Raw genomic sequence first — 65703 nt, forward strand, 5'->3', positions numbered from 1 at the left:
AAGCCCACTATTAATCCAGAAGCAAAGATTGCATATCCAGCCCTAAGAGACCCTAGGTCATAGATATTTGCTGCTGGAACGCTTTCTCATTTTGTTTGAAGAATAATAGCCACAATAACACCATATATAGCAACAGCTTCACAGAAGATTACACTGAAATACAACAAACATCACGAACCACAATGACAAGATGGCACAAATGTTTATATTTGAAACTATATCAGCCATACTGGATACTATTATGCAGATACTACATGCAAAACGGAACATTAACATTCATAGTATTCAAATAGAACAATCTTAAGTTAAGAATGAATTTTTTTATATTCACATTAAAACAGGGTCTAACAACTTATTTTACACTGTAAGTTGGGTCAATCAATCATTATTAAATGATCGAGTACGAATTAGTTTATTATGTATTCAACATAGCTTATAATAAAAAATCTTATTGATAGTGCTAATAAAACTAAAATCTCTACATAATTGAGAGAAAAAAGAACTAAAGCCGAAAGAAAAGATATTGAGCTCAACCGTAATTGCCTCCCCAGGCAAACTAACTTTTGAGAGCCTTACTTGAGCCGGCATAATAATCCTAAGAATAAACAAAGCACACAAACGGAGGTCCAGTGAGACTGAACAAAGTTGACATAGAAAAATAAATAATTACCACTTCAACATCAATGCCACTTAGTGGTAAACCATGCTCGACCAAAATCAACAATATTGAAGTATTGAAGTTGAGCAGTTGGAGTGTTTATTCCAGATTGACTTGAAAAAGGGTACAAGCAATCTCTCTAGCCAAAAAACCAGGCATAACATGCGCATGAGAATTCTTACCTTGTCAAGAAAAAATAAACTTCAAAGCATTCTCCTTTATTTGAAATTACAATATCAGTATTAATCTCTCAGCTTTTGCATCTGACCTCTGAAAAAAAAAATAGACGGATGTTGAAATGGAGAATAAAATTCAGTGCAAGAAGCTCTCTATATCTTTCATTTTTTTTTCATGTATTAGATAGTTATTCAATAACCCAGTAGGCTTCAGATCATACTATCCCTTACTCCGAATGATGAAGAAAGATTATCACTGCTTATTATGTGGGGGGAGACTAATGCCCTACCCAGTAAAAGCACCTCATACTCAAAACTAAGTTACACGTGTCACAATTTTACTACCAGTAAATAGCTATTTGCCACAGAAACAAGCATTAAGCCACCAATAAAGTAACATCGTTGAATAAAGATCCAGTAGAAGTCACTGACAGAAAAGGAATTCTAGACTGACTCCTCAACATCAAAGACTTCATTTCATCACAACAATTTTCTTTTCCTTTCAGAAGCATTAAAACAAATATTAAAAAAATAAACCCTTTGTCGACCACTGTTTTTGTGTGTGAAAGCTGCGAACCGCCACTGTGCAGTTGTAATTTGTAAACTCTAACACAGAGTTGCTACAATCCAACTTCAAATCCTTAACCGAAGCAAAGCTAAGAAATGTAATCTCCTAATCTAAGCGAACGAATCTAACCTAGAACTACAGAAATCAAGATAAAATCAACAGAAACATAGACTTCCACTACCGTAAAATTTCTCATCAACCTAATTCAGTACAAAAAGTTACTGTAAAAAAAGGAAACACCTAAATTAAATATACGTAGTCCAATTAAATGCATAAACTAAAAAAAAAAACGGTGCAAACAAATTGCAATTTGTTTTACCTAATGAGATTTTTGGAAGTGATTCGATGAGCCTTGATTGCAGCGCCGTTCAAGCTACTACCGGTGATGTAGATCCCCTGCAAGCGTGGGCGAAGAGACTCCAGAACTGAGAACAATGTAAACGGAAGCGGAAACGAAAACTGAAAAAAGGATATCGAAGGCTTACCAGGCGGCGCCGAGGACGGAGACGCTGATTGCGACCGCGATATCGATGGCGGAGAAGGTGTAGGGCGAGATCGCGACAAGTGCCCTTCTCCAAGAACTCGAATGTGCCACAATCGTCTCAGACATTGTGAACGTCTTGTTGCTAACGGAAGGGAATCGATTAATGTTTGTGACTGAATCTCTGAGTTGTTCGGTTAACCAGGAGCCAAAATGGAAGGGACGAAAGGCAGGGTCGTTTAGGTAACATTGAATTGTTGAATCTGAAAAATCAACTTGACCATAACATGGCCACGTGGCCAAGAGTATTGTTAGAATAACAATTTTGATTGTAAATGTGTTGTGTGTTTGTGTTACGCCTATTTCTTACATATATTTTTTCATATTTATTTTTTTATCGTATATTTTATCTCATGTATTTAAAGTTGTCATGAATATGAGATCTTTATGAGAAAAATCAACTCTATAAATTTTATTTTAAATCATTTCTTTCAATTCGTAATTTAGATAGATGAGTAAATTGTTGGAACAAAAATTTGAATTTTTTTTTATAGCAAATGCAAAAATAAATCTGTGAAATATTGTAATGTTATTATTATTAGGAGTACAAAGGTATCACAAGAGAGAGAGTAGAAAAAAAAAAGGATGGGAAAGATAATAAAAAAACAGTGAGAATAAAGAGAAAGAAGAAATTAAGGAAAAAGATAAAGAAGTTAAAAATAAAAGAGGGGAGGAGAAAGGTAAAGAGAAGGGTCTGGTTAAAACTCTTTCATATCTTTTCTACCATCAAAGAAGGATAAGGAGAAGTAACATGTTTGATTCATGGATATTTTAAAAAAACTGAATATCAACATTCCTTTGTCAGAAACACTATAATAAGATTATGTTTATGTGAGATTAATAAAAAAATTGTTCACTAAGAAAAGGAAACATATAAAGGAAGAGACTATTGAGATTCGAGGTAAATCTAGTGCTATTATTAAAAAATTGTTGTCATTCCTTGCCGAATTGGAATCTATTTATTGGGAAAGGATGGATTGATTTAAGAGACAACATCAATATAATGTCATTTTCTATAATAAAAAAGATTGGAAATTTAAAGGTGACACCAACAAGGATAATTTTACTCATAGTAAATCGATCCATTAAATATCCTTAGGAGGTGATTAAAGATATAAATGTGGACAAATTCATTTATCTAATTGATTTTGTCATTTTTTATATGGAAGATGACAATGAGGTGTCTCTCATTTTGATAGACCATTTATGAAAACAATAAAGGTTGACATTAATGTTCATTTATGAAAACTCCTTATAAATTATGGACTGGAACGAAACTCAGTTTAAGACAATCCAATTGAAACGAAGCTTGATGCAGTAATTATTAGTGGTTACTTCATCGGTTATCTTGAAAAATCAAAATGATACAAGTTTTACTGTCTTAACCATAGTACAAGGATAGTTAAGTTTGGTAATGCCCGATTCATTCAAAATGAACAATTTAGGAAGAGTGAAGAATCATGAAAAATGGACATTCAAGAGAATACTAGTAGTGTTTCTACACCTAATGTCTCTTCTCAAGTTGTTATCTTTCTTGTTCTATCATTATTACATAACATGCGTAGACAACAAGTTAATGTTCTAATCCTACAAAATGAACATATAGACATTGAGTCATCTAACAATGTGCAAGTCACAAATGAACAATTGATAAAGGAACCACAAAAAGCAATATTAAAAAGGTTTGTAAGGCAAAAAAGACCTGTTATTTCGAATGACTATGTGATTTATTTTGTTAAACATTAGTGTGACTTAATCATTAACCAGGATCTAGTTTCTTTTAGACAAGTAATGGAAAGTAACAATTTAGAAAATTGATTGAATGTTATGAAAGAAGAATTGAAATCAATGGATTAATAAAGTATGAGATATAGTTGAATTGCCTAAAAGTTCAAAAAGAGTCGATTGTAAATGGGTTTTTAAGACCAAACGTCAAAGGGCAATATTGAAAAGGATAAAGTTATACTAGTCACCAAAGGTTTTACTCAAAAATCTCTTTTATGAATGTTGAAAGTATGAGCATTATGAATGAGTATCCACATTAAGTTATATATAGGTACTATCGATTGTGGTAACATGTTATGTTTCTTTTAAAGATATAAAAGTTATAAAATTGATTAAAATCATGTTGTGTTGGTTTAGTTATGTGATACGTGGAAGGAATCCTGTTCTAAATTTTTGTCCGCTATGATTCAAGCATTTCAATTCATATAAGAATAATAACTTGATAATACTGATTAATAATGTACACTTGAAAATTAATATTAAATATTCAAGTCATCACATAAATCAAATGGAAAAATGATAAATTATATTAATTTAATATATATAATTTAAAGAATAAAAAATCTTAACATCGTGATTATTAAAATATACATATATTAAAGTTACAGAATTATTTGAGTTATTAAAATTACCTACTGTGTTAGAGTATTTTATTAAAGATGGTAAATATACATACATATATATACATATATATATATATATACATATATATATATACATATACATATACATATATATATATATATGTATATATATGTATGTATATATATATAAGCATATTATGACAACCACTTATATCTTATTTTTTTTGTTATATGATCAAGATGTTTTAGCCCAATATATATATATATGTGTGTATATGTGTGTGTATATATATATATAGGTGAGAAGCATAAAATTCAATATTCTCTTATTTCATATAAAATTGCTTTACGGGTGCATGAGGAAGCTGCCTTGGAGAGGACTTTTGGTGATTTAGAGAGCACAGTAAGAAATGGATCCATATCTTTTGAAATATCTCTGACAGTTCTTTCTCCATGTAATGAAAACAATGTCACTAAGGAACAGATTTCAATTTTCAAGTGATTAGTTCTAGGATGATGCTATTTTCACATCCTAAATTTTTTACACCCGATAATAGTCAATATTTTACCCTTTCATCTCTATTTTTCTTTAAAATTATAAAAGTTCATTTTTTTGACAACTATTTTACTGGGTTCTAAAATGGCATTCTTGGTGTCAAAGCATTTCTCTTAGTTATATTTTCCTTTCAGGAATGGTTGAATTTCAAAATTTAAGATTATCAGTTTTTTTAAACCCTGATAAAAATACTGTTTGAGATATCAGTTTCTCATCCAATAAATTATTTTGCAAACATGATTGCACTGTTCTGTAGAGAGTTAATTCCTTTATCGTCATACTTTCCAGTCCTCCAAACTTAGAAGGGAAAATTGTCACATGTAATGTTTTGTTCTGCATTTTTAATGTACTATTTTGTTCACTGTCATTGATATGTGTTGAGAATCTTTCGATTCTCTTCCCTGTCGTGTTAGGACAGTGTTTTCAGTTTGGCCGTTGTTTGTTGTTTGTTTTTCATTTTTCCTTTTTCTCCCTAAAACTCTATTTATATAGAGTTCCTTTCCTTTTTTCCTTTTAACAGATATAGAAATGTAAATGCTTATTTTTTAATGTACATTGATATAATAAAAGAAGTAGTTTTTCTTACCTGTCTCGTCGTGCTCTTCATTTTTCTCTTCTACGTCGACGGCAACCGCTGTCGTATCGGATCTCTGCCGGCCCGTTGCTCGCTTCTCTCTCTACCACCAGAGGAAGTTTCGTGTCGTTTCTCTCTCTTACTTTGCTCTCACTCTTCGAATCTGCCACGCACACATCCACTCGTTTTCTTTACTCAACGATTACGGGCCAATATGAATTGGGCCTTAAGTGCACAGTGCAGGATCCAAAATAATAATATGTTAATGGACCAGAAGCAATAGAAGTGCAATTTTTACAATCATATACCGATGGCTCTACAAGAATTTAGCAGTTAGGAACGCTTAATTTGTTAGCAAAAATTTAAATATGAAGTTTTGATGATGTAGCACAACACAAGATCCAAGAAGACTATCTGAAGATCCATTACCATTAAAAAACTTTTGTAATAATCATATTTGATGTATTGTTGAGTAGAAATGTAATAGGGTTTGATTCATGTACTCTATATGTAATTAATCATTGTTCAGAATAAAAAACAAGTTGTTTTAATCGATTAAAACTTGGTTTAATCAATTAAAACGAGGCTGGCACAACAAACCCAAATGGCTTTGGAATAATCGATTAATTACTGGTTTAATCGATTAGTTAATCGATTAAAATTGAGAATAATCGATTAATACTAGCCGTTAGTGGTTTCTGATTTGAAAAACTAGCCGTTGTACTCATTTTAATCTATTAACACTAATATTAATTGATTAAATGCGTTAAAATGGCCAGTTTCGAAAAATGGGAGAGCTCTGGATTGAGTCTATAAATTTGGCTCAGTGTTTCTACCAGAATCAACTCTTCCCTTGTGCTTTAAACATCTGAAATCATTGAGAACATTGTGTTATTCCTGAAGCTAAAGAAACTCTTGTCTGCAAAGCTGTGAAGTGCCACTGCGGTGATAGAGGAAAAGTTGTGAAGTGCCACTGCGATGATAGAGGAATAACTTGTTCATCCTTGGTGCGTCTGAGGAAGTGCTTGGAAGAGAATCTCCTTCGTGAAGTATTCGAAGGAGGTGGTCATCCTTTGTGAAGACTCAAAGGAGGTGTAAGTTCATCTCTTGTGATTTTAAGAGGGGTGGTATTCTAAACTCTTACAAGTTAATTTTCTGCGTGATTATTAATTGTAATTGTTTTGTGTGTAGTGAAAAAGGTTTATCTTGTTTTTAAGATAAGCGATTGGACGTAGGATCTTTGTGATCTGAACCAGGATAAAATCATGTGTGCAATTTTTCTCTCTTCCTTACTCTATTTATTTCAGTTTAATTATCAGCTTAGTAAGTGAATTTGAGAAAAATACTAAAAAGCACAAAAAAGTCATATAACCAATTTACCCCCTCTTGGTTTGTTATTATTCCACGCTAATAATTCCGTTAGGATTCTAACATAATTTACCTTAAGGGACTCTAGGAAATGTATGCATTTGGATCCTCTCTAGAGATAAAATTTTCAAACAAAAGACATGGGATATACGTCAGCTATTGACTCTCCTTCTCTTTCTGCCTTTTTCTTCTTTTTCTTTTCTTTTGTCTTTGTTGTCAGTGCTTTGTATGCAAAAAAGTTATTCCTTGATACTTCAAATTTGAGTTGATTTGTATATGGTTTGGATTTTTTTTTATTTGCTTAGTAGTTACTTGTTTGGTGCATCAATAAATTTTGAACTGAAACTTCAGTATCCGGAAATCATTTTGGATTTCAACCAATCAGAATCGAATAAGATAGTCAATCATGGGAGGAGAAGCTTTCTTTTGGTTTGAACTAGATTGATTTTAGAGAAAAATGAACTAGGCGAAGCTTGTACAGAGGAATCTCTTTGAAATACGTTTAAATTTTGTCTTGTCTGTCTTATTAGCCATGTTGATTACTGAAGAAATGTTCACTCATACGTGAAAATCATGCATTTTCTTTTTCTTGTGTTATAACGTTTTCAAAGAGTGGATGAAAAAGACCTGGAAAGTTTGTGATCGAACTGCACCAAGTTGATCGTTGATGTTACATCCCATACATCATGCAGGCCCAAATGAAATTTGACTGAGTCCTCAACCAGGCCCAATGGATAGACATCCAGCTCCAATAGCTGTACATCATCATATATTAATGCAATGCCATCCATCTCAAACTAGATGGTGATGGGTCCTGTCATCTCAAAATGATGACAATCTATGATCTAAGGTTTTCAGTTCTTAACACGTCCACAATAAAAACAGATTGTGCCCCACTGTCTCCACTATATGGTTCAAGATGTAAGATAAAACAAAAGCAGCTCTACCATTTTCAAGGCTCAATTCTCAACTGCATTCACAACCAGCTTTGTGTAACTTTAAAAATGGTAATAAGAAGGCATGGGGTAGCCTTGTTGGCTGCAACTTACTCCTTTCACCTTTTCTATTTTTTTTTTCACTTCATTATTTCTTATTGAATAAGAAATTATTGTCCCCCACATAAATGGAATCTGATCTATCACCAATTTTACATGCCTATCTACATAACTTTTTCATTTCAGTATCTTCCTTTCACAAAAACCAGAAGATGCCATATGTTGTTTAAAGGAGATACCGTGCCAGCATTCAAGCCAGTGAGGTTCAATCAAGGTGACTGCAGGCAAATGCTATAATTGAAACTTGCCCCTAGCAAACACAAGATATTGTCATAGTGCTGTCCAACCTAGTTTGAATCTTCAGTACTACTAGCTCTAGTGCCATTTTAACAGTCACTAATACGCAGCATTGTACTGCAACCTTCTTTTTTTCTAATCAGGTCACCTCATTTCTTATAATTGGTTTTGTTTTTGTTGCTTGGATTCTGACTTCCATTATCTCTTGAAAGAATTTGATGATATGCAATGTTTGGAACTATAGTTTACTTTCATGTGCCGACCGACCTAACTCACATAATTAAAGGCTACGTCCTGCACATTGCTCAGGTCGAACAAAATATATCAGACTTTTTCAAAAATAGAATAGAATATATAGAATATGTTCATTAACAGTTTGGAATAATTTCTTTTACAGGAAATCACATCATTTAACGGAAAGTAGCTCACTGGATAGCATATAATCAAGCAACCCTGCATTGTGAGCCTCTGCTGTCAAAAACCTCTAAAAATGAATGAGTTGACGCCTCAGTTTCTTTAAAACAAACAGCCATGAACTAATGATATTATACCGATTTTATCACCTCAAAATCTTACATGCTCTAAGTTGGACTCATTTGCTCCATCAAAAAATGTTACAAAAATGGAACCATGCTGTTACTGTCCTGTTTGGTATAAATGGAAGATTTGAAAAGTTTGTGAAGATAACTATATGCACCAGTATCAATATTGTTAAACAAATCAAACAAACGTCAAAATACCAGTCTTCGACACGTGACAGAACTGATAGGGGTCCACTTTGGCATATCCACACTTTGATGCAATACTACAGTGCCTCAGTTTTGAGTACCTCCATTTTCCTTTCCTTCACACTTAATAATGCAATTCAAAACGGACAAACTTGCATAGAGTTAGAGAGTTCAACTTTGTGGAAAGGATTATCTGTCGGCCTTCCCTCACCACTTGAAAGTGCCTGTGTAAGAACAAGTGGAGTTTGAATGAACATTTGTCTCTTCGTTGCATAGAATGGGTGCAAATAACTAACACATTATTATCATAACCAAACCCACTATCAGTGTTCAATTTATATACCCACTCAACATATCAGAGGGCAACATTAGGTGCTTCCGAAATTAAAATTATTGTAGGCACAGAACCTTTGACCAACGAAATCTTTTGACCAGATTTAAGGTGTTTCACAATATTGTTTGCGGTGAGGATTTTGGTGCCCAAGTAAGAAGAGTCTTCTACTTCAGGTTCATAACAGAAGATGATAATGCCATGTTGGTTTTGAAGTACTACAGGAATGCAAGTTGCTGCAAGTTAGATGACAATTATGTTTAGACATCAGTATTTTGTCTCCGTCCACTTGCAAGGTTTGAAAGATTTCCATTAACTTTAATGGGACAAACATTTCTCTTAGTGACATGGGTTCAGAGTTTGTCCAAAAACTCACAAGAGATATCACTTCAGTGACATTATGATGACATTATTTTAAGTCCGGTTCTTTGTCCTATATGCTCTCACTTTCCTTTCCTTCATAGAAAGATAACATTTTTATAAATAAAGTTACACAGCTAGAAGATACCCAAATAAGAAACTATTTGCCTACTGCATTCATTTTCATAAACAGCAACTCATATAAAGAGCCCTATACCCTTTTTTGTAAGTATTTCATTTACATCATGTACTCAGCATTGTTGGGAAAAACTGCACAGTCTTTACTCCCAGAATCATCCTAAATAAATAGACAAAGGATAAGGTTGGAAAAGAAAAGAGCATAAACTATTCACCTAATTAACTAACTTAATTATAACAATGTCTGTGCAGTTTTTCTGCTGCTACTGCTGTTGTTAACTAATGTTTACCAGCTAGTTTATAATAAAGCTGTAATATGGAAGCTTATCACAACTTTTTTTACAGGACTTTGAAGAAGATACCTTTGGACTTTGATTCAGAAGTTCTCGTGTGTATAAAATTAACGCATTTTATACTTGACTTGAGTTCTAATGTGTTTTTTTATGAGGATTACGTTACCCGTTACTTTTTGTGACCATGATGTATTTGGATTCCTATTGACGTTGGATTGAGTTTTTTTTTAATCATTTTTTTGAATTGACCACCCATAATAAACTGACTTTTACGGGTCATTTAAAAAGCTGTAAATTTTATGCATGACCTAAGATTATGTGCTAAATATCACAATCATTAATATCGTCTTAAAATAAAGTTAGTGGCAGTATGCGAACTTATCGCGGCACTCCAAAAAGTTGCTATTTTTTTAAAAAATTATATTGAATTTTAATAATCAAAGAAGGTCGATATGGTACTAAGACTTTAGTGGATTAATTTTTATGGAGGGATTTTACTTACAAATCTTATGATATTAACTTAATTAGAAATGATAATTTTGATTTTAAAAATAATTATTAGATAAAACTCCAACAAATATTATCTTAGACTGTAATTAAATAAAAATTTCATTTTTACATAACGAGACCATACATATACTATTTACTAACTGAGTATTGATTTATCTGCAGAGTACTTTTATTTCTTGATTGATTCCATGTTTTTGGTTGAGATGGTATTATATATTCAAACATTCAACTGACATTAGAAGAAGATTTTTTAATTAATCAATGTAAAAAAAAATCATTTATTTATTTTTTATATTGGATAAAAAATTAATTGATATAGAAAAAATAAAAATATATGCGTCATTGCATATAACTACATAAAGATGGAGCACAAGCGTAATTAGAATCAGCATCTCAATTAATCACGTCGCACCAGCTAACGTGGGGGCCGAAAACAGAAACAAAAACAGGACTATTCCATAAGCAACTTAAACTACTTGGTCCATACACTTGGCTCAACCACTAAATCATCATGCTGCTTTTTGGCTTTATCTCCTTCATTTTGAACCAAAATCATCATAGCAACTTCCAAAATTCTTCATTAACTAAAAGTAGTCGACAAAAAAGTTAATAATTAAGCTTTTAACTTGGTCAACTGGGATGCTTTCCATAGTTTTGTTTGTGTGGGATATATTATTAAATATCTGAATTAATTTTGGTGCACTATATATTATTATATAAGTTTAATTGACTATATTATAGAAAGCATTGAAGAAGGGATCACTACTTCGGTCCAATGTAGTTATCATTTTGACTTGGTACCTTGCTAGCTTGCGTGGTGAGTTATGGTGCCACTATGTAATAATAATTAATAATAATAATAATAATAATGAAGCTTTAAAAAATTGGTCAACCCACAAGGTGTAGTGTAATAGATTAATTAGTCTATGGTTGAAAAACAAGTGTTCAACTATTTGTGAATTCGTAGTACAGTGTGTGAGGTGCGAAGTTGGGTGGTCTATAAATATCACCAAAGTTATGATTATTTGAATTAGACGTATTCGTACGCAACTCCTCCACGTGTAAAATTCTTCAAACATGGATGAAGTTGAACATGGGAACTATCAAATTAAAGATTTTGATTTTGACTAGCATGCGCAATGTATTCAGAATTGTTAATTAGTTCACAACCATCGTTAGTGTTTCTCTGCTGCAATTCAAACTTCTTACTGTTCCAGTTTATCAAGCACATGGATATATAGCTACACAGTATATTCACTACAATGTATGATTTTTTTGGGTGCACAGTGTGATAGATTAATTTTAAATTCATGACAAGGCAGAATTAATCAACGGTATGTAAAATATTTTTATATTGTGAACAGTTAATGATCGTTAAGTTTTGTTACATTACTTAAGTGTTGGTAGATTCTCTATTAAACATCTGTTTGCATAGATTCTTTGTTACATTCATAAAAGAAACAATATATTATGCAAAATATATATAGAGATAGACATTATACACCAAATTTGGGTGGATATATTCATATATTATACTATGAATGTTAAAATAAAGAAAATTGAAACCAATCGTATCCATGTTTATTTTAGAAGGGAATAAGCAGTGAAAATTCCCACCTCACTTAGGAAGAACGGACAATGGGTCTCCAAGTGGAAGGGTTTCCACCCTTAAAGAGGATACGGAATAAGGGAATAAACTATTTTTGAAATGACCAATGAAGCATATCGATCAAGCATGATGTTTTGTTCTCATTTTCTCTTGCAAATTGCTGGTCACTTACTTAAGGAAATGAACCTTACGTACCATACTTTGGTTTACTTTTTAAATATTCGTCAAATGCTAGAATCAACAACATTTTATATATAATCGATAACTATCTGCTTTCCATTGACCATCTTTGACTCGCATCGTCTCATCTTTTTCTTGATTCCACTGTTTATATATTTTCATTTTTATTAGCAGTTTATAGATATTAAATTTCCTTAACTTCACCTAGTGGAGCCAGCTGTATAACACTGTAGCCTATATCCCTAAAAACTTAACTACTGCCATGAATAACAACTTAAGTATTTAGAATATAGTCTCAGAGTTTTGATACGTTTTTAGTCAATAGTGAATGAGTTTGAATATATCCCAAGAGAAAGATGAAGAAAAAGTTCTCGATCAGAAGACTAGAATCCTTACTTTTTTTTCAAGATACAATATCATTTCTCTTTTCTTTTTTTTTTTATGTATAAATAAATAAGACATTAGGATGTCTAAACCCATGTACAAATAATATCAATAAATATATACAAGATATAAATATGAAATCTTTTCAGTATTATTTCTTTCTTATAATTCCAAAATAGAGTCACTTCCTTTACAAAGGGATTACCTTAACAACATAATAACAATAACAAATGACAGTTGTTGGTAGTAAGGGTTAAAAATAAAATAATAAGAGTATATGTGACCCTTATTTTTAATTCATTCTTGGACTATTTCATGATTAATTTATATATAAACACTAATCGGACTATGAAAAAATTATTTTTGATATTTTGTTTATCATTCATGTCCAAACTTTTAACTTTTTCATTCTAAAATTTCTTTTACCATGTGTTTCTAAATACAATCATATTTCTATAAATCTCGTATACTTCTTACCTTAGTAACCAACACAACCTTTCAAATCCTTTCAAATCTTATTATTTTTGTATTCATAAAATAAATAAAAATCTTATTACTTTTATATTCATACAAGATAAATAAAATTAATCAAAATAATATAAAGTTGGATTATGCTGATGTTTCTCTTCTTGACCGTTTATAACAAAGACTCGAGATAAGGTTAAATACTGTACATTGAAATAATAGTTCCTGACCTGATTCACATCATTTCTCTTTACAAATATTATATGCGACCTAATGTGAAATAATTTCTGAATCTATTAAAGTTCATTGAACAAATAGCAAACAGTTAATATAGATATTTTAAAACTTTTCATTAATAATATGATGCACGTATTGAAAATGAAAATGTATTAGTACAAAAATCGGTACATTGTATTCTACACTATGCATCATGTTAATTATTAGTGTTGATTTATCAATATCATTTCCGTTAAAGAGAAGTCATACCAATAAAGGTAATTTCAAAGCCTAATATTTTTCACTATATATAGGGTATTTTCTTAGTGGTTGCAGCATTGAATGCAATTACTTTTCGTTGTGCACTGAAATTCTGATATTTTGTGCAGCCTCTTGGTGACTTAGAATAGTTAACTGAGAGAAATGAGAGTTTGGTGGCAAAATAAAATGGCTAAAAGGCATGATGGGTTTTAATTGACCTTATGGTTTGAGTGAAGGACGGTAGAAGAATAGGATATATGAAGTGAAATAGACCAGCTATTTTGGCCTCTAGCATGCATTTGCCACTTGTGAGAATGACGTATTGGATGAAGCCATGAGCTCACTAGAAGAATTACTAAAATGTTACTAAAGGCAATTCAGAAAATGGTGAACATGACAGATTTAGTGGATGCTTCACTTTAGTATAACAGCAACTAATAGGTGGCAAAGTTTTAGCATTTAGATTTGCACCATGTATTGAGGTTTCAAGTGGAACCAGGATTTTGATGGAAAAAGAAGAAGGTGGACAAGTTTTCTGTTGTCTTTTTATGTGTCCCTCAACTATTGGGACCTTCGTGTACACAACTCAATCTGGGTCCTTTGTGCCCTTATATCGATCACATCTCCTTTTCTGCCTCTGGGCAAGGCAAAAGCATTGCTAATTCAGACTTACTACGGAAAAATACCAAAAGTTTAATCCCCAAGATGCAGATCCGATTCCCTTTCCTGGATCTTCTGGCCCATCAGTGTTCAATCCTTTGAATTATAAGATAAACGTTAATTCTAGGTTGCTTTGAACAACCTAGCTTTGCTGGTGCATTTTGTCCTACTTATCAGTTTAATGCCAGAATTGAACCGAGCTTCGTAACCTATTCTAACTCTCATGTCCCTCATTAATTAAGGGTTCCCATGTGACTTCACTTTACAGATATATATGAGAATGATAATGTGTGATCTTGGCTAGTTGGCAACCTATGTCTAAATAACTAAAAACGATGAATATAAATGTGAATTTAGAAAAACAAAAAAATGTGATAATAAAATACATTTTCTACCTCGAACTCTACTTACACTTTTTTTTTTAATTTAAAAATAATCACAATAAAGAAAGCATTTCTAAAGGTTTCAAGATACAGGTTGAAGCGTATCCTCATATCACTTCGTAGAGGCACGATTATATATTAGCTAACTAGTTTTCTTCATGCATAAAGAAGATACAAGTATAACAGAACCACATTTTGTGATGATTAATTTATGTAATTTAATTTTCTGATATTTTAAATCACTGTCGTGTCAAATTTGAACTCATTTTGTCATTAAATAAATAAATTTTAGAACATGAAAATAGAAAATGTTATTTATTTTATTTCTGTTTTTTAATCAGAATTTACATTTACTTATTATTTTGTATTAAATAATAAAGAAGAAAAATTAACGTTGTATCAAATCAAGAAAGTAAAAAAGTTATCATGCACGTGGGTGACTTTTTTTCTAGAAAAATAACGTAATTTTATTTAATTTTTAATTGATTTCTTATTTATATATATATATATATATATATATATATATATATATATATATTAAAGTTGATGCGTTCAATACATAAAAAACTAAAAGAAATTACGTGACTTTCCCAATAAAAAGTTATTGAATCCCTCTTCAAAAATAATCTTCGAGACAGTGATTAGATGACCAAAATATGGAGTTTTCAAATGGTTTAGATGGCAAAAAATATGGACTTTTCAAGCGGGAAATGAAAGTTAGACAAATCGTGCATTATAATTATTTAGGGTTTTTGTCCTCAAAGAAAAGTTACCTCATATAATAGACGTGTTTCCACAAGATAAAATTTCGTGCAATAATCATCAATAATTCTAAGGTTCGCAGAAAGGACTAAAAGACTAATGCATGGAGGTCTGTCAAAGTGCCATATAATGAATCTAGTTGACATTCCGTAGAGTACATGCTCCCACATGTGTTGCCGAATGGTTTACAATGTCGTACACGTCTGTCACAGCTTATTGTGTTGCAGTAGTCTCCATTATACATACATAAGTACACACATTTCATATATATTGTGCCACTATACGAAATTAAATATGAAAAACAAACTGAACACTCATGCAACCTATGACTGTCCCAGAATTCTATTTTTGTCGATGACAAGGTTGACCGAAATATATTGTCCTGAAGCCGTATGTTGTGCGTGCGTTAATGGGGTGTTGCTTTTACCTTTCATGGATGAGTCAAGCTCCATTTAGTTTTTGTGACAGATCCTTTGGACATGTACAAATATGGTAGTAAATATTTGCGTAGTTGATTCTTTTTTAATTTATGTTTTCAGTCCCTTTTTTTCTTCAAAACATTCAGTAACTTTATCAACACTGTGTTTGTTCTTATAAGCTAAGTGAAAAAATTGAAGTAGAAAGTGGATACGATGTTCATGTTGTAAATGAAAGATAAAGGTTTACGATAACATATGGATGCGGATAAGTTCACAGACTTCTTTACGTATTGGGTTGGTGCAATTCATTTTCAAATTGGATATCATGCGGTTTATATATAACAAAAATTTGAATTAATTGAAGTAAACATTTGTACTAACCATCCTTCTTCAACCACCCAAAAATGTTAGTAAAGAATTCATAAAAGAAGAACTATAATGTTGGTTCAAGAGTAAAAGATGAAAAAGAAGACGAGAGATTGTAACTTTAACTCTGGGAAATATAAAACTAGTTTAAAAGGTGAGAAAATTTGTAAATTTAATTTTTTTTTCACTAATAAAATTAACGATTAATATTTATCGATGAAAAAAACTCATAAAAGTACAAATAAAATCTTTTTAAGTGTGAAGATATTGTAAAATTAAAAAAAAAAAAAAGGAGATTATACACATAAAACCAGTATAACCGCCGACCAAACCTAAAACATCTCTAAGATTTTGACATTGAATAGAGTTCTATAGTTATATTTTTTATATAATATATTTGGTTGGTGTAGATTGTGAATATATATAGTAAAAACTCTGAAGTATCATACATCATGAGTGTGCCATGTCATAACTTTAAAACGGAATAGTTTTTATTATTTTCATAATTAAGAGAAATAAGATGCACTGAGAGCGAAAGAGGATGGAAAATTTAATTTAAAAGAAAACTGTCAAATTGTCAACCAAGGTTCCAATTTGAAGATAAAGTGAGTCATTTTATTCTTTTTCATGTTGGAAATTGCTGAAAGCGTCCGACACTAGATCAATGCTCGAACACTTGGCACATACCCACTTGTGCTTAATTATTATAAAAAGGAATAACACAACAATGTGTGCCCTACAATAAAAGAAGGAAAAGCCACAATGGATATACGTACGTTTCATTTTTATTTAACAATTCCAAAATTAAATTAAGGGATTTGATACTTTCAATACGTTTGACTTAATCCTTTCCAATGTAATATTATTGTGTTTCTATATAGGTAGGAGACACAAAATATCATCGTATCCTAATGAAATCATAAAATTTAACCATATAACAGAAAATAAGTCAAGTTCATTCTTCATTCTGTCCTCATAATATTCTTTCTATTATTTTTAGGATTTTTGGTCTCTTTCTAAAGTTTAGGATGAAACAAATGGGTCTTTTTTTTTGTTACTAACGTGAAAATAATGGGTAAGAATTAAAAGCCTTATTTCTCTCTCCCTATATATATATATATATATTGACTGATAAAAAAAATTGGCGATATTTATATTACTGTATATTGTCGGTCTCGATCTCTATCTTATATGAGATTTTTAATAAATACATCAACGAGAATAATATTTTTCCAAAATTAATTTTATCATCTATAAGCCATTTATAGTTTTTTCTTTTTTCATTGATATTATTACAGGTGTAAATAAAAAGTATTTAATATTAAATTGGAAATCTATAAATATAATATTTTATGACTTACGTTTACTATTGGTCTAACTAAGAGGGTGTATATATATGATAATTAAATATAAGAAAAGTTGTCCTTAATTCACTAAAGTCCTTATAAATGACCCTCATAACTCCCTTTAACTTTTTAATATATATTAGTTTGTATTAATGTAATCCTGCAAGGAAAAAGTAACTGCATTAATTATGATATCTGAAAATTGGAATTAGGAAAAACATGCATTGGTTAACTGTTTATTTAAGATTGTCTTGTGTGTTTGTCTCTTAGTTGAAGGCAGGGTTTTAATCCTTTACAACACCAGAACATGGACACGTAACGTCAAGATATAATCTGAATATTTGGTCGAAAGAGTTTTAGAATATTATACCTCATTTCAAATCTTCTTAAGCTAGCTTCCTCTGATCAGCCACCAACTGTGAGGTCCAACATATATATAGCCAATAGTGGGAATATTTTCCTGTGTTTTGAATATATTATTCCTCCTTCCTCTACCTTTTCACACCTTCAATTTAACAACAATTTCAAGCCCTAACCCTAAAAATATCCTGAGATATCCTTAAGGTTTTTCTTCTAAGTAACAAAAAAGAAGAAAAAACAATGAAAGTAAAAGGTTTAAAAGAAGCTCCTCCCTTTCATTGATAATGACTCCATACTGTAACCCATGCCTTTTATGGGAAAGACGACACTAATCTCCGCCACTACTTGCATTGATGAATCGGTACTTGACACCTAGAAAGTCTTTGGGGGAACCATGCTTTTTTCTTATATACTTTCTTTTTTTTCAAACACACCCTCGGAAAACAGATACCCTATAAAGACAGTCTAAGGCAAACAAGTGTTTTTTTGGTGGTTATCCTACCTACATATATATAAAAAGAATTTTCATGTGCTTTCAGTACAGGTTTGTTTGGTGTCCTACCCCATGTCTTCCACAGTAAAACAAGAGTCTGGGACAATGCATTGCATTCAAGATATTTTATGTGCTGCTACCATGCATGTTGTTTACGGTCAAAAGGAAAAACAAAAGTAGACCGCTCAAAGTAGAAGAGATAAGATTTTTTCAAGATAAATCTGTTAATGTTTAGCTGGAAAGGTAAACAAAACAACCAAAAATTGAACTTATTTTGAATAACTTATAATGGCTTCTGCTAAAATTCATAATTATCTTTTTTTTTTTTAAGAAATTACTTTCGTATTTAGTACCATATTATGCACTTCTTATACTTACAACACGTTTTTCTCATTTTAGAAGATTTCATGAAATATAGATTACTTTGTTTTGTTTATCCGAAGTTGTGCTTCACAATTATACGGATAATTGATGTATCATATGTAATTTTAGATCGCCAGCTTTATTCTCCGGCAATTGCGTGTATGTAAAAAAAGGTTTTCACTTTATACTTTATCATTCAGATATTTTCGGGTAGCTCTATCCAAAATAAAGTACATGCTCACTCACTTTGATTACACAATGAGAAAGGTCGTCACTTCACATCTATTAAGGTAGTTTATCATTCATATCACACCTAAGTCCGTTACATTTTTTTTCGTTATTTATAAAGAAAAATAATATTACGATATACTTAAATTTTTTATATTTATTTGATATATATATATATATATATATATATATATATATATATTTACTTTATTATTTCTTAAAAAATTACAAAGATTTATTCTTTTAAAATCATTTTATCTTTATTAAATGTATTAAATAAGTGTCGGTTTATGTCATTCTATTCTTGCTCATTTATAACTTCTAAATATAAGAATAAAACAAAAACAGAAACAGAAGTCCTCCAAGATCTACCAAACATGCTTGATTGATTGATAATATATATATATATATATATATATATATATATATATATATATAGAGAGAGAGAGAGAGAGAGAGAGAGAGAAAAAGAGAGAGAACTTATAGAATAAATTTAAAAAATGTTACTGATTCTCTTAATGACCATGGTAAAAAAAATGCAAAAATAATGGAGTGGAAGCTGCAGAAAAGGTATTACACATTTTCATACTTTGAGGACAAGTGGATATTATGAATTCAGATATTGGGCCCGAAGCTGTTTTGATTATTAGTATTATTACAAACCTTTTCCCAGAAACTTTAAAAATCTGCATTACTTTTTTCACATAAAAGATAAGGAATCAAATAAATGCCCTCCACACACGTGGCCGGGTTGAATGCAATGCCATGATATCCATCCATCGATCAACAATACATTTCCCGTTGTAAAGGTAAAACCCAAAAGGAAAAATAGCAGATTACCAAAAACCATTCCTTTTTAGTTTTATTATTCTTATTATTAATTATCTTATATTTGAGCATAGCCAACAGATTACAAAACAAAAACATTATTGAACAGCAAACAACAGTAGTGACAGCAACACCGAAACAGTAGCCGCAGATGGTGGTCTCTCTTCCTAAGACTATATATTGTGTTATCGTTCAATCACATCCTTGTGTGCTTCTCGTGCCTAGCTTCCCCACTTTATACATACACCTGTTCTCTCATGTGACTCTACCAAGCTCTTCTTTCTCCTTTCTGCTCCTCCTTCCCTCTAATTCATACACACTCCAATCTCAGTTAATTTACTTTTATAGTGCTACCATCTTAGCATCTCTTCTTTCTCATCACTTTTTCATTTCTCAGTGGATCACTAACTTCTGAGATGATGCCCCCTGAGCAAGAAACCTCTATTTCACCAAACATTCCACCCATATCAACCCGACCAGAGACCAGCTCGGTCCATCATGAACCAGAAGGTTCTGCTACTAACAAAATCAAACCAAGTTTGGAATTGGATGATAATGGCATTCCCTCGCACCATCAGACTCAGCCAACTCCACCACCACCACCAAGATTATCCGTTCTTCACCAATCCTTGCGCCCCATTACCCTCAAAGTACTTATCGATCTTCTCTCTTCTCATGATATAATATATATGTGTGTGTATTTGTTACATTTGTTTTTATCATAGATAAGCTTGATCTTAATCAAAAAAAGACATTTTACATATGAAGCATGAAATAAGAGATAGTTGTAACAAAAATATTTCTCTAATCACTGTGAATTGGTCTATCTTGTGTGGTGTAGTTCGAAGACGTGTCCTACACTATAACCTACGAGAGCCAGAAGAAGAAGGGTTGCGTTTTACGTAATGAGTCCAAGCTAAGAAGAAAGGTGCTGAGCGGTGTGACCGGAGTAGCGAATCCCGGTGAGTTAACGGCAATGCTGGGTCCTTCCGGGAGCGGCAAGACGACCCTCTTAACCGCCCTGGCGGGGAGGCTTGCGGGAAAAGTGTCCGGCACGATAACGTACAACGGACACAGCGACAGCTCCTTCGTGAAACGCAAGGTTGGGTTCGTTCCCCAAGACGACGTTCTCTACCCTCACCTCACAGTGTTGGAGACTCTCACTTACGCAGCTCTATTGAGGCTACCCAAGAGTTTGAGCAGGGAAGAGAAGAAGGAGCACGCAGAGATGGTGATCGTGGAGCTTGGCCTCACACGATGCCGTAATAGCCCTGTTGGAGGTTGCATGGCTCTGTTCCGGGGCATTTCGGGTGGGGAACGGAAACGGGTCAGTATTGGGCAGGAGATGTTGGTCAACCCGAGTTTGTTGTTCGTCGATGAGCCAACTTCGGGTTTGGACTCCACAACGGCCCAACTTATTGTGTCCGTGCTCCGCGGGCTCGCCCGGGCGGGTCGGACCGTAGTCACCACCATCCACCAGCCTTCCAGCCGGTTATATAGGATGTTTGATAAGGTGGTGGTCTTGTCTGAAGGGTATCCTATTTACAGCGGGCATGCGGATCGGGTCATGGACTATCTCGGATCCATTGGGTATGTCCCGGCTTTCAATTTCATGAACCCGGCTGATTTCCTCCTTGACCTTGCCAATGGTAAGTACCAAGTAGTATCACCAAATTAAGGGTTCATAATATTTATTTATTTTTAGTGAAAAAAAAAAGTCATCGTTAAACATGATTATAAAATATATGATGTTATACATGTTTAAATTTTTACTGTCCAGTGAGTTAGGTTAAACTAAACATGATGATTGATTAGATTAGATTTAATATAAAGGATAGTGAGAAGTGTGTGGTGACATTAATGCTGACCACAAATTTTTTAATATGTGGTATGGTTAGGGGAATTTGTTTTGAAAGTCTGTCAATGGGGCACTGAACATATCTTTATGACTTTGAAAACTGAAACGTTGCTGTTTTTTATATTTCTGTGATGCGAAAGGAAATTTTGGGAGTTTGTGGATGTCAACTTCACGAAACAAGATTGCTCTTGAGATTTTACACTTGTCGTAAACTGGGTAGGTGAGGGTTCCTTTTCAGATTTTAAATAGAATAATGGAGGTGAATAAAGCTTGAGGATTTTATCTGAACTCATGAACCATTGTCAAGGCGGCGACACCTGGTAACAATGGGTCATTAGAAGCAGTAAATTGATAAGACTTTACTATACTAGAGAAAGTTATTCATCCCCTTTTGTGTTGGCATTGGCATACATCAGTGCTGAACAAACTTTATGTGATCTTTTTTATTTTATTAACCAGACAATAGTTATCTAAAAAAATTTTAAAGGTGTTTGGAATGGTCCGATTCTTATGGTGGCCTGATAAACTTTTTGTGAAAGATATAGGTGCGGTCTGGATTTAATTACAGCTTATTTCTGTTTATTGTCTTTCATTTACCTTCAAATCTTTTTGCATATATATTTCTATCAATGCTTGTGAAAATTTTCTTTTTTTCTTCTTTCATAAGTGTTCGTTATCCTTTTTCTTCTTTCAATATAAAGTCGTTACTTTTACCCTCATCCTTGCTGCTGTGGTACTTTTTCTTCAAGGAAAAAGATGTTTCTGGTAGCGCAATTGTAGGCATCAATTTAATCAACAACCTAACAAGCATGGACTCTTAAGCCAGTGTTCTTGATCATGTAGCCATTCTACTTTTTAATTCTAAAATAAGATGATAAACTGAATTCACTAGAATTGCACAAGAAATCTGAATCACGGAAACAGTGATGATGAAAGCATCTTCACGCATGGTTGATGGTAGTCGTTGGATGTCTTGTAATATTTGGTCACATAAGTAAACACGTCTGTTGGATTGGAATTGAATTTGTTGAAAGGCATGGTGACGAGCTCTAATACTTTGGATTCTGTGGTTTGGCAGGCATAGTTGCTGATGTCAAACATGATGATCAGATAGACCACCATGAGGATCAAGCTTCAGTCAAACAGTACCTAATTTCATCCTTTAAGAAGAACTTATACCCTGCTCTTAAGGAAGACATTCAACAAAATAGCAGTGACCCTCTGGCTTTTACATCAGGAACACCTAGACGTAAGTGAAATTTTCTTGCTCTCTTAGTGTTGACAAGAGTTAGTTATACATAACACCATGGCTAAATGGTCATTGCTTATGCCCGGTAGGCTCTGATAACCAATGGACTAGCAGCTGGTGGGAGCAATTCAGGGTGCTTCTTAAGAGAGGTTTACAAGAGAGGAGGCATGAATCTTTTTCTGGTTTAAGGATTTTCCAAGTCCTGTCTGTATCGATTCTCTCAGGACTTTTGTGGTGGCACTCTGATGCTGCACATGTTCAAGATCAGGTATTTAAGAACTATATTCTTGTATCAGTTATTAAAAACTCACTAGAAAGTGATAACTTTATTTAGTAGTACTGATAAGAATATAACCCTTGTAACAGGTGGGACTCCTTTTCTTCTTCTCCATCTTCTGGGGATTCTTCCCTCTCTTCAATGCCATCTTTGCATTTCCTCTGGAGAGGCCAATGCTAATAAAGGAAAGATCTTCAGGGATGTACCAACTCTCCTCGTACTATGTTGCCAGGATGGTGGGGGACTTGCCAATGGAGCTAGTGCTTCCAACCATATTTGTAACTATTTCCTATTGGATGGGTGGTCTCAAACCTTCGTTGGTCACATTTGTGTTAACCCTCTTGATCATGCTTTTTAATGTGCTAGTGTCTCAAGGCATAGGCCTAGCACTTGGTGCCATCCTCATGGATGTGAAGCAGGCCACAACTCTCGCTTCAGTGACCATGCTGGTGTTTCTCTTGGCTGGTGGTTACTATATTCAGCAAATGCCTGCTTTTATAGCTTGGTTGAAATACATTTCTTTCAGTCACTACTGCTATAAGCTTCTGGTAGCAGTTCAGTATCCAATAAATGAAGTATATGAGTGTGGACCAGGGTTACATTGTAGAGTGAGAGATTTCCCTGCAATAAAGTGTCTGGAGCTTGGTGATAACATGTGGGGTGAAGTGGCTGCATTGACTGTAATGTTAATTGGATACAGAATTGCAGCATATCTAGCCTTGAGGATGGGGCAGCCTCACTGACTAAAAACTTAACAGATTAGAGACCATGTTACTTATTTCAAGTTTGGTTGTTCGAATCACCACCTCAGTTAGTGTGGTTATTCGATTCAAGTTGTAAGATGAATATCTTAAGCCCTGTTGATTAACATAAATGAAGCGACCAAAATTTGTTCAATATATATTCCAATTTTTTTTTTATGGAGAACAGGCAGCTGTACCAGTATACTCCATCTAGTGTATTAGTTATCAAGAGGGCATGGTTTGTTTCTGGCATTAAAAAGGTGATTTTGGATCTTCATTGACACAGTTGTTATCGCAACTTGTAACGTATTATTAAGAATTATGTATTTGGCCTTGTTTATCTATCAGACCAGCACTCTATTGTTCATTCTTTATGCAATTTCTTTTATGCAATTTCTTACTTTACTTCTTTTCACTGGCATGGATTCATTCAATTATTGACATCTTGAGGTGAAGTTGCAAAACCATATTTATCGTTAGGTTTAATAGCCAATTTTATTCTCAGTTTCGTTGACAAATCTCAATTTAGTCCCTCGTTTTAAAAGTGATTGAAATGGGTCTTTACTTTCAAAATTTTGAGTCAAATTAGTCCCATTGGTCAAACAGAAACAAATAATGTTAAGGGCTTGATGATTTGACAGAAGAGATATTATTTTATAGATATATCTATAAAATAATATCTCTTATGCTAAATCATTAAATCCTTAAGACCATTTGTTTCTGTTTAACAAAATGGACTAATTTGACTCAAAATTTTGAAAATGAGGACCTATTTCAAACACTTTTAAAACGAGAGACTAAATTGAGATTTGTCAACGAAACTGGAGACAAAATTGGCTATTAAACCTTATCGTTACTTATCACGTTGAACTAAACGGTGGTAAATTACTTTTGTATATAGATAATAATATTTCAAGATTTCGTACTGCAGAAACTCCAGTTGATGATAAAAAAAAAGTTAATCGCTTAGTTTAATGAACTGCTTTAGGGTTCATTGTTCTTAAACTCAGAATATTTTCATGAAAGAACTTATTTTTGCAACGTTTCTTTTAAATAAATATGTTCTGTTATGTCCTATACACTCCTACATCAAGGAACCCTTCAACATATAAAGTTTAATCTTTATATAAAAAGCAAAAAATTTTTTTAATAACACTTTTTTAACAATACATACGTGGCAGTTTGTGATTGGTCCATTTTAAATATTTTTTAAACATAAATTCAAATAGACCAATAAAATGATGACACGTGTTCTGTTGTCAAAAAAGTTATCAAAAAGTGTTTTCAAAAAATATCATTGTCCATATTAAAAAAGAATGAATGCACAGATAAAGCCTTTATTTATTATCCAGGACAAGTTAAACATCCAATTGGCTTCCTTTGATCACAAGATTTCAACTTAAAATTAGTTGAGATGAATTTGTACAAAAGACATAAAAATGGAGGTAGAGACAATATAAGACTTCTTAAGGATCACAACTTATTTTTATGTCAAATCAATCTCATTCATTAACATAAAAAAAAGCACAAACAATTAATTTATCTCTTCTTAATTCTTAGAATATGTCAGGCACGAATATTTTTTTCATTGCCTTTAACATATAAGGATAAGAACCGATTATCTATATCCTATAAATTGAAAAGGTATATAAATAGCTGTTATCAAACGAGAAAAATACCAGTCTTCTAGAAGGCTTCTGATAAAACAGCATATGAATCATGCAGGGCTCAGCATGTGTGAAACCAAATTGTAGAATATGAATCCAATAATATCTGCTGTCTAACTAAGATAAAGCATAAGATGCTGCAGCATTATCCCTCCATTAGCTCATAGTTGAGTTTATTCCATTCCCTCGAGATATATGGTTTCTGACAATTTGGTGTAATTGACGTATTATGCTTAAACTCTGCTATAAATTGATGTATGGTGCAGTGTTAAAACCTGAGGCTAGGAGAAGTGTTTGTTTGGAAGAGTAGTGTAAAATGGCATCACTCAAAGCTGAGAAACCTGTTGAGAAATCTCCTCACTCTGCAGGGCAGGTGAAGAAAGAGACTTCTGCAAAACCTAGTTCAGGCAATCCCAAAGCCCCAGCCTCCAAACCAGCTCCAAAGAAAACTTCAACCCAGACTAGGAAGAAGGTATTTATTTTATACATGCCATACAAATTCTTTTCAAGTTCATTTCATATAATCATGTATCTCAGTTTGGAAAGTGATGATTTCACAACATAGCCTACAACAATGAAAGCATGCATGCATGCAATGCATGCATGAATGATTTTCCTTAATTGACTTTCTCTATGGAACTGATGGAATAGCCTTTTTCATGCTTTTTCAGGGAAGCAGCAATAAATAAGCTGAAGATGTATGGATGAGTAAAAAGAATGGTCTTGGAATTATGGGAAGAGTTGATAAGGTTACTGTTATGTGGTGCTTTTCAAACATATGGTTTTAAGCAGTGCTGCTGTTTATAGACTCTGTATTACTTGCTTATGTTATTTTCCTGTCATGTTACTGCAACCTGTCTGGGCCTGATAAATAAAAGATATCCTTATATTGTATGATCACGTTCATCAAGCAGAAATTCTGTTTAATTTTGATACTATCTTTTTTTTGTCGCATCATTGCTAGAAAAAAATTTATCTTTTTCTTTTAGACTTTTTTTTTAATAAGGTTTAAATTACAAATACTTTTTTGTAGCAAAAAAAGTTTACAAAAACTATTAAGTTGTTTAAATTAACGAAAATAGTCAATAAAAAATGAGTTGTTTCCTATAAAGACTAGCGTGAAAAAAAATAATAAGACTCAGCAACCGGTCCAAAAAGAAAAAAAAAATTGACACAAATGTTTTAAAACAACATTTTAATATAATACATGTGTCATTTTTTTTATTGACTTATTATTTGTTTATTGTTATGTTGAAATATTCTAAAATTTATAAAAAAAAAAATAGCACGTATTTTGTATTAAAATGTTTCTAAAATATTATAAAAAAAATGTGTTAATATATTATTGTGAAAAATAAAGAAAACTTAAACCGCGCATAGAAACTAATGCGAGAAAAAAGATCCGGTCATGATTTCCCTTGTGTAGCGTTTTCAAGATGAAATTAAAGTAATGAAATTGATCGCGTAATTAAAAAAATGTCTCTTGAACTTTAGAAACAAACACATTAAATTTTATTTTCGTTCTAATTAATTTTTAAACTTTATTTCTATAAATGAATATCTTAAATTTTTATTTCGTTTTAATTAATCCTTAATTTTTTTTAATCCGTTTTACGTATAAAAACACCTTAACTCCAACTAATCCGTAGAATTTACGCATTTTGTAATCAGCTCGTCTTTTGATTTGATTTGGAGGTAAACAACTAGTAAAGAAATGCATCTCAATAATTTGTTCACGTTAAATCACGATCATTTATTAGTATTTTTTAACAAATCGCTTTAGAAGCATTAAAACAGTATAAATAAAAATTTAAGTAGAAATTTTTTTTATTGTTTCAAATAATATTATTTTCTTAAAATAAAAATTTAAATAAATAACATTGCAGAATATTAATTGTTTTTTAAATAACGATTTCATAAATCTATATAAAAAATATAAATTTATAAACTCTAATTTTGAATAATTCTTTAATATATTTTTTTCATTAATAACTTTATTCTGATTACTTAATTTTTTAAAAATATTCAGATAAAATTTAGTAATAATAAATAACTTATATTCTGTTTGTTATGATGATATTTAATACTCATTTCATTAACTGGCAAATAATTACAGACATCCATTCTCATTATAAATTTAACAGAAAACATTTCTCATACATCAATATAATAAATAGTTGTTTTAGTTTAATTGATGTATTAACTAATATATATAATATTGTGAAATTCGAGAGTTTACACGAGAGAGTCCAGTAAATTTGATTCATAAATTCGATTTTTAAATTCGTAAGAGTTTATTTCAGATAAAAAAATTATATGAATAATATTTCAATTTAAATAAGTCTACAAAATTATATAATTTGAAATAAATAAAATTTATAAACATATTTTCATAGAAATATTATAAAACATAAATACTTGGATTAGTATAATTAATTTTGGTGTATTTCGAAACATAATGCTATAAGTTTTTTCATTAAAAAAACTAATAAAATCATTCCAAACTCACGATTCTACACGATCTTACCGATTTCATAGTCGATTCTACAGAATTTACTTAGAAAACAAGTTTATTTCCGAGTTAACTCGGAAGCCAAGTCTAGAACGTAAACTCGTCTGAATTAAGTAAACCATTAATATATATATATATATATATTGTGTTTTTAATTATTTTAGAAATAAATAACTAGAAATAATTACAAATTACTCTAAAGCGACTCATTCATTTATGTAATTTAATGATTATTGACATATATATCCATTTCATTGCATATACTAAGAAAAGAGTTTTTGATTTGGGTAAAAATTATACATGCCTAATAAGGTTGTTCATCCTGGAGAAAAACCCTTTCTTTCATCCAAGCATCAATTAAATTTCAGAACAAAGATCTTTGATCACATGAACCCATAAATCGTATAACAATAGAAATTGTGCAAAAACTGTAATAAAGATTTTTGTTTTCAATTTCAGCATGAATAATTAATCAATATTAGTCTTAGTCCATACCTATGACTAAAAGATATGAAGTTTCTTTTTATCAAATAATTGACTTCTACCACTTCCTTCTCATTCTAGTCTCATTGGTAGTTTAGATTTGCAAATGGTAAAACTTCTAGATGGTAATTTCTTCATACACCTCATAAACTTCTTCCTAAACCCCATATAAACAAATTTTCTATTTTAACCTTTCTGAATTGTACTGAAAGTTGTTTTTTTTTAACTTTCGGAGGATTATGCAATTTGGGAACTAATTTTATTTTACAAAAAGACTTATGGAATAATTTAAAAATTAATTCTTTATAAAAAATATAAATTTTACAATTTCAAAATAGTCTTTAATTTTTGAATTGTGTAATTTATAAATAAAAATAAAAATTATTATAGATAGTTGCAGGAAGAAATTTAGAGAGGTCTGGGAAGAAACTGGTCCTCCAATGGGGATGGAAAAATCAACATATGGCCCAGGCCCAATAAAAACGTTAAAATCGACCTTTGGATGAGAGCAATTGCTTGTCGTACCCACCAATTACTTCCGGGACCCCACTAAAATAACAAAAATACTTAAATACCCTTCGCAATTGCATAACACCCCACTTCCATCAGTGTCACCCGACCGCTACTGAGAAGAAGAAAAGAAAAAAAATGCTAAAAATATCTTTTTTGAAAAGGTTTTCTCGAAAACTATTTCAATGTTTTGAAAAAGTCTTTCCAGAACTCATTTCATGTAACAGTACTCCAAAAAAAATTATTTCGAAAAGTACTATATACATTCTCGAAAGTATATTCTGAAAATCTATTTAAGAAAATGTATTTCACGCATTCTGAAAATTTCATTCCAAAAATTCTGTTTCAAAATAATTTGCTTCGAAAATATTATTTCAGAAATCCTCTCCTGGAAAGTCTATTCCAGAATTTATAATCCATTTTTATAAAGAAAAAATATTATTTTCGAGAATTTATATGAAGGAAGCAATTGCTTAGATGAGTTTTGTGAGTATGAGTTTAAAAGTTATATCATATGATCATCTCATCATTTTTAAACCGTACGATCAAAACAATCAGAAACATCATAAGAGTAATTTTGATGAAGATCGAATGGTTGTAATCTATAGATTGAACAATTATTTTGAAAAACAATTAGATTTAATGAATAATTTATGAAAAATATTATTAATGTCAATTAGGTTATAATTATGACATTAGAAATATAAATCTTGTTATAAAATAAAGAAATACAGGTTTAAAATAGATAGATAAGTGGTTTAATTTATTACACATTAATCGTCAATTTTTTACTGATTTTGGGATTTGAGTATATTATGTATATAACTTTCTAGTTTGACTGAGTAGAATCCCAAAACTGACGATGACGAAAATAAACATTCAGACACATTCAGGATAGAGTGAATTAATAATCTTGACTCTATAATCTCAATCCTATAATCGAAATAAATAGATTAATTAAAAAATATTAGAATAAATATTTTACTATCAAAATAATCAAACATAATAATTAATAATCTTTTATTTTAAAATTGAGCATAAAAATTAATATTATTACAAAATAATATATTTTATTAAATCATATTGGATAATTCGTATTATAGTTTTAAATAGTCCTCTCACAGAACAGTTCTAACTATGTACTATATGTTGTTTTCTTGTAAGAAGTTAATCATGAAGTCCAAAGCCGATAGTATCCACTTGTTAATTCAAACTCATTTTTATCTAAATCTAGTTCAACTTAAACTTAAATGGTTGATTTGCGAGTTTCAAATAACAAATTGATTTCCAATAGATTGAAATTTTATGTGACCTAAACACTAGGCTTGAGTATTTAAAGCAATAATATTATTTCGAGAAAAATTATATTGGAAGGAGAAAACTTTTTGTATAGAAGTACGTTTAAGATATTTTTAAAAAAATATGATATTTTTATTTATTATAATTATGTACTTTTTAATTTTATATTTTTTTATTTTTAAAATTATCTGTCTAGTAGTAAAAAGTAAGTAAGAATTAATTTTTTTCTTGAAAATATATGATAAAATAATAAAAATTAATAACTATTTTTAGTTTTAAAAAACTTATTTAGGTGTCTTGAATGAGTTATGTAATATTGTCTAATAAGACAACAAATTTATAGATGGTGTGACTAAAGTTGTAATTATACTTATTTTCATTTGTATTTGGAGGAGTAAGGATTTTTCTTGGAGCAAAAATCAAATATGCATGGATGATTTCCTTCAGTATCTTTTTCAAATTGTTTCATAAACACTCGGAGAGACTTGTATTTCTCTTACTTGACACTGACAAAAGAAAGTCAAGTGGTGTGATTAGATTATACCAAATTATGCTACAAACTTTGATGGATGGTGATAAAACAATTAATGGAGTTCAGTGGTAGTATGGAGAACCAATCCAAGGTCTCACCTTTTAACAAAGTTGAGAAGATCCTACACAAAATGGCATCACTCATTTGGTTCATGATTATTCCAATATTTTTGTTTGAGTAGGTGGAGTCATCATACTTGTTAAAAATAGACATCCTCCAATTACAAGGTAGGGAGGTTTCCACAATGCCTATAGTAAATGGAAGCATCTCGATCATATCCATTGTTGTCATGGATATAGGTTATGATCATTGCTAGTTCCACTGCTCTCCTAAACCGTATGGTTAGGTTTATCTTTCGATTGTTTGCTCAGTTCAAGTAGAGTTGAGTTTGAAGGCAAAGGATTCTTATCACCCTAATCTTGTTGCATGGTTGCATTCTTTGGGTGCAAGGCTTTTAACTCTTTCTCATATATATAATATGCATTTCATCCATTCACTCAAGTTCCTAATCATTTCCCTTGAGTCCAAATGGTCATCTGAGGTTTCCTCAAGGACAACGTTGTTTGTCATGTTCCTTGTGGTTAACATGTGAGCTTAGAAAGTCGTCGTTTAATTTTACGATGGGCACCAAAATGTTTCAGTATGTAGGGTCAATTGATCTCTTTCTAAGGATTGGTCATTTAATAGTCCTAGATGCAAGTTATTTCCTATTTGTCAATACCGATTGGCTGGTACGTGTTAAATATTTTCTGCTAAAGCTAATTTGATTCGAAGATTAGGATAGTAAATATGTCATGAATGCATAAGCTATTACCTTGTCTTGAACCTTTATTTATATATAGCTTTTGTGATGAGTTTTTTCTTAGTATTGTTGAGACTTAATTACGACCTAAATTCCACTAATTTGGATTATGAGTTTAATCAAAATGATTTTATACTTAAAAAAAAATTCACCTAAGTCATTTGGTCTTTTTTTGTAAAAATATTATTATGTCAGATTATTCAATTAATTTAATAAAATATCATATTTGATTGATTAACTGATTGACCATCCAAATTAACTCAACCCCGTATATATATAAAACGAGGATTCAAACTATTACTAAAATTTTCAATTTCAATATTAAGTAATAATAATTATAAAATTATAATTAGCAAGGTATTTAAATTCAAAATTAAATGAAGAGTTTACAAAATCGGTAAAATTCTAATACGAATTATAAATTTTATTTCAATTTTGTAGAGGGAAAAGTAAATCCAAATTAAGTGAACCAATACCAATTCTGAATTTTCTAATTTTACATTAATTGGATTTGGATGAAGAGACACACTTGCATCCCCATATAAGTTGGGTGAAGAGAATAAAAGTTTGTAAGTTACGAGTGTTTTAAACAGGTTTTATTTTAATTGAAAAATATGTGGATTTTAATTACATTAATAATTAGTGGGATAGTATTAATTCTCAATACATATAATAAAGTGAATTTTAATTATATTGACTTTTAATTAGATATAAGTTTTATTTAAATTAATTTCTTTCACCAAAAAGTTTAACCACATAAGGTGGACTATAAAGAAAAAATAAATCTACACATTTTTGTGATTTTACTTAATAAACCAAACAATTAAAATTCAATCCAAATAATTAAACTGTCAGGATTATACGTAGGATCTGAATATAAAATATGATATAAAGTTGTAGGGATTATATGATTTTCCACTCAAATAATTTTATCCAAAGTGATAATTAGAATGTAATTTTAATCATCATTAGTTATTTCTAATTGTGCGGTACTTCTAGTGTATGATTATGATTAAAAAGTAAAAATATAGTTTTAAATGATTATGTGACTATTTATTCAGTTTTAGTAATTATTAATTAAATAAAAGATATTAACGGTTGGACATAATTACTATCAACACAATTTCTTAATATTTAATCGATATATAGCGAAAAATAAAGTAACTTCACCTTAAAAAAAAAGTAAAACATAAAAAGTGTTGTTATCATATTATATTTGTCCAATTGGATAAGGATGTTTTTTATGCACAGGTGTATTGATTTGAGAAATGAATAATACATCAACATACTTGCAATAACTGTTTTTTTATTGAGTTAAAATCTTGCGAGAAATTTAAATACTATTTTATATTTCAGTTTTCGGACTTTCATATGTGTTTCAAAACAAAAAAAATGTCTGGCGACAATTTTTTTTTATTCTTGTAAAATGTCAACAAAAATTCATGTTTCATGAAAAACAAAACGTTTCTTTCTGGATAATGCACCGATTTATCAAATGGATTCCTATTTGAATAAATATGTTATGTTATGTCTTATATTCTTACGTCATGAATCCTTTAACATTTATATTCATTTCACACATTATTTCTCATTTTTTTTATTATAAAAATAATGTTAGATGAGTGTAAATGTGTATGAATGCACAGATAAAACCTGTATTTTATCTTGGACAAGTTAAACTCTCAATTTTGGCTTCCTTTCATCACAAGATTTCAACTTAAAAGTAGTTGAAATGAATTTGCACAAGACATGATTAAAAATGGAGGCGGAGACAATATAAGACAAGGATCACTACTTATTTTATATCAAATCAATCTTCATTCGTTAAGAAAAAAAAATATTTCAATAAAAGGAGTAAGATGAAATTCTGAATTGATTTTAATGTGTTTCAAGAATGAAATTTGGAATTATAGTAGGGTTATGAGATAAATTTGATATGATAATAGCCATATTCTTTCACATCCATATCTTAGAATACACAGTCCCTTTATTTATTTAAAATAATATATTATCCTTATTTTTTCCTATTTTTACTAAACACTCTCTACTCACAATCAGTCTCGCATGATATTCTTTTCCAAAAAAACTTAATTTCCGTAGTTTTCAAAAGTACTTAAAAAGAATACTTCAGAAAATAATTCTAGATCAAAATATAAGAAAAAAATTATAATATAATTAAATATAAGAAAATTTCAATTTTCGAAATTTTGATTATTACTATTATTTCAAAAACACCTTTATTTTAGAACTTAAACTTTATTATGAATAAACTTAACTAATATTCTCAATTAACATGCTTACAAGTATGATTAGAGGTAAACAGTGATGTTGTAGGCGTTCTCTATTTTTTTTCAACAAATTTGCCTCAAAAATATTTTTTCTAGAAAAATAAATAAAATAATAATAATAATAATAATAATAATAATATTCTTTCTATAAATTAAATTAGTGTTATATGTATTAGACATCGAAAGAATCCATTTTTATTATTAATAGACTAGGAAGATAAAAAAAAAAAGTTATTCTTGAAAATATTATTTATTTAAATGAGGATATATAGTTCAAACAAAAATTCGTTTCTTCCTCACTATGATCAAGTTTCTATTGTAGACAAAAGTTATTATGAAAATGTGCGGAGAGTCATGATCATTTAGATGAGTCACGACAAAAATAAGAAAGTAGAAACGAATGACTATTTAGACAAATGCAAGAATAAATATAAGGAGAAGTGAGAGAAGTGATCTTATCTTTTTTCCATAATCAAGAGACAATAATTTTGATACTATCTTTTTTTTTCTCCCACTCTAGTATCATTACTAGTAAAAAATACCTGTCAGTATTTTTTTTTTCTTTTAGACTCTATTTTAAATATAAAGAACGAAATTAAAGACTAAAAAAAAAGTTATAGTGGAAATTTTAAATTGATATTTTAACAATTTAAAAAGAAGATATATATTAGGATAAATTGCATATACAAGAAAAATTAAATTTATTAAAAAACATTAATCATAAAAACATATTGGTAAATTAAAATTATGATAACTTATTATAAAAAATTCATCGAAGATAAATTTTATTAATAGATCCAAAAATTTATCAATACCAACGATAAAAAAGTTACAATCTAAATTCGATTATAGTATTAAATATTTGTTGTTAATTACTAACAAATTTTTTTCATTAATAAGTATCACAATTTAAGCTTTTTCATATCCTCTTCATTTTTCTTATCTTCTTTTTTTCTTTCTTTCCTTTTATCCTCTCCTCCCTTTTTTCATATGTCACCTTATTTCATTTAATTTATAACAAAATCTCATCATATGTGACGGAAACTTTAATCATCATTTTATTGATAAATTTACTAAAAAAATTAATAATAAATTAAAAAAAATTCAAGAACCGATAGATTTTCAAAAATTCAATTCACAAATTTATCGATAAAATAAAAAAAAAAAATCAACTGCAAATTTATCTATATTCAATTAATGTTATACAAAAACTTTCCAAATCAATGCCCAATTGAAACGGTATTCATGCATATGGCCATTTGCGATTCCCAGTGCATTTCACTATAGTCCGAAATAAACCGCCTTTAAATTTTGTGGCTGCGTTTTTATTCTAAAATTTATTACCTGCATTAATTTAATCTATTTTCCACAAATTTTTTTTTTCATTTGCTAGTTGGAATCTCTCGCCCTATTGTAAAATATGTGTTACACTCCTACATAAAGTATTATATATCAACATATGAATAATAATAATAATACCTAAAACATTTTAATTCTACCACAAAATAGATTTAATAAAATGTTGTATAAATCAACCTCTCAAATTAATATGATTTTAAGTATACAAAAATAATACTTGTTATTTATATGACTATATTTTTTTTAGGTGGTGTTAGATAAACACTTTATATTTTAATTAACACTCATTTAATATCAATAATAATGTAAGAACCTAGAAAATAGAATATTAGAGTTGTAGATGTATTAAAATAATGAAACAAGATATTTTATTATAAAATAACTTTATAATATAAATAGAATTTTCTAAACTTGTCTCATTACTTTAAGAACACTTTATTTTTCTAAAACTTTTTCTCTTCACTTTCTCTCACTTCTCTCTAAGAGTTTTTGATCTTCGATCATCTGTTCGACGATCAAGAGGTATCCAGGCGATCCTTGCGTCGAGGGCTACCTTGCGTCGATGGCTATCTATCTGACCGATCAATTGGTTGATTTGAGTGAGTAAGTGTTAAACCTCTTTTCCTTAGTGTTTAAGGTCATGTAAAGTGGTTTTGTTTTGCATGGATCAAGAATCTCTCTCCCTTAATTCTTAGTTTGTTTGTGGTTCTAAGTTTGTCTTCAATCGCCAATTGGTGATTCATAGATGTTTCTAGAAATTTTCTGTGCGAGAAGTAATCGGGAGGTTATGAGAGTTGTATATCGTCGATATGAGGTAAGGAAAGTTATAATCTTTACTTTACTTTAAATTGTGTTTATGTTGAAAGATGTGGGATTTATATGTGTTGCGATTTAATATGTAGAAATGTATATATGGGTAAGAATGAAGATGTTGAGTAGAATTTGATTGTATTTTATGATGATGAGTTAATTGATGCTTTGTGTAATGATAAATGATTTGGAACATGTTGAATCTATTTTTATGTGTTATTGACTTGGGATTTGGTGTTGTGAAGCTAGTATGTTGATTGAATTGGGGAAAAGAAATGGTTGTTATTGATTTCAAGTATTTTCTGTCTAAAAATGAGGTCTTAGGTAGGGCAATTGTGAGAAGAAGTGTTGAGAACTAGTTAGAGGTATTTGAATATGGTTATAAGTTGAATTGTGAGCAGTTTTAACAATTAGAATAGAAGAAATAGGAAGTGTGATTGTGTGGTAGTGATTAGGTAGAGTTCAACTTGTTTTAGAACTTAATCTTTAAGGAAGTGGACTAGTGAAAATCTGAGTTGGAGGTTTTGTGTTTGTATGGTTAGTTTAGGGAGTGTTGGTAAGTCATATGGGACTTGTTGAAGTCCCTAAGTTGCTTGAAACTATGCCACAAATGGTAGAGTTCATTTGGAGTCTCTAAGTTGAAGGGTTGTAAATGTTTAGTGGAAATCTTGTAGTCCTTTATTTAAATGAGTTTAGGATGGGTTAGACAAAATTGGTTAAGTATAAGTGAGTATATATCACGATTTAGGAAGGCTATAAGTTGGGAAAAATACATCTATTTGGTCACGAGTGGTTTGGGGGTGATAATTTTACAGATTTCGTGCTGCAGAATCATGCAAACTCGCTAAGCGAGTGGAGTTGCTTAGCGAGAGGTCAAGAGGTCTAGAGTATTGTCTCAGGATTCACTCAATGAGTTGGGCTGCTAAGCGGGTAGTTGAGGAGTTTGAACCACTGTCTCTAATCTCGCACAACGAGAAGGGTCGTTGAGCGAGAGGTTGAAGTCTGGGAGCACTGGAAGTTTTATTCACTCAGCGGACTAGGTCACTGAGCGAGTAGGTTGGGGTTTGGGACCACTGTCTTTGTATTCGATCAGCGAGAGGGGTCGTTGAGCGAGAGGACTCTGTGGTCGCTCAGTGACAAGTCCAAAGAGTGTTTTATTCTATCTTTTCTTGTTTTCTTATGGAGTGGAGTTACATTTCTATTCATTGTGGATGACGTATAAATATGTATGAGATTATATGATCAAAGAAGTGATGTGATGATGATGTTCAAGTTATGTGTGAAATGTGAATTTCAAGTATCATGTGAGAAAGGAATTCCAAGGAGGAATATACTAAGTTGGTTATGTAGTGTTATGTATTGAAATAGGGACTCTTGGATTTGGGAATGATCCTGACACTCTCAATAACCCATTTCATGTAGAGGTGGGTGATTATGTCGTGGAGAATAGCAGGAGGTCCTAGGTTATGGTCACTGGTTCTAACCATAAATGTTTGACGAATTAAGCTTGATGTATGGTATTATTGGTGGTGGTTGAGGATATGTGGTTATTATTATTATTTATGAGCAAGGTTGCTCCATCATACACGGGTGCAGGTTCCCCATGAGTTCGACATAATGCATTTTTCCGGATAGTAAAAAAGGGTTTCAAGTGGAATGGATCGAATTACTGTGCTGATCGATTTATAATATACTCATATATCGTTATTGTACAAATTATATGTAAAATCTTTTGGTACTCTAGCTTACCCTTGTTTTTCTGTGGTTTGTCTTTGTTTTTTGTTTATCTTTTGCGATGATCACCTTAATAGTGTGAACTTATGGATACAGTCTTTTCAGTTGGCTCAACGGAGTTTGAGAGTTAAACTTGCAGTATAGAAATTACTTTTGTTCTTCAAGTGAAGAATTTTATTCTTCACAACTTTGTCGTTCTGATTCTATCATTATACATGTAAGATTATTTTAGTAATTTTATATTACTAAATTGGATGTTACAAATCATACCATATTTTATTTTAAAATATAAAACTATGTAAAAAAGAATCAACTATAAAAGTAAAAATATTCTTTTTTTATTAAGTGTTTGATTTATAGGTGTACATAAATTTATGATGCTAATTTAAAAATTTTCCAATTTTACATTTACGACGATCATCGTGAGTGTTATAATTACGTAAGAATTACTATTAGAAATGAATCTGACCTAACTTACATTAAAACTTAACTCGAATGACTATCTCTGTATGGGTATCCTAATATTAAGATTGGATAAACTATGATGTTATAATAGAAATAAACCACTTTTAAAAGCTAACTTAAAAAAGAATGATTGTCCTAGCCTTATATAAGAATATTCTAAGTATCTTTCTTCCAAATGCTAAATACTGCAATGTTTAATGGGCTTCCAAAAGTGTGCTCTGAATGTTAGTTTGGACTTGGACTCAAATATGGATCTAGACTAGTTTCATAAATTAGTAGTTATTGAAAATCTTTTTGAGTCTAGTTTCTATTAAAAAAAAAATTGAAAAAAGAGATAGCGAACTCAAATTCCTTTTTTAATAGAAACTAGATTCAACAATCTTTCCAATGACTACTAATTTGTAATTTTTAGACATATGAGTAGGTGCAGTTTATTACTTAAAGTTAACGCTTTATATATTCCTGTCAACTTTGATCTTTGCTGGTTGTTTTGCTCATAACTTTCTCCACCGAACTTCAAATGAGTTGATTTTTATTTTGTTGGAATCTAGACTCAAAGAGTTTTCAAATTATGCTTTGGTAATCAAGGCTTTTTTGACCATTGTAATCGATTACAAGGACCCTGTAAACAATTACACGAACAAAAATCTTGTTCTAGACAAGATGTAGTTAATTTTCCGAAAAAAACATTTTTCTAAACTTCCTAAATGAGTTTACATTCAAGTTATTGTTTCATGTTTCTTATTTTAGATGAGTGAGTGAGTTTAATGGTCATGGGTCGTGTTTAATGCACTAATAAACACATTAGATCATTCAATTGTTGAGGAGAAAGATCATTTAAGTACTTTTCTATATATAGATGCTTAAAAAATAAAAGTCTTTAAAAGAAATATTCAAACATAAAATTCTAACCTTAGAATTTGGTTTCGCGGAACACGAATTCTAACCTAAGATTATAAAAAAAGAAAATTCTATAACTCAAAATTCGATTTTCGAAAAACCAAATTCTAACATAAAATTTAATATATATATATATATATATATATATATATATATATATATATATATATATATATATATATATATATATATAAAACTCAGAATTCGGTTTTCCAGAACTGAATTATAACCTACCATTATAAAGAAAAAAAAATATAACTCAGAATTTGATTTTCCAAAAACCGAATTCTTACCTAATAAAAAAAAGTGTGTTATTCACGGAAACAAAACGTACATATGCTATCTTAGTAAATAGAAAGAGAATCTATGCTATGTGAGAAAAAAAAAAATCTAAACTTAAATGGTTGATATGCGAGTTTCAAATAAAAAAATAGATTTCCAATAGATTGAATTTTTATGTGAGTAAACATTAGGCTTGAATATTTTAAAGCAATAATATTATTTTGAGAAGAATTATAGTGGACGGAGAAAACTTTTTATAATTATGTATTTATTAGATTTTAATTTTATATTTTTTATTTTAAAATTATCCGAAAGTATATTGAATGTCTAAGGTAAAGAAAAGTAAGTAAGAATTATTTTATTTTTTTCTTGAAAATTTTATGATACAAAGTAAAGTTGTTTCTGAGCATTCAGTTTGAACAAACTTTTTTAGATATTTTATTTGAATGAGTTATTTAATCTTGTCTTGTAAGACAGTAAATTTCTAGATGGTGTGATTAAGGTTGTGATGATACAAAGAATGTCTATTTTTGTACATATTCAGAGAAGTAAGTTTCTTTTTTGGTGTAAGCATCAGATGTGCATTGAAAGTTTCCTCTATTATTTTCGCCCAGGACATTTAGAGGGGTCTTTGATCTGTTCTTAAGTCTTGAATCGTGACACTTCTCGTGCGGTTTCTTATTAACTCCCTTTTTGTCACCAGATAAGGCTTCTATCCACCTTTGCTTCGAGAAGTTCCTCATTTGCGAAGGATCCTGGCCGTAGGTTGTGTGATCATAAGGTGCATAACCACCTCTGGTCAAAGCGACTCGTCTTTCTCTTCTCTGACATTGATTAGAAAAATCGAAGTCAAGTGATGTGATTGGTTTGTAACAAATTGTGCTCCGAACTTTGATCGGATGGTGGTGATGCAGTCAATGGAGTTGGATAAAGAGACACATTTGCATCCAATATAAGTTGAGCGAAGAGAATAAAAGTTTGTAAGTTACCAGTGTTTTAAATAGGATTTATTTTAATTGAAAAATATGTACATTTTAATTACATTAATAATTAGTTGGATAGTATTAATTCTCAATACATATAATAATGTGAATTTTAATTGTATTAATTTTAATTAGATTTAAGTTTTGTTTAAATTAGTTTCTTTCACCAAAAGGTTCATAATATAAGTGGACAATAAAGAAAAAAAAAACAATATACACAATTTTGTGATTTTACTTAATAAACCAAACAATTAAAATCCAATCCAAACAATTAAAGTGTGTCAGGATTATACGTAGGATCTGAATATAAAATATGATATAAAGTTGTAGGGATTTTATGATTTTCCATAAAATAATTTTATCCAAAGTGATAATTAGAATTTAATATTAACCATCATTAGTTTTTTCTAAGTGTGCAGTATGATTATAATTAAAAAGTAAAAATAAATATAGTTTTAAATGATTATGCGACTATTTATTCAGTTTTAGTAATTATTTAATTAAATAAAAGATCTTAACGGTTAGGACATAATTACTATTAACACAAATTCGTAATATTTAATCGATATATCTTAACTCAACCTTAGAAGTAAAACATAAAAAAATCAAGCTTTCAACACCTTCAAAAACGGTGGGTGACTTCTAAAACACAATACTTCAAATTCTCATCATATTATATTTGCCCAATTGGATAAGCATGTTTTTTTCTGGACTGAACCTCTGCACAGGTGTTCAACCAATAGCTGCACTGAAACACTCGTGAATGAATAATACATCAACATACTTGCAATAAGAACTCTTCTTTGTTTTTTTATTTGGTCAAAATCTTGCAAGAAATTTAAATACTGATTTTATATTTCAGTTTTCGGACTTTCATATTGCAAAACAGAATAAGATGTCTGGCGACAATTTTTTTATTTTTTTTTTATACTTGTAAAATGTTTCAAAACACGAAAAATAAGCATCAAAGAAAATAAGTATCATTTTTAAGGAAAAAAAGCATAACTTTAAATATGTTTTCCAGCAACAAAAATCCATGTTTTAGATTACATAAAAAACAAAACCGTTTTGTTTATGTTTTTTTTTTCTTTCTTTCTAGATAATGCACCGATTTATCAAACTTCTGGATTCCAATTTGAACATAGAGAAGCAGAAAAAAATTGCTCTGAACATAATAACAAAACACGACAAGTGTCCTGGTCCTGCCACCTGTACCCAAAACCAAACATGCAATACTTTACTGGTTGACACGTGTCTTCAATAACCTTTGGAGTCTCTATCTATATATATGGCTTCACAATGCACTTACCCTTATCCAAACAAATTCCGCCACTTTATCTCAGAAATTTGGGTGAAAAAAATCAGTAGCTGCTCTCAGCAATGGCCACAGTGGGAAGGAACGTGGCAGCTCCTTTGCTGTTTCTTAACTTGATCATGTACTTCATAGTTCTAGGTTTTTCGAGTTGGTGTCTGAACAGGTTTATCAATGGCCAAACTTACCACCCTAGTAAGCTCACACTTCCTATCTCTACACCTCTTTTTGTTTTGCAAATGTATTAAATCAAATGACTCTGCTTTCAGGTTTTGGAGGAAACGGTGCAACCATGTTTTTCTTAACCTTCTCTATACTAGCAGCGATTCTGGGCATAGTGTCAAAATTTTTGGGTGGGAATCACATGAGGAGATGGAGGAGTGACAGTTTAGCATCTGCAGGAGCAGCATCAGTGGTTGCTTGGGGTGTGACTGCTCTAGCATTCGGGTAAAACATTAAGTTGAATATTTAGATAAAAGTTATTGTAAGAAAATGATTTTTGAGTATGTTGCAGGTTGGCTTGCAAGGAAATAAACATAGGAGGGCACAGAGGGTGGAGGTTGAAGATAGTGGAGGCTTTTATAATCATACTCACATTCACACAATTGTTGTACGTGTTGCTGATACACGCAGGTCTATATAGCAGCAGATATGGTCCCGGCTACCGTGACAATGACTATCCTATGGGAGCGACTACAGGAGATCCAATGCACAAGCCTGCGCCTGTTCCTGCTACTGCAACTCGTGTCTAAACTCCACTTCGCCTCTTCCATCATCTTCTGCTTTACCTTTCTGCCTTTTCTTTTTTCCTTTTTCTTTCCATGCCTAGAGTAACGCCTTTACCTTTGTTTTTTTTCATGTCAAAAGTCCCTTTCTACCATCACATTCTGTATATCAATCAATGCATCTAATGGCTTTAGTAAATTTATCAAATAATTTATGACTCTCGCAATCCTGGTGAAAATTGAAAATTATTAAAGAGTATCATATGAATAATATAGATTAAAATGCATAGTAAATTTTTATGAAAATAATTATGATTATGACAATTTATAAGATAAATTACCATATCATAAAAAATGTTAAATAAATATACTTACCATTTTATTCAAAATCCTTAAATATCTTCAAGCAAATATCAGACAACCTGAAACTAAAGTGCATAATAATTAAGGAAGTAACAAAACTATGAATTTGTGAGACGACATTTTCACTTCATCACCTGACATTATTGTAACTCAATAACGAATATTCTACAATTTCAACAGCATGGAACTCAACCATTATAGTATATGTTTGTTTACACGTGATAAAAATAAAACCAAGCAAAAAAGAAATAAAGGGCTCTGAGCAGCTAGCATCCTGCAATACTAAAATTTTAAATTAAAAAATAAAATAAATATAATTAAAACATTATTATTTTAGATCGTCAATCTGAGTGTTTTTTGTCTTGTGTATCAACCTATCACCACTCCAAATAGTATATATCATCATTCTAGAGAATTATAATAATTATAGACATACAATTTAAAAACTGTCAATTTTTTAGTCCGACTTAAACGTTTTACATCTTAAAACGCTCAAATATTTCTAAAATTCAGAAAAGTCCTCTTTCTCGTTGGAGGAAACAGTGTCTCTCGTCGTTCTTTGTTCACCGTCGCTGCGTCAGCCATACTCAATAATACTTATTTTTCTGCTTCACTCTCTATCTTTATATCACACTAGCGTAACACCTTAGTTCTATACTCACTTCAACGTCATGCTTCCTTTCCTGCATTAGCTTTATGTTCATGCTATCGTAAGTGGCAGATGGAAATTGTTGCCACCTGAGACATGATGAGTGTAACGTTATACACTCATTAATCCTTGTGGGTTCTTCCATGTCGGAACCAAATTCTAATAATTGATAAACTTCTACAAAGTTTGTTAGAATGATAAACTTTTGAACAATTTTTATATAAGAAAATGCGGAAATTACAAGAATAAATCTCTTATTACAAAAATATATAAATATAGAGGTCAAATTAATATATCAAGCTATCAAATTTTTATCTTAGTGAATGGGATTGTAACTTAAACCGAACAAAGAATGAAAAGTTTTTTATCCATGTGATGTTAGAACACGACATAAAACCGATTGTAGTTGAACGATTTAATTTAAAATATAAATTTTAAAAAATATTTTAAATTGGTTATAGGAAAACTGATATAATAATTATATTAGATATGTTATAAAAAGAATTAATGTTGCAGAAATATTTTTTTCACTTTTCAAACTTTATCTTTTTCACATTTTCATTGTTATTATCTTCCTTCAACAAGTTTTTTCTTCTCTTATAAACGCAATAATCTCATACCTAAAATTTTTGTCTATGAAAAAAAGATTTCTTTTGTTGTTGTTTCTGTAAATGAAGCACGATTGTGACATTAATGTTTTACCGAATGTGTGTAAGTGGTTTTCATGGTGTTTTTTGTAGTCTCCTAGTCAACTATTGTAATGTTCATATATAGTGCTTTGCAATTGACGTATTATGTTATCCACGTTAGTTTGTTGGTAGCGTCAATGGTCTTTTGTGGTTTCTCATTCTCTCTTTTGCACCGCCATCTTCTAGAAGGAACATCTTTATTTTGCACAATCACTTGAATTATTTTGTTTCGAGTTAAAAGTAGGAGATCGATTGGTTCAAAACCAATCTAATATGAATATATATTAGATAAGTTGCACAACCGAGTTAATATTGTTGAGACAAGATCGTCTAGAGAGACTAAACTGTTTAACATCTTGAGTTTTGAAATTTAACATATAACACTTATCGAAATATCATTTAGTGAAGTAAAGTGTATAAGCAAAGTGCATATTAGAATATTTTTGTTAAACACAAGCAATATAAACAATGATGTGTCATATATAAAATGTTAAACAATATTTGAAAAAAGTGCTTCTAGAAAAGAAGTAATAAACGATGTATATCTTATCAGTTAAGATACTACTTTGAAAAACACATATTCGTATTAAAGGATCATATTACGAATCATGTTTAAATGTTCTCTTAACGTAAGAACATTAAATGCATGAACATATTAGATCTCTATCTGTTTTTTTTTTCTCTTTATCTGTGCAGATAGTGACAACGCCAATTTTTATTCTTAAGCACTGCACATGGATAAAAAAACGTTGTGAAATAGGAAGATATTCCTGAAATATTTCCTAAAACTTTATGTCATGTCATAGTTGTACAAGTTCTCACTGATAAAGCATGTTGTTCTTCCTAAGATGCAAAAAGGTACAAATCCTCGTATCAGAAGCCACTTACTCTCAATAGAGTCAACTCTATCTAAATAACAGTCATTTCTCGAAGAAAACTATATAAGGAAGACTCGTAGAAGAGAATAAAAAGAACTTTTGCTATCATTGAATTGTTACGTTGTTATTCTCTCTAAAAGCTCAAATTATCTAAATATGTTCTTAGAACAAGAAAAAATCTTTCAAGTTATCAAATTTCATTATAATGAATTTATCCTCTTTTTGAGAGTTATTTGAATTTGTACTTGTAATCAAACCATTATTCAGAAGTGAGTTAAAACACTTGTATTGTTTAACTTAGTTAAGTTAAACGATTTAGAAGTTTTTTTAACATTGGTATCATGAGTGATTAAATTTAGACTAGTCATGTTAACTAGGAAAACCAAAAGTGGTTGATAATAATTGTATATCAAAAGTGGGTTGTACTCGTTTGCAATCTTGTATAAGATTAGTAGATTCCCTTAAGAGGTTAAGAGAAACTAAACGTAACTCAAATTGAGTGAACCAGTATAAAAAATATTTGTGTTATTGTTTCTTCTATTTAAAACATTTTCCTAAATGCTTACTTAAAAACACAAGTGTTTAACAACTATTGCAATTTACCTAACACTCACTAGTTATTAAATGTTGTTTTTACGAAAAGGTTTGAAACACTATTTAAACCCTCAAATCTAATGTTTTGTTTTCCTGTATTTCAAATATGTCTACGACATATTACTATATCAATGTATGTTAGATTAGTTATGGTTATTATATGCTCGAAAATCGATCTAATATATATATATATATATATATATATATATATATATATATATATATATATTAGCGATCTTTTGGTGAATAATTTGTTCAGTTGCAAAATGATTTGTATATCTAGTCATATTATTATGTTTGTTCAAGTCCAAGTATGATATAAAATTTCCTTTAGTAATGTTAAATTAGGAGGACCTTTTTAGTGTTGTTAAAGGAGTTTTGTCCTCCTTTCATTCTTATTTTTATGGCTCTTACTTTTGGATGAAGAAAAAAAATATGATAAAAAATTGAATATAAAGAATGTCAACTAACATAATCAGTTTATGAAAATTCAACTTAATATACACTAAGGAACTTGATAAGTCATGAAACTCGTTAATTTAAAAGAAAAAAAAAACATATAGATTAGATTGAATATCATTCCATATAATAAACATACAGTAAGAATAAGTTTTCCTTAAAGTTTTCCACCATAATATAAATCATTTAAAGGTAAAATATGAACTACTTTCACTTATTGGTTTCAATTAAGACAGATTTATAGTGAATAATAGAGAAAACCGTAAAGCTTAAATATCACTTGTCTACATGTAAGTTTATTTCTAACAAACTAATCTCATATGTGCATATTGGACTTTTGAGTTATGTCTTGTTATCTTAACTTTTATTTATAAATTCATTTTTTAATTGTCAAAACATATTTTATGTAATATCACATTGAGGTTGAACCATACATGACAATTAACCAATCAAGATATTTTCATCACTAAATTCTTCAACAACTTTCTCTAAATCCATTTTAAGTTCAACAAATTGGACATCTATAACATTAATAAAATGACATTTCTTTTTGGTGTCTTTGGTATAAAGAAGTAGCATTAGATTGGACAAAGGGTCCAAGACATAAGTCCATTTGTAGTGGATAAGACATGGTTTCATCGATGTCATAACATATGGTATTCCATGTCTTAAAGTTCATCATTAGGTCCACCCTAAACATTAATTTAACACTAATTTGATGAACTTTACATATTATTCCAACCATGTCTCACTCACATAATTGACATTCCATTTAATTCTTCTAATAAATCATATGAGATGAATGTACCACGTAGTTGTTGATGGTTTTAGCTAGAGAAAAAAACATCACAAATGCATACATATCATATGCATGTTATGTCATGAAAAGGTACTAAAATTTATGACAATACCTTACTCGTTCACTCATGTAAACATTGATCAATATGTGACGGAAGACTTATCTCAAGTTAACTTGCGAAAATTGATATATGAGAAGGTTGAAAGTCCAATACCCACACAATTTTGTCAAAACTATATCAGAGTCCTTGAAACATCAAAGGTACGTAAAACGAAAGTTGTTACTTCTAACAAAAGTAAAAGTCAAGAAATAAATGGAAACTTGAAATTATAGTCATTTACTAAATATTGTTGGGATAACAATTATATCCCATAACTATTGGGACACAAGACCTACCGCCATCTCAGTCACCAAAGAGACATTTGTATTTAAGCTAAATATTGAGTATTTTGTCCAATGTGTCATTGTATATCATCACCATTTGTTGTTACAAATTAGGCTAATTGCAAATGTTCTATATATATACCTTCTTAGATAGTCATGGGAGAAAGAATACCAACGTTTGAAAATACTCGAGTTTTGGAAATGAAGATTTGCATGATTGAATTGTCTCTGCCATTTATACTTTTTTCAATATTTTACCAATTTTATTATGGTTACAATAACAAAATAATGTATTTAATCTTGAGATTGGATGGTTATTCAATTATCAATCGTTTCCATTCCAATTTTGTAATTAGGAAAACTAATATCTCTAGTTTTAAATATGAGCTGAAATTTATTTTAAAAAAAATATAGAAGTAAAAGCAAACTATTATATACATTTGTTTCAAATATAAATAAATTTGAACATATTTTTTTATTTAGTATCACAGTTTCCATACTACCTTCCATCTGATTTTTATTTATACTGGTCATCTTTAATTTTTAGTATCAAGTTGCAAAGGCTCGTAGTTTTTACATATGATTATTAACTTTCTTAATTATTGTAATTTTTTTCCTTATGTTCTCGAAATGTGTTATACAATAATAAAAATAAAAGGAAGGGATATATATGGTGATTGAAAAGAGTGTAATTAATTACATAAGTATAAGAAACATTTAATTAGATGAGCATGATTTGTTTTGTTAATAAAGGTAGTTGATTGTTGTATTAATTATTTGGGAGAAGGAGGTAAATATGGGTGGGTACATGGTTTTAGCATGATGATTTCCATTGGTGTGACTGAGGAACTCAAGACTGGGAATGGAAAGAGATGAACTTTACTCCTTACAAAAGAGTACTCATCCAATTCCACAGTCTAGCCACGTGCAGCTAAACTGCGTTCCACCCCACTCCGCACGTGGCAGCATTCCATAACCGATGCTCTAAATCATTCACCTACTCCGCTCTCCACACAATCCTCAGTTCCATTCTCCTCCTTTCCCTCCCCCTCAACACACAAATCTCACTCTCAAATCAAACACAACACCCTAACCATCAAATCAAAACATACACATACATTACACACCACAAACTCTCAACTACATTCATTTTTCACTTCTTCACTCCATCACTCTCCACTTCAATTTCATGCCAAATCAAAACCATGTCTGACCCTTCCACCACCCCATTGCCACATCCACCACTCTTGCCTGACCCCCACCGCCAGCCCCTCCACCACCACCACCACCACCCCGTGCCACTCATCCAGGGCGCCGCTGCCGCTGCACCACCCTCCTCCTCCTCTTCCCTCGCTCGAGAATACCGCAAGGGCAACTGGACCATCCAAGAGACCCTCATCCTCATAACTGCCAAGAAGCTAGACGACGAACGTAGGCTCAAAACCCCACACGACCCTACCAGGCCTGCATGTAGCTCCACCGCCTCCTCCTCCGCCAGAACAAGCGGTGAGCTACGCTGGAAATGGGTCGAAAACTATTGCTGGAGCCATGGGTGCTTGAGAAGCCAGAACCAATGCAATGACAAATGGGACAACCTCCTCCGCGATTACAAAAAGGTCCGCGACTACGAGTCCAAATCACAACAACACTCTCACGAAATCAAACACTTCCCTTCTTATTGGACTCTAAACAAACAACAACGTAAGGAACAAAACCTCCCCTCCAACATGGTCTACGAAATCTACCACGCCATCACCGAAGTCCTTCAAAGGAAACAAACACAACCACAACCACAATCACAAACCCAAAGACAACCACAACCGCAACCGCAGCCTCCGCTTGCATTAATTACAGACTCATCACCTCCACCTCTTCCACCACCTCCCCCACCACCGGTTAGTTCAACCCCTCCGGCGGTTTCAGGTATGCATTAACACTGGCATTAGCGTTAGCAATGTGCTACACAGCTCACACACACTCTCTTACACTTTTTTTTTTAGTTTTCTTTTTGACAATTTTTGGATGTTGTGTTGTGTGTGGGTTATCGGTCAAACTTGCAGGGTCTGAAAACCCTGCCACACTTAATGGGACCCATTTTTCATCTTTTTTTTATCATATGGTACAATGACCTCCATGCTATTTTAAATACAACTTGGTTTGCGACCGTTGGATGAAGCTGTGGAATTCATCCAACGGCGCATGAGGAGAGTGTGGCAGTGCGGTGCTATTGGTGGCATCTTACACCACGTTGCTCCACTGCACAAAGATTCTGCTCCCCATTAAAAAATTCGGGGAAAATGTTCTGGCTTCTATTTTTTTTTTTATTTTTTTCATTTCTATTAATTAAAAATAACACTGAGAGAAAAATAAAGGGCGCTACAGTACAATCATGCAGACCGGTGTGTGGAAGGGTACCACCTCATGATTGTCATGGATTTTGTGGGCTGTCCAAGAAAATAGATTCTAACTCGCTTAATCCCTCTGGGTGTAATCATTAACACAATCCTTAATCCTTAATATTAACAAAATATCAAATCTTACTCTAAATTAAACAAATAAATAAATAAATCTTTTTCAAGTACCCAATGCATTCTCTCCTCTCATAATGCAACTCATGCAAATTAAATACTCATTAAATAGCTTCACATTCTATTGGGGACTTAGTCTTTGTCACACGATATTATATATCCATCCTTCCATAAAATATAATAATACCATATCATATATATAGCTCTAACAATTAATGAACCTTAATTGTAGTGATGTGACGGATTTTGTGATTGTATTGTGGAACATGTTTGATTGTAGAGAGGTCGGAATCATCAGGCACGGAACACAGTGAAGATGACGCCAATGATGGGTCCGAATCAAAACGTAGAAAAGTTAAAAATCTTGGCTCAAGCATAATGCGAAGTGCATCCGTGTTAGCACGAGCTCTCAGGAGTTGTGAAGAAAAGAAGGAAAAGCGACACCGTGAACTGATCGAGCTAGAGCAAAGACGTCTTCAGATGGAGGAAGCTCGCAATGAAGTTCACCGGCAAGGCATCGCCACCCTTGTTGCAGCCGTCACCAACCTTTCCGGTGCTATTCAGTCACTCATTAATTCTGAACACCACGGCCAAAGATAATTAATTAATTAATTAATTAATTATAATATGCAAAATATAAAATAATATATGCTTCTTTGCTTAGTTGTTTATTATTATTAGTGGTAGTATGTGATTTATTGAAAATGGTATAATATTTATCGGTCATTCTTTTCTCTCTTAAAATTCAATTGTTGTGGTATAGTTTTGAGGAGGTTTGGGTATGAATTATATATGAAGGATGCTCCAATTCTTTAATGACCCTTAACATTGGGACAGAGATGATATGGTTATGTATATATAATTGAATTGAATTGAATTGAAATTAATTATGGTGTGAGATTTGTTTGTTTGTCTAGTTATAGAAATCCGTATGTGGTTGAAAAGAAAAATAGAGTGAAATGAGCATTATGGGAATGGAAGGTAAGAGGGAGAGAGGGGTTGGTGACAAGTGTGGCAGAAGGCATGGCAGAGAGTGGTAATCCATTATATTGAGAATGCAATAGAATTCTACTACTTTCACTAGGGACAGTCAAAGGGTCTGAGTCAATTTCTTTTGACCACATAGGACAGGAACCCCACCACTTGGGCATGTGTACCCTACACTTCTCTTCCACACTCTCACTCTTCCTCCTCTCATATACGCCAAAATCATGATAGACTCTCCTCAATGATACACTGAACTTCCCAAAATACCCCTCCTCGTCCCATCTCTCTCTTCCTGCCTAGTACAGTCTACAGTCTGCCTTTCCAGCCAGCATCTTTAACTCACCAATCCTATTACTTTATCACCCACGACCGACCGACTCTTTTACAACATAACAAACACCTCTAATCTTATTTTTACCATTTCTTCTACATCTCCCAAATACACTAAACAATCATACATTTCTTCAAAACACACCTTCCTTGCAAGTTTCAAGAGGATCACTGGATTCACTTCACTTTTAACAGGGTTTCCTTATGCTATACATACATACATTCTGGATATTTGGAAATATAAATAGTGTGGGAGCTATAGCCTTTTAAGCATCCAAGGAAAAAAAAAAACTCCAGGAATGAATGAAAATCATTCATCCTCTATTTAAACAGAAAAATATGAAAATATTTTACAAGCTACTATTCATGCAATTGTTGTTTATTTATGTTGGGTTTGAAGAAATAAAGAAAACTGGCAACTCATTTGTTTCTTTTCTTATAATGTTTCTTTTTCATTAAAGGCTCTAATTTTCTACATTTTACCATTTTTTCCAATTGTTTTTTTTTTTTTTTTTTTAGGATGAGTGAAGATATCACGAGGATAATTTCATTTTATAGATAATATAAAATGTTTTATGATAAAACGTATTATTTAGGACAAACGTTAAAATTTTATAATTTTATGAGACTAATTGAATTTTGTTTAAAATTAAAAAAAAAAAACTTTAATTTCATCTTAATACAAGACTTTCAAAAATTTTATACTTTTAAATTTATGTATCTTTTGTATTTTTTTTCCAACTCAATTGTAGTTGAATGTTGTCAACTTATTTAAAATAAAAAAATATTATTGACATAATTCACACCACTATCAATTAAACAAATTTTAACTAATCTTGACATAAAAATAACATAAACTTGGATAAATTAAAAAAATATCATTATTAACTATTGTGTGATTGATTTTTTTTATTTGGTGGTAATTGAAATGAAAAAAATAAAGTTATTGTCAATGCCTCCTTATTTCTACACTATGCAACTTGAATACAATGCCCTTCTTGTCAAAATGCATGGATTCCTTCTAGTAATAGGTTGCAGATGAGTTTAAATTCAAATATAATTAATCCAGATGGAAGCTTTCAAAGACACATAGTTGCCAAATATTTTCATTAAACTAAAGGTTTTTTTACTATCTATGTACAATATCTTTATTTCAAACTAAGAAATGTGCTTCTGCAATTTGGGTTTCATGATGTCAAAAGTTCACCTCTTTGTTTTATCAAATGCAACAACAACTTCATTATTCTTGTTGTCATGTCATTTATGTACTACAAGTTATTTTATTGAAGCTAAGTCACTTATTTCTAAAATTCATGTTATTTTTCTTAAAAGATCTTGGTCTTTTTGTGTTATTCGTCCACTTCACATGTTTTGGTGCATGATGAAATTTTCAAGGTTCAGGAAGAAAATGTCGTGAACTTTATATATTTCACAAAAACGTGGTTAATTTTTAGAGGGTTTTTCTTGTATATCCATAACTTTTAAATGATCATTTTAATTTTCATAAAATTGAGTTTTAGATTACACATTTTAAAAATCTTTAGATTTTTAGAATAAACTTTCCAAAGCATATTCGGAATATGATTTTCAAAACAAGATTTGCAGAATGCTTTATGACATCTTGTATGTAAAACGAGATTTCTGAACAAACTTCTAACTGAACTCACTGTTTTATTCTCCTTTTCTTCCTTTCAAAGTCTATAAAGATGACGGTAACAATGGCAGTGGCGTGAATGCAACGAGAGTTTCTTGCTTTTAATATGGAGGTGCAGTTAATAATCACGGTCTGCAGGAAGAAAAAAGCCTTTGTCGGGAAGTGGCCCACTAATATTGTTCACGAAGGGCTTAATTTAGTCACATACGTATCTGGGCTAGGAAATTCGTAATGAATTTTAAATTGCATGTAACGAGAGTTTTGTTTAATATGTAAGGTTAAAAATAGTTTAGTAATAGTATGATTTTAATAATAAAATATTATTGAAGAACCTATAAATAAACACGACTGCTGAAATAATCAGGTCTGGTATTAAATTAAAGGCAGTGTTATTGAGAATCTTGAATTCGTTGCTTCATAAATGGAAAAGTGAAAAATAATAAATATAGAAATAAAATAAAATAGAAAGCAAAGCAAAATCATATTAATGTGGATGCATTGTTTGATATAATGTAAGTATGACAAATGTTGATGATGCAGTAGAAACAAACACAGTGCAACCAAAACATGAGCTGGTGACAACAATGGTGCTGTGTTCCACGTGTCTTTATTACTTCAAAAATACAGATTCATCGCAGTGTTAACAATTAACTTATTACTCATAGTAGTACACCAAATTAATGTTATTGTATTTTACAAATTATTTCTAACAACTTTTAAAATTTAAACATTATTTTAATTAAAATATTCCTCAAAATTACAAATAGTCAACTCTATAAAATTATTGATTGAAAAGGGACTATAGTTAATTAATTACTTCTATAATTATTCATAGACCTGGAAACTCTTTCCTGTGACCAGACTTTTTCATCAAGATAAAATTATATTTTAATTATTAAAAGGTGGATTTTTAAATTTAATTTAATTTTACAAAATAGAAGATTTGACCACGATCTCATAACATATTAATAACAGTTTGATAATAAATGGAATGATATATTCGATTAATACAAATATTTTTAAGATAAATTTTAACTCATGTTTTTATATTATATTAAAAAATAAATTTTAAATTTAATTTAATCTTACAAAATCAGATTGTAAAATAAAATTTGTATTATATATAAATTTAAAATTATACTTACTTTTAATAAAATGTAAATTTTGAATAGAAAGTAGTAGGTAACAGATATTGTAGTTGAAAGTATGGTTTTGTTATTTCTTAAAACTTAAGCCATTAACATTATAGTTTCTTGGAATCTAAGCTTGGTGAGATAGATGTGCTTACAAAAGATAAGGACAAGGGTTGGTGTGTGGTCCTGCAAACATTCCAAATAGTTAATAAGAATTTTAACTAATTAATTATATATTTTTCCCCCAAGGAAAATTCATTTGAGTTACTCGTTTTTTAATATCGTAATTTATGATTAAATTATCATATAAAAGTACTAATATCATGAGTCTATAACCAATATCTTCTATTAGAAGAGTTGATATATAGTCTTAAATTATTGAAAGACTAGCAAACAAGTATACATGATAAAAAGAATAATGAGTGTGATTTAAAACTTTTATTTTATAAGAACCAAAATATAATATTTTTCATACTATATAGAACCAACAAAATATAAGTGTTTTTTAAAATAATATTTTTAAATGCATATGTATAAAAGTGTTATATTATATTATAGTAGGAGATTATGGCATTGTTTTTCAAATACATACTTGATGATAACATATCATTCATACTATTTTGATTACTGTTATTCCTAAACAATTATTGTTAAAAGTCACCCCAATCTTATCTAAAATTACATAAAATATTATATTAAATAAATATATTAACTTTTTTGTTAAGATTAACATGTTAAAAATACTTAATTATATTTTTTTTAATAATTATGTTGTTGAAAAATAGATAAAATTAGCAAATTATATGAACAAGATTTAAACAACAAATTATTCAATATTTCCTATATGATTTGTTTAAAGTGACAATTTTTTTTTAATAAATCTTATTTACTCTTGCTTACTATTAGTGTCAAAATGATATAAAAAATTAGTATAAAAATATCATTTTTTTTATGAGAAAATCGGATGGTATCACACGATAGTGTCTCGAATATTTTCGTATCATGTTATATTAATTTATTTATTTGGAAACTTTTTTATTTATTTAACCTTCTATTTTTATTTCTTTGATTAAGATAACTTTGCTTTTCAATATAATTTTATTTTTATTTTCAAATCCAAACAAAAGTTTAATATCGTGCCTGATTTAAAAAATTAAGAAAAAAGTATTAAATAAAATATTGTTAATATTCTTAAAGAATATCGAGGAAAAAGTAAAAATTAAAAATAATAAATAATAAATAATTTCGACAATTTTTGAAAATGTTTCTACTTAATTTTTCTCAGTAAAACAATAACATTGAATAAAGTATCTTGTCTTCCTTTCAATTTCATCCCTACGAAGGATGGTTAAGAAATTTCGTCCTTTTGAATGTCAAAATTGTACTCTTCCTAATCATATACAGTAATTAATTGTTATGATTATTAAGAAATTTACTAATAGATAAAATTACGTAATAAATGACCTCGGTAACATTGGAAAACTCCGGTCGGAATCCTGTACCTATTTTTCGCCTATCAGCATTGAATTTGAATCGAAGAAACGCCACGCACACGTTCATCTTCCTTTTCTGTTTCTAAACCCAACATCGTGTTCTTTACTTATCTTCGATCTACAGGTGCCTGATCCTCTGCTTCGGGCACACACGTTCCCAGGTTATACCTCTCACCTCCTCTTTTTTTTTTTTTTTTTTGTTTCTTTCAAAAATATTCCAACTTTTAAAAATTAAACCGTATTTGGCTTCTAATAATTATCGGGTATTCCTTAATTTGTCTCCTTTTTCCAACTCTCTAATAAAGTTTTTTACCTTTGCCCAAATCTTAGCGGATGCAATCGTCTTCTGATTGTTGGATCTTAACCTTGTAACCTTGTATTCGATTGTGAGGTTTCTCTTGATGCTGATTGTGTTTGAATGAAAAATTCTTGCTTTGATTTAGACATATGGAAAATTGCAAACTTTATGCCTTGGGGTTTTGTTTGTTTTTCGTTTTCAAGTTAACTACAAGATTTGGATGATGTTGCTACTGCTATTGAATGAATTAGGTGGTTTCTTTGTGATGGTAACATAGTCATGATACTTTTCTTCCGGTTGAATGGATTTTTTAATTTGCAACTTTTGATTTCGTTTTATTACCTGGTAATTGATGATACCCTTGATTCTGGATATTAGGTTAAATGGCGAGGATTAAACCTCAGGCTCTGCTACAGCAAAGCAAAAGGAAGAAGGGCCCTTCTCGCATAAGTGCTACGACTGTTTTATTTTATCTTTTGATTCTGACCTTGGTTGGGTTTTTCCTATTTGCTTCCTACAGACATTGGTCCAACAGGTTAGTGAAAAATTTTCTGTTTTAGCTGTGAAGGAAGATTCTTAGTTTGAAAAATGGTGGGCGATATATTTTTATATACTCGATGGAAAACAAACAAAAGATTTGTTAAAAAAATGATGGATGGCTAATTTGAGCTTTAGTTTCATCTAGACTTGTTAAGCATGAATACTACCGATGATATTTTGGATGACATTGTTACTGGATAGAGGTATTTTATAGAATAGCACGTTCTGGCTGGAGGTTTTAACTGCTTTATTGACCGAATTCTCCCCTCATTCATGGTGATGGAACCATTTAGGTTCATTCTGACGTCAATAGTTTATGTTTTGTCTCTGATGGACGAAAGTTTGTTTGTCGAACATGAATAAAAGCTTCTCCATTTTTGCTCTGGACTTTTTAGAGTGATTTTCCTTATAGGGTGGTTAGTTTAAATGGTTCAAGCATTAGTGATATGATTTTTGGTTATTATAGTATATAAGTAATGTTCAGTGTTGATGGTTATCTGGATGTATTTCACTCATACACATTAGGAACTTCAGATGAACTTTCACTTTTACCTAATAATTAATTTCTTACATGCATTCAGGTCAAGATTGCAAGCAGAAAGTCATGTGTCCATCTCCGAGGTACATCTTAAATGCCTTATAAAATGTTTTCATATTTTTTTCAGTCCTTTCTTTTTTCTTGTTAGCTGTTGCCCATGTGGAGCATTTTATCTGAGTGCAAATTATGTCTGTGTATATGTTTGTCCATCAAGAAAGGGATGCTGCTAGGTCTCTAGTTTTTTTCATTTATCAATATAACCACACCTCTTAATCAAAGTAAACTTTTGATAGGGTGACATTAGCTCTGCGGACTCCAAGAGATCTGATCTGCCTGGATATGCTGTAAGTTTGCTCCAGACTGCTAGTAATTCCTTGTTTTGGATTTCTTGTAGTTAATGTTTTCTTTTGATGGATAAATTATTTTCTTTTTCCATTTCTTGAAATTTATAAAAATATCTCCTTGTATTTTATCTGTTTCCCTTGTTCAAAGATTCTTATAGGAAACAGAGTAAAAGCAAAGTGATTTTTTTTAATTATTTGTGAAAAAAAAACTTTTATTAACCAAATAGGCCCTAATTTTGATGAATTTTAGAATGTTTCAATGAAATTATTTTGTCTTACAAGCTGTTTTTAAATTTCGTCCTTATTATAGGTTTTAAATACCTCTAAAGGTTCTATAATAATAGAACTGCACAAGGAAACTGCTCCTGAAGTTGTTGATGAATTCATTGACTTATGGTGAGTAGTTTGTTTTCCTACAAAATTATAATTTGGAGGCTTCTGAATGACTTATAGGGTTTGATTCTTGTGAACACTTTTTTTGTTTGTCGATCTTTTTGGGACTTGTGATTGGGTTGGTACTAACGCTATCGGATAGATGTATAAGTGGGAAAAGTTCATCTTTGTTGAAATGAACTGATGATATTATTTCAAGGTATGTTAAAACTAATTTTTACTTGTCTATAATCCTTAGAAACATAAAGTTGAATAAATTGCTATAAAGTCAGATGTCTGTGCAGTAATATATTTTGATTGGATCAAGTGCGTATCTTGGTGATTTTAGACAAAATATATTGTGGTCGTTATTTGATCCAGTTTATAATTTAGGTTTTTTAATAATGTTCAATCTCATCGATTATGAGATTATCCTTAAGATTCAAGTTTTCTTATATTCACATCATAGATCATTTTTGTCTTTGTTGTGCTCTGTTTCATCGTTATTATATCTGTAAATAAGTTGTTTATCAATAAATGACCAATTCCAACCGGATATACGTAGAGCATAACCCAATATGAGTTAGAACATTAGGACTACAGGAGTTATTGGGTGGCTTAGTGATAAAGTTGGAAGGGAGAATGAGAGAGGTTGTGGCTTCAATTCACTCCACTAACTTTGAAAGATATAAGATTGGTTTGAAGGGTTTGGAAGAAAGGGTGGGAGAGGTTGGGAGTTCAACTCTTCCACTAACAAAAATACTAACAACTAACAATTATCAATTAAAAAAGAAGAAGATTGGGACAACAGTTGCAATTGGTTATTAGTATAAATAAGTCTACATATTCAGTCTTGTATAGCATTATTTCACATCACCACTCACTTTTATCCAGAATCCCACTTTTCTCTTTTCTTCTCAGCTATATTGTTAACATTTCAACAACAGAAACTGTTTAGCATGCTAGAACATTTTGTAAATTTGCACTTACTAGTACACATGTAGGTTGATTTATCGCAGAATATCACTCTTCAAAGCGATATGACTGAAAGATGTGAAATCTAAGTTGAGTGTAGCTGATTTGAATGTCGTCACATCACTTGTATAGGTTTTCTAACCCATTTATTGTGACGGATGTGAAACTTGGTCGTTTTCTACAACTTTTAATTGTAGCCATATAGAACTCAATATGACAATACTGTCATGCCATGGCATATAAGATCAGCACTTCATGATATGACTGGCAACTTTCTGTTCAATACAACTCTATGGGTCTTTGATGTTTGTGTAACTTTTGTGGGTATCAATTTATGTTGGCAGTATGTTAGTCATGACTTTTTAGTGGTTTTCTACATTAAATTTGTTTGAGTTTACCTGCTTATGGATCCAACCTAAGCTGTAACTTTTTGCAGTCAAAAAGGGCACTTCAAGGGGATGCTTTTTCACCTAGTAATTAAGCACTATGTGATTCAGGCAGGGGATAACCATGGAGCTGGAGCTACTGAAGATTGGAACTTGAGAGGAAAGCAACATGCTATTTCTAGGTTTTCTTACTCATCTCGTTGGACTTTGTAGTTTATCATATAAATTCTTTGAAAATTGCAGTAACTATCCAGTACTTATTTGTATAATTTTTTAATTAATGGGTTTTCGGTTAACCAGTATGAAACATGAAGCATTCATGCTGGGGACTTCCAAGGGCAAACACAACCACAAAGGATTTGATCTTTTCATTACAACTGCACCTATACCAGATTTAAACGAGAAACTTATTGTTTTTGGGCAAGTCATCAAGGGAGAGGATGTTGTGCAGGTGACTGAATTTACTTTATTCATGTCATGTCTGCATTATTGTGTATGGAGATCTGTTTCACTTTCCTTTTTGTTGCTTAATTTTTCTGTTTCATTTTCCTTTTACCATTAGTCAATAATAATGCTTTTTGCTCATTTATTCTTATAGTTTAAAATTAATTTCACTCAATAAAGTATAAATTCAAAACAGATATTTTTGTTTTTATCACCTTGCAGGATTTTTATAATTAATTTTAAAACTAAGCAATACTTACAAAGATGATTGTAGGAGGTAGATACCATGCAACTCTTGAATACTGTATAAATGGAGTTTAATATTCTGAGATTTTCTATTGTTTTTGGAATGACAGTACATCAACCTGTTTGAATATCAACTGTTACTTATGTTTCTTGTTTCTGAGAAATGATGGTTCAGTGGTTGCTAAATGTGCAAATTCAAGGAGTTTCATGATAAGTTTGATATTGAATGTTATTTAATTCTGTGGCAGGAAATTGAAGAAGTGGATACAGATGAACATTACAAACCTAAAATATCTATTGGGATTCTTGATGTTACTCTTAAACAGAAGGTCTGAAGGTTCTCTCTGCTGTGATACTTTTTACCTATTTTGGGACACTGGTCAAATATTTTGTACAGGGATGAACCTTAAGGAATGCACCTTGGTTCATCTACCAAGTGTCTGAGCCTTCATGTTGTCTTTGTTATTGGATTTTTAGTTAACACAGATTATGCAATTCCCTTGTCTTGCCTCATGTCATTTTTTTTTTCTTAAATTGGGAGAATGAGTGGGTTAGATTTGTAGGCAGAGTTTTGAATTTTGCTTGTAAAAGCATCACATTTTTATTTGGCATTACTTTTCACATGTAACCTTATTGAGATCAGAAGATTACTTCCCTATGTAGTTCCTGACTTGATCTGTCTTCTTGTATGTTTTCATTGATGGCCAATTTGGTGGTGTGTCAGAATACTCAACTTTTTATGTTACATTTCAATTTGGTTATAGAATCCATAACCATAAACTTCATGCCATTGTACCAATTGGAAACTTGATGATGATAATTGTAATTTATAAGTTAAATATATTTTTGGTTTTTTAATTTTAAATGAAAATTTTATTCAGAATTTTGAATCAATTTAATTTTTATATTTAGAATTGTATGAATTTATTTTTTTTTAATTAAATTTTGTAAAATTTGCTTAATGTTTTATAATACTATTTGAGTTATTTATATTTTTTTATATATTTTTGTTTTAATGTTAATTGAAAAATGTATTTAAAAAAATTAAATAAACTATTAAAAAAAAATTTATGTATTTTTAAATATTATAGAGAATTGGCTAATTTTTATTTAAAGTTAAAATGTATTTAAATTTAGTTTTATTGATTTTAATCACAATAATAGTTATATTTCCAAAAAATTTCCTATTTTGTAATTCTTAAGCTCATGATCTGGAATTCGTTTTGATAAGTTTTTAAAATGTTATTTCTTTTATGTTGCATCTTACATATGTAATGTGTGTAACTCGTCAGCTGTTTTTGTTCTTATATGTTTGCTTTTTTTACGGGATTGATTTAGAAAATAAAATGAATGAATTTGAGAAGATAATAAGATAATCGAGGTATATTATTTCTTTTAATAGATAAAAGAAATTTATAAAAAGATCGTGAATGATTTGATGAATATGATAAATAAAAAATATAATTATCTTTATGGTTTAAAATTAATTAAAAGTAAAATATCATTAGTTAAATTTAATTTTAACTAAAGTACGAATGGTTTGTTTTTAAATGAAAAAATAATAATTAGTATAAATAATTTTAACTAAACGTAATTGGTTGAAAAAATTTAATTAGTATAAATTTAATTATATTTACAATGAAATTATAAAAATTATTTTTTATTATCATAAAAAAGTAAAACTACATACTTTTACTAGTATTATTATGTAAAGACGAGATCCTTACGTAATAATACTATGAAACTTCTTTAATTTTAGGGCAGCACTTCCACGTTTTGGTGCTACACTTCCCCGTTCTACTTTTAAACCTTTTTTTTTTTTTTTNTTTTTTTTATTTATATTTCTATTATACCCTTAAGTAAAATTTATTTTATAATTTAATTTTAATTCTGATCTCCTAAACATTCTCGACGGATATCCACATTCGTTTAAGGTCCAATCAAATGTTACATGTTTGACGTCTTCTTCCTTCTAGGACTCATAAATCCTCACACAAAAAAACAAAAAAAACCAGAAACCTCACGCACACACAACTGAAAAGCTGTTACATACATTTAAAAAAAACAACCAGAAATCTAAACAACACTCAAGAAACCAAAAGAAAAATAAGCTCTGGTGCAGAGTGGCAGAAACCAGCAACATGTGGAAGAAGAAACCCAAAGGAACGAAAGCTTCTCTATCAAGCGACGGAAGAAGAGACGAAAAACTAAACTCTCGAAGACCAATCAACAGAAACGAAGCACCATCGCACCGCACTGCCGACCCGCCGCACACACACCACACCGTCGCACACCCAGGCCGCACCACCGCAAAATGCAAGACAAAGGAGTTGGGAGTCAGAGGTTAAAAAAAATGAAAATGAGAGTGAAGAGAAACAAATCGGGAAGGTAGGGGTGCTGTGTTACAGTGAAAGAGGGAGTGAAGAGGTGAGAGTGATATGTTATCGTGAGGAAGAGAGTGAAATTGAAAATAAAAAAATAAGAAATCTAAGATTAGTTAAATAAAAGAGGGTTAAAAATGTAAATTACAAAGTATATAAAAAGGTTATTTTTATAATATAAAAAAATTAAAAAAATGGGAAGGTAGAAGTCAAAAACCGTGGACAGGGATCAACTCCCTTAACTTTAACACTTGATAGTAAAAGATAACCTAAATTTTCACAAATAACAGACTATATTTAAAACATTGTATTTCACATATAGTGTTAATGTCAAATTAATAAAAAAACCATATTTAATATTTTTTCCAATAATTATAATTCAATTGAATCTTTTAAGAAAAAAAAAACAAATAATGTCGCAATTGAGTAGTAATATATAAAGACTCAAACGAATTAAACGTGACCACTTTACTAATTAAGTTCTTTTATTATCATATTTTTTTTACCGTTCAGAGCTATTATCATTTGTTTTAAAAGTCTGTTGTTCGGGATCAGATTTAAGAAACTTTTAAATTTAATTTTTTTAATCAAAACATAATAATGAAAAATATGAGAGTATAATATATACAGTATGCAAATTAGATAGAAGTGTGATATATTAAGGGCAGTGCACAATACACGTAAATTGTACATGCGTGACTTTATCCGAATCTGAGAGTAACTTTAACAGAGCAGGAAAGAAATGATTAGTTATGAATTAAACCAATGAACTTTAGTGGATTGAAATTGGGCATTATTTATATAGTAAGGGTTCCAGTTAATCTTTTATGGGTAAATTTGAGTCAAACCATAATTTAGTCCATGAAATTAGATAATCTGTTAAATTAATATTTTGAGATTATTAGATCCATCAATTCAATTCTTACATATTAAATTTTGATAATGTTAAAAATATTTTTAAAAAACTATAAATAAATAAATATTTAATTTTAAAATATTTTAAATATCTCTTATATTTTTTCTCTAAATTATAATAAAATATTATTTTTTTATTTACTAATGAACTTTATAATATGCCACTAGAATAAAATCATTTACAGAAAAAATATTAAATTAATTATAATTTAAATTTAGATATAGATTTTGTAGTTTAAGGATTTCAAATGTATATTAGATGGTGATAAATAATATTAATGACAATGACATTAACTCGTTTGTTTTTATTCCTTTTTTATTTCTTTAAGGATAAAACTGGCGAGACATTTAAACTCAAATAAAAGAATGCAAAGAAATGGGATGCCAGCAGCCCAAGAAAAAAAGGGAAGAGACTTTTTGTACTGTTATAGATAACGGCTAGTGAATGGAAGGAGCCTTGAATTTGCAAAGAATTTTCAAGCTGGACTTTTATCGTATTAAGAATATATATATATATATATGGTGTTTGTTAACACACGTACGGCTGTTTTTTAGTTGGTACATTTTAACAATGTGTACCGGATTATTGTAGACAAAAATACCCTCATTTGTCATGGATTCTAAGTTTTAAGGTTAAGGATATTTAAATAATTTCCATTCTCAAAACTAAAAAAAAAAAAAGAAACCCCCAAACCCTTACTCACCTCCCTCGTTCCTCTCAACCCTTTCTCTTTCATCTCTCTCACTCCAACATTTTTTCTGTCATCCCTACTGTTACCCCAATTGAAAAAAAAAAATCAGAAACCCTTTGTCATCAGAGATATTTTCTCTCTCATCTCAACATTTTCTCTGTCATCACTCCAACATTTTTTCTCTCATCTCAACCCAATTGAAGATGGTGGTGAGAGATATTTTTTAAAAATTGAAAAAGTTTACTCTTTTATAATCATTTTATATTTATTAATGTNTGNAAAATGAATATAAACTTTGTCACTTTATGTTACTCTTTCCAAATCTCAAAGGTAAAAAATGATTTTACTGTTTTTTATCTTGCACAGTGGTTAAAGTTTATTCTAANAGAGATATTTTCTCTCTCATCTCAACATTTTCTCTGTCATCACTCCAACATTTTTTCTCTCATCTCAACCCAATTGAAGATGGTGGTGAGAGATATTTTTTAAAAATTGAAAAAGTTTACTCTTTTATAATCATTTTATATTTATTAATGTGTGTAAAATGAATATAAACTTTGTCACTTTATGTTACTCTTTCCAAATCTCAAAGGTAAAAAATGATTTTACTGTTTTTTATCTTGCACAGTGGTTAAAGTTTATTCTAAACGTCAAGTTGATTCAGTGATAAAAAAGGGACATAAGGAAATTAAAGAAATAGGTATAGAAGAGCTCCCTAGGAGTACAATTATCCCAGAGAAAGGAAAAAGAAACACTTTGTGTAAAGGGAAAAGGACAATAGAGGAAAATATNTTGTTCTTTAAAAATATAATGAAATATGGTGTAGATGTGTAAATAATGTATGAAAATTTAATTGATTTATGAAGGTTTTATTTACATGATTTAATTTAATAATAAGAAGGGAAAATATATAACACATCCTCCAAATGAACGAACAGAGCAAGAGCAACAAATTACGATGTCACGGATTGTTGTGTGTGACTGAAGGAGAGTATGGAGACAAGGGAGAAACAAATTGGATAAGTAAGGAAGGTGGATAAGAGTTAGGCATGGGTTTCTGATTTTTTTTTTCAATTGGGGCAACAGTAGGGATGGCAGAGAAAATGTTGGAATGAAAGAGATGAAGGAGAAATGGTTGAGAGGAATGAAGGAGGTGAATAAGGGTTTGGGTTTTTTTTTTAGTTTTGAGAATGAAAATTATTAAAATAAGACAAGTGTTTCTTATTTTTTTTTTCAATTAGAGCTAGAGTAAGGATGACAGAGAGAAGGTTGGTTGGAGTGAAAAGTGAAAGAGATGAGAGACAAAAGAGTTGTGAGGGATGAGAGATATGGGTAATGGTTTGAAGGTTTCTTTTTTATTTTTTTAATTTTGAGAATGAAAATTATTAAAATACCCTTAACCTACTTAGAATTCATGATATACAAGGGTATTTTTGTTTACTGAAACCCGATACACATTGCTAAAATGTACCAACTGAAAAACAGGATTACGCCTGTTTTTCAGTTGGTACATTTTAGCAATGTGTACCGGGTTTCAGTAGACAAAAATATCCTATATATCATGAATTCTAAGTTTTAAGGTTAAGGGTATTTTAATAATTTTCATTCTCAAAATTAAAAAAATAAAAAAAGAGACCCCCAAACCCTTACCCATCTCTATCATTCCTCTCAACCATTTCTCTTTCATCTCTTTCACTCCAACATTTTCTCTGTGATCCCTACTCTAGCTCCAATTAAAAAAATCAGAAACATTTATAATTTTCATTCTCAAAACTAAAAAAAGAAAACCCCAAACCCTTACTCACCTACTTCATTCCTCTCAACCCTTTTTCCTTCATCTCTCTCACTCAAACATTTTNTCTGTCATCTCTGCACTAGCCCCAACTAAAAAAAATTCATTATTAAACGATTTACTTTTGTAAAGANTTGAGTCATATTCACCTTTCGAAAAAAATTCATTCAAAATCTCTTTAATTTCATTATCTTCACTATATATATTACAGCCGACGGGCACAACTTGCACCAAGACTTATGAGCATCATTCCTTTACATTCTGA

The 65703-nt window shown here is 30.5% G+C and overlaps 4 protein-coding genes, 1 long non-coding RNA gene and 1 pseudogene across 6 annotated transcripts; 5 read left to right on the top strand and 1 right to left on the bottom strand.

Moving 5' to 3' along the window:
- Positions 1-5582, bottom strand: part of LOC106770766 — a 6261-nt pseudogene extending 679 nt beyond the window's left edge.
- Positions 5583-19908: 14326 nt separating this feature from the next.
- Positions 19909-24286, top strand: LOC106772412 (ABC transporter G family member 21). The gene is made up of 5 exons (XM_014658804.2): positions 19909-20435; positions 20627-21434; positions 22722-22892; positions 22982-23160; positions 23259-24286. The coding sequence occupies exons 1-5, from the start codon at positions 20202-20204 to the stop codon at positions 23910-23912; spliced, it is 2046 nt and encodes a 681-aa protein (XP_014514290.1). The 5' UTR covers positions 19909-20201; the 3' UTR covers positions 23913-24286.
- A 1531-nt stretch (positions 24287-25817) lies between these two features.
- On the top strand, positions 25818-26483 carry LOC106771564. Its single transcript, XR_001376476.2, has 2 exons — positions 25818-26051; positions 26251-26483. It is a non-coding gene; the product is annotated as an uncharacterized LOC106771564 (long non-coding RNA).
- A 15359-nt stretch (positions 26484-41842) lies between these two features.
- Positions 41843-42802, top strand: LOC106771722. The gene is made up of 3 exons (XM_014657726.2): positions 41843-42045; positions 42120-42297; positions 42365-42802. The coding sequence occupies exons 1-3, from the start codon at positions 41919-41921 to the stop codon at positions 42600-42602; spliced, it is 543 nt and encodes a 180-aa protein (XP_014513212.1). The 5' UTR covers positions 41843-41918; the 3' UTR covers positions 42603-42802.
- A 5263-nt stretch (positions 42803-48065) lies between these two features.
- LOC106770614 (trihelix transcription factor ASR3-like) lies at positions 48066-51452 on the top strand. Its single transcript, XM_014656413.2, has 2 exons — positions 48066-49313; positions 50199-51452. Exons 1-2 carry the CDS (start codon positions 48596-48598, stop codon positions 50516-50518), a joined length of 1038 nt encoding a protein of 345 aa, XP_014511899.1. The 5' UTR covers positions 48066-48595; the 3' UTR covers positions 50519-51452.
- Positions 51453-55482: 4030 nt separating this feature from the next.
- On the top strand, positions 55483-60443 carry LOC106769597 (peptidyl-prolyl cis-trans isomerase CYP21-4). 2 transcript variants are annotated; one of them, XM_014655280.2, is made up of 8 exons: positions 55483-55676; positions 56192-56348; positions 56935-56974; positions 57185-57235; positions 57546-57631; positions 59019-59150; positions 59269-59419; positions 59907-60443. In XM_014655280.2, exons 2-8 carry the CDS (start codon positions 56197-56199, stop codon positions 59991-59993), a joined length of 699 nt encoding a protein of 232 aa, XP_014510766.1. In that variant the 5' UTR covers positions 55483-55676; positions 56192-56196; the 3' UTR covers positions 59994-60443. The 2 variants fall into 2 exon arrangements, with proteins under 2 accessions (XP_014510766.1, XP_014510767.1); XM_014655281.2 differs by lacking the exon at positions 55483-55676 and adding an exon at positions 55771-55901.
- The last annotated feature ends 5260 nt before the right edge of the window (positions 60444-65703 follow it).

Source organism: Vigna radiata, chromosome 8 (assembly GCF_000741045.1).
Source record: "Vigna radiata var. radiata cultivar VC1973A chromosome 8, Vradiata_ver6, whole genome shotgun sequence".
NCBI classification, from domain to species: Eukaryota; Viridiplantae; Streptophyta; class Magnoliopsida; order Fabales; family Fabaceae; genus Vigna; species Vigna radiata.

Coding starts and splice junctions, on each gene's coding strand:
- LOC106772412 (XM_014658804.2), top strand. CDS start 20,202: ATGATGCCCCCTGAGCAAGAAACCTCTATTTCACCAAACATTCCACCC. Junction 21,435..22,721: donor CCTCCTTGACCTTGCCAATG/GTAAGTACCAAG, acceptor GTGGTTTGGCAG/GCATAGTTGCTGATGTCAAA. Junction 22,893..22,981: donor TACATCAGGAACACCTAGAC/GTAAGTGAAATT, acceptor TATGCCCGGTAG/GCTCTGATAACCAATGGACT.
- LOC106771722 (XM_014657726.2), top strand. CDS start 41,919: ATGGCCACAGTGGGAAGGAACGTGGCAGCTCCTTTGCTGTTTCTTAAC. Junction 42,046..42,119: donor TGGCCAAACTTACCACCCTA/GTAAGCTCACAC, acceptor CTCTGCTTTCAG/GTTTTGGAGGAAACGGTGCA. Junction 42,298..42,364: donor GTGACTGCTCTAGCATTCGG/GTAAAACATTAA, acceptor AGTATGTTGCAG/GTTGGCTTGCAAGGAAATAA.
- LOC106770614 (XM_014656413.2), top strand. CDS start 48,596: ATGTCTGACCCTTCCACCACCCCATTGCCACATCCACCACTCTTGCCT. Junction 49,314..50,198: donor AACCCCTCCGGCGGTTTCAG/GTATGCATTAAC, acceptor GTTTGATTGTAG/AGAGGTCGGAATCATCAGGC.
- LOC106769597 (XM_014655280.2), top strand. CDS start 56,197: ATGGCGAGGATTAAACCTCAGGCTCTGCTACAGCAAAGCAAAAGGAAG. Junction 56,975..57,184: donor GTCATGTGTCCATCTCCGAG/GTACATCTTAAA, acceptor AACTTTTGATAG/GGTGACATTAGCTCTGCGGA. Junction 57,236..57,545: donor CTGATCTGCCTGGATATGCT/GTAAGTTTGCTC, acceptor TCCTTATTATAG/GTTTTAAATACCTCTAAAGG.